The sequence below is a fragment of the Felis catus genome, chromosome C2 (assembly GCF_018350175.1).
Source record: "Felis catus isolate Fca126 chromosome C2, F.catus_Fca126_mat1.0, whole genome shotgun sequence".
NCBI lineage: Eukaryota > Metazoa > Chordata > Mammalia > Carnivora > Felidae > Felis > Felis catus.
Window position 1 is genome coordinate 136,992,807 of NC_058376.1, and position 72,089 is coordinate 137,064,895.

The following is a 72,089-nucleotide window of genomic DNA, read 5'->3' on the forward strand; positions in this document are numbered from 1 at the left end:
CCCACTTTTCCTGAAACTCCTGACTTCTCTCACTCCTTCTCCCAAGGTGAACTACCCAGTGAGTTTTGACATTGTTGTATGTCCTCTTGTTGATCAACCTAGTTGTGTTTTTTCCTCTTCCTAGTTTTTGTTGTGGTCTTGGGGAATTCCCTATGTGAAAAATTCAGGTATAAGTCAGTAGGTGGGGAATTTCTATTGGATATTAGGTAAGGGGAAGTTTTCGTAGGATTGCTGAGATTCTGTTTAGAGCAAGAACAAAAATGTTAGCAGCTTGAGAATAATAGGGGAATGCACAGATAACGGTATATTTTTGGTATGCAGAGGGTGGGGAGATCCTGCTTCTTTATTTAACAAAATGGAGCAAAGATCTTGTCTTTGAAATTGGCCAAAATGACTAGGTTACCCTGTAAATCGTAGAAAATTGACAATGATGCAAATATTACTTGTTCATAAAAATGCAAATGAGTGTGTCCAGACTAATACAATTGTTAGATTCACTAATTTTTGATTGCCTATGTAGGCTTATCCTTTGAGCTCTCCTGTGGACCAGTTATAACATCTTTTTGGTTTCTTTAGTGATTTAAACAAAATATTTGTCATGGGCTCATTCGTATTTATATGACCTTTCCTGATTATGAAAATTATCTTTTAACCATCTTCACATCCTACAACGTTTGTCATTATAATATGCATGTGTATTTGTGTCATCCACACATATACTTATATAATTAGAGTATGGTTTGTATCCATGCTTTTCTCATAGACAATACATACAAGCAAATTATTTGATAATTATCCGTATAATTCAAGCTCAAAGAAATTGGACTCTACTTGTCTGGGCATTTTGCATGTAATAGCCCTTCTGCCTAAAAAGATCTCATCACAATAATTCTCTACTTCCTTTTACATATATCTATCAATCTGTGCTACAACAAATACTAAATAGGCCAGGGCCAAGCTGATTGGAGGTTATGGTTCTGCCCATAATTAGACATGTGACCAATTCAAGCAAACCTGAAACTATGAAGAGAGCCCCAAATTCCAACTATATACACTATTGTCCTTTTTTTTCATTTTTCTCATTAAACAAATTTTTTTTAATGTTTATTTTTGAGACAGCATGAACAGGGGAGGGTCAGAGAAAGAGGGAGACACAGAATCTGAAACAGGCTCCAGGTTCTGAGCTGTCAGCACAGAGCCCGATGCGGGGCTAGAACTCACAGACCGGGAGATCATGACGTGAACTGAAGTCGGACGCTTAACCGACTGAGCCACCCAGGTGCCCCTCATTTTTTTACTTAAAACTTTTTTATTTTGGGGCACCTGGGTGGCTCAGTCGGTTGGGTGTCTGCCTTCAGGTCAGGTCACGATCTCATGGTTCATGGGTTGGAACTCCACGTTGGGCTCTGTGCTGACAGCTCAGAGCCTGGAGCCTGCTTCAGATTCTGTGTATCCCTCTCTGCCCCTTCCCTGCTCATGTTCTGTCTCTCTCTAAAAAATAAACATTAAAAAATTTTTGCTTTTAATTTTCTTACTTAGAGAATGCACGTGTGAGGGGGAGAGGGGCAGAGGAGGAGGGAGGGGGAAAATCCCAAGCAGGCTCCACGTATAGCACAGAGCTGAACACAGGGCTCGATCTCACGACCATGGAATCATGACCAGAGCCAAAATCAAGAGTCAGATGCTTAACTGACTGAACCACCTTTGTGCCCCTGGAATCTATGTTTTTAAAGTTCAATTTCGGTTTTCAGGGGAAGAATGCTGGTAAAATTAAAATCTATATGCCTGGTTTTGTATTTGGCAAGCTGGCTTGTAAATGTTTTAGGTATTTAGCTCCATTTGATTCAGTGACTATGTCCTGATTTCCTCTCATGTGGCAAGTATCGTACTAGGTATTTGGAAAAGCAAGATAAGTAGACTGCTCACCTGCTGAGCACAATGTCTAATAGAAGGAGCCAAGAACTGAAGTGAGTACAGGGTTCTCTGTAGTAACTGAAGTCTGTAAAAGGTACACAGCATGTAGGAGAGAATGATTAGCACTGAGCAGAGTAGAGCATGGAACTCTATAAACTATACCAAATGCTAAAGGCTGCAAATCATGAAGATTAATTCAAAGAGCATATACTGAGATCTTAAAATTGGAACGCTAGGTGAAGTGCTCTCAATCCATATACACACCAGCACAAATAACATACAGACCATGACTCAAGAATCTCATAGTCTGTTGGAGAAAACAGAAAAGGGGATGTGTGATAATCATTAAAGTGGTGCCTTGAAGACCTGAATCAAAACCTGTAGGAATTTGAGAGGCACTGGGGAGATAAGGATCTATCTAGGAAGGCTTCTGATGGATAAGCTGGAGTCAAGTCTGGAAGGAAATGTGAGAAGAGACCAGGAAAGCTAATAAGGGTGTGGGATGAATGTTCTAGGCAGAGAACAGTAAATGCAAAGGCCCAAAATCCTAAGAGATAGTCCAGCACATTAGGGAAGTGTAACCTGATGAGCTCAAGGAAGGAGAAGAGGTAAGATTCAGTGCTGTACAAATGGAAGGTCCTAGAGGAAGGGCATTGTCTGTCCTGTAAGTGGTAGGAGGAATTTTTGAAATGTTTAAAATGAGAAGAGCACCAGAGTAGCCTTCATAAAGTATCGCTCTAAAAACAGTGTAGAGAAGGATTAGAGCAAAATAAAAGACAAAGGGACCAAATAGTTTCTCTTAGGAATCTGGATGGGAAATGAACATGGCCTGAACTGAGGCACAGGCAGTGGATTCAGAGGGAAAGATAGTCGAGACATAATAAGAAAGAACAAGGCTTAGTAACCTGGGGAAGACCCAGAAGGAGATGTGCAGGATGGCACCCGTATTTCTGGCTTGTAGTTGATATTGCCATTCCAAGTGGAAACGATGGCAGAGGAGGAGAGGTAGGAAAGCTGTAACCTGCCCCAAACAAAACACAATTAAGATGTGTGTAGGATCCAAATAAATATGCCAAGGAGGGCAGTTGGAAAAGTTGAGTTCAAAATTCAAAAGAAACAAGAGTCTAACATTTGGGACCTTTCAGCGTATAGTTAGAGTTGAATAACTGGATGAAGTCACTCGGGAAAGAGTGAATAACATTGGAGCAGAGGTGGATGCCAACGAATCTGAGTACATAACGCATGAAATGGGGGCACTGAGGAAGAAGACCAGAAGCAATATCAATAAGTAACCAGTGGCTAGAGGAAACCAGAAGTACCACAGAAATCAAGCAGAGGTTCCAAGATGATGCAATGGCTACCATTACAGAGTGCTGTAGAGAGGCCATGGGAGGGCAAAAGGAAAAACCATATGCAAAGACCTTAGTACCTATTGGATTGAAACAAAAAGTATGTGAAATTAAAGCCAGAATATAGTAGGTTATGGAGTGAAAGAGAAACGAGGATGGTTGTGTGTGTGTGTGTGTGTGTGTGTGTGTGTGTGTGTGTGTGTGTCTAAGATGCTGTGAAGGAGAGATCCAAGAAGTGGAGGGGAGTGAAGTATGGCTTATTTGTAAAGATGCACAGGTGATGAGAGCAGACCACCTTGGCTTGGTTGGCTGCTGTAAACTTTTTGTTGTTGTTGTTTTTAGTTTATTTGTTTTGAAAGCTAGAGCAGGGCAGAGAGAATCCCAAGCAGGCGCTATGCTGTTAGTGCAGAGCCTGACGTGATGCAGGGCTCCATCCCACAGATGGTGAGATCATGACCTGAGCGGAAACCAAGAGTTGGAAGCTCAACCGACTGAGCCACCCAGGCACCCTGGCTGCTGTAAATTTTTTGAAGTGTGTGGCAAGTAACAGGCATTTGTTGAATTCATTTGTTGGTTGAGTGCATAAATGAGAGGAGGAGATACTTGAGGATGCCCATACATGAATGGAAAAAACAAACAAACCCCTTCGTGTAGATGGTGGCTTCCACCAAAGGCAAGAAAACTCCAAGGACTGGATGGGAGGAGAGGCTCTGAGACTGAACATGGAACATCGCCTTGGTGTGAAGGTTCTCCTTTACCAGACCTGTACCAATAAGATGCTCAATAATGTTAGAGAATTTCAAGGCAGTTTCCCCATGATAAGTAGAGACCTCTTCAAATTTCAAGGATGTTGTGGTTAAAAAACCAGCATGTCTTCACCCCAGGATACCCCTTTAAGAGTGACACAAATAATTCAGTTAATTATGCGTGTAAGTGAGGTGCAAGGACTGAATTATTTGAAAGAATAGCTTTGATTCTATACCCGACATTCTGAGTACTGGTGTTCGTTTACAAAGTGCCTCACTAGTCTCACTGTTAATCTCACTGATGGCTCCTTTTAATAACACTCTGGGGTAAGTTAACTCCTCCATTAACCCTAATAGTCCATGTCAGCAGGAAGGACACTAAATGACAAAACGAATCCCATTCACACTTGACAGCCCCCAACCCAAGTCCCTCTCCAAAAGCCTTAATCTTCATACCAGATGAAGAAATATCAAGATTGACTCAGCATAGAACTTGTCGCTAAGGTTTGAGCAGCTAGAGTATAGCTATCATGTGATATAGAACATGATATTTTCTAGAATGAACATACATGCTATTCAGGCAACTTTGATTTGTTTTTAATGACTTGTTTTAAAACACCTAGCAAGGTCAAGAAAGCTGCCCCTGCCTAGCCCCTATGCTAACTCTAAGTCTGTTTCTGAAATGTGAGAGACCAGTGATCACCGCATGTGAAATAGAATATTGTATGTGAATGTGGATATAGTCTAACTCTCCAGCCCTAACTTTGAGTATCTACAAGACAACCCCCAAGCAGGTTGTAGCTCTTGACTACACATAAACTATACTGGAGGGTGCTTGCAAGAGGCTGAAGTTCTGCACTACCTAGTTTGGGGAACAGGCTGCTGGAATTAGAATTTAATCATTCATGTGACCACATTTGCATTCCCAGTGGGACTGTAGAAGTCTGGCCACACTCCCACTTTGTATAAAACCTGGGATCTTTGCTGTAAAAGCTTGAGTACAACTCAAGGTACCTGGCTTCATAAAGTAAGATACAATGACAAGGTAATCAGAATTTCTCCCCTGTAAACCTTTTCCCCCAGTTTTATTGAGATAATTAACATATAACATTATATAAGCTTAAGGTGTCTAACATAATTATTCGATACATGTATATATTGAAAATTACAAGAAATTTAGTTCATCACCTCACATAGTTTTTCTTGTGATGAGAACCTTAAAGATCTGTGTCAGCAACATTCAAATATACAAAATAGTATTGTTAACTATAGGCCCATGCTTTACATTGTTTCCCCAGGACTTACTTATCTTATAACTGGAAGTTTATACCTTTTTGACCACCTTTGCCATTTTTCCTACCCCGTGCCCCCACCTATGGCAACTACCAATCTGTTTCTAGGAGTTCAGATTTTCAAACTTGATGTGAGTGAGATCGTACAGTGTCTATATTTCTGACTTATTTCATATAACATAATGATCTCAAGTTTCATCCGTGTTGTTGCAAATGGCAAGATTTCCTCTTCAATGGCTATATAATCCAGTCTGTGTATCACATTTTCTTTACCTGCTCATCCATTGATGGACGATTATGTTGCTTCCCTGGCTTTTGTTAAGTGTTGCAATGAACGTAGGGAAACCGTGATTTCACTTCCTTTACCTATATAGCTGGAAGTGGAGTTGCTGGATCAGATCATGGCTGTATTAATTTTGAGGAACTCCATACTATTCAGAGTGGCTGCACCAATTTACATTCACAACCACAGTGCACAGGATTCCTTTCTATTCCACATCCTCACCAACACTCGTTATCTTGTCTTTTTGATGATAACCATTGTAACAGGTGTAAGGTGATATCTCATTGTGGTTTTGATTTGCATTTCCCTGATGATTACTCATGATGAACAGCTTTTTATATCCCTGTTGGCCATTTGAATATCTTCTTTGGAAAAAATATTCAGGTCATTTGCCCACTTCTTAATTGGATTTTTTGGTTTTGTTTTTGCTCCTGAGTTAGAGGGTTCCTTATATATTTTACATATTAGCCCTTTGTCAGGTGTGTGCTTTGCAAAGATTTCCTCCTTCTGTAGGTTGCCATCTCACTTTGAGTGTATCTTTTGCTGTTCTTTTGTAAGCCTTTGGGGTGTTTTTCTTTACTAGTGAGTAATCAGACAAGTGAGGTGAGTCACACAAGTGCAAGTTTGGATTTGTTGTGGTTTACTTAAAATTCGATACTTTGTTCATTACGGAAGTTTTTACGTCGATTTTGGATTTTTAAAAATATAATCACATTAGTTATCTTGATAGTAACTTTTTGGGCCCTCCTTCTCTTAAATTTTGTGCTTATCAAAGTGCTTTACTCCCCTTACCCTGCCCTGCCAACAAGAATGTATTTAATAAAACCGTTTTCCCTTTTACCACAGTTTTCTTGGCTGGTACTATGAGCTTAGAACCACTACTCAGTCAGTCTGTTTTGAGACCAGAGCAAGGTGGCAAATTGTGTTCCAGGATGAATTTTACTTTTGGAAAGTGACAGATGCTACTTAACACAAAGTCTGGTGAAATCATGTTAGTGATTAAGCTGGATAACTTTGGTGAGGGTGAAACTTAATTGTAAAGATGGCTTTTGTCATGTGGTTGTGCAGAAGCTCTGAGGGTAATTCCAAAGAAATAGTTTTTGAGCACAGGAGTATCATTGAATAATAGAGCCTCTCTAAAGTTGGTACGCTGAGAAGATCCATGTTAGTGATTAACGTTGAAGTATGTCTGCTCAAAAGGCCTCATCTAATTTTGTGCAGTGTATTTTTGAAGTAAATTTGAACTTGAGCAATTCACATTATGATGAAAAACACATCTCTTAAATGAATCTCTCTTGTGTTGATCTTGAAGCCAGAAACAGACTTCTTGACGGATAATGTCTGGCACACGGATTTTTCCATTTGTTACCCTTGTTAAAAAAACAAAACCCCCAAAAACACACCCTACAAAGATTCTGTCTTCCCTCATTGCACTGTGGCCATACACCTTCATGTATGTTCTTGACTTGTCTCTACTTGCAGACATCTGTTAATTTTCAAGTTGGAACAGTTTATGACCGAATGCAGTTTAGAATTGCCGTGACTATTTTAAGATAGCTAAGTGTTGCAGACCTTCTTGGTTCTGTTGGCGTCTGCTACAAACTACCATTCTCCCTCAGTCACAACTATACGTGATAGTACTAATCTAAAGTATGTTCCCATTTCCTGTGGGAAGAGTTCCCAAGTATTGGGATTACTGTGCAACGATGGTGACTGTTCATAAGAGACTCTACCTAAATGTCTTTGAAAATGTGTGTACCATTTTTCATTCCCACCAGAAATAAGTGAGAGTTCTAGTAGTTCCAGATGCTTGCCTGCACTTGGCACTGTTTTTCTTTTCTGTTCTTTGTTTTTGGTCATTGTAGTAGGGTTGTAGGGCTATTGGTCATTTCACTGTGATTTTAATTATTTCCTTAGCCACAGAAGTGGAGATTTTTGTTCAGTCAAGAAAATGGACTAATGCAGTAGAATATTGAACTAGAGGATATTTAAAAAGTGTTTTAGGTTTATTTTTGAGAGAGAGCACGAGTGGGGGAGTGGCGGAGAGAGAGGGAGACACAGAATCTGAAGCAAGCCAGCAAGCTCTAGGCTCTGAGCTGTGAGCACAGAGCCTGATGCAGGGCTTGAAGCCACAAACCGTGAGATCATGACCTGAATTGAAGTCGGACGCTAAACCGACTGAGCCACCCAGGTGCCCCAGAGGATATTTTAAACTTGTCAACATGATTCTTCTAAGATCATCTAACACATTATTCTTCTAAGATCATCTAACACATTATACGTGAAGTGATGTAGATCAGTTCGTATCAAGAAAATAACACTAGTTTGTGCTTCATGGGTAGGTGTACTGCAAGTGGAGATACATGTTACTTAATTTCTTTGAAGTTCATTCTGTACTTTAAATTTTCAAATCATAATAGGTATTGGATGGTGGTTTTGTTTTCTTAAAAACAATAAGCTAAAAATCTAGTGCCTGCGTTTCATTATGATTAATTTATATACAATATTATGAACTCCAAATACTACCTTTGTATTACTGCACATAAAGAAGTTATTGGAGAATTAATTGACCATTATTTTTCATGTGGTAGTCAAATCTATTGCTTTGTGATTTTAAGTGTGCTTGGCTTGAAGTATATACTGACTGCCTAGGAATTGGCCTCTTCTTACACTTCAAAACCCTGAATAAATGGTAAGTGCTTTTGAAAATAGTCTTCTGTGCATGTTCTGATGGCTTGGGACTAGTAATAAGTTATGTGCCTGTGTCAAGTGCGGGTCTGGTGTGGCATTATTATCAACTATTTTGACAAATGATGCAATTTACTGTACTCTCCTGATTCTTTTTTTTCTACAGCGTTACACAGCCATGTAGAATACTTGAACTGTTTTCTTCTTCCTGATGGAGGAATTGACACTCCAGAGTAGATACACATCAAGTTGAAGAGGCTCTGGTACATAATGCTTGATAGATTGATAATTTTTGATAATTCTAATTCCCTGATATTCTTTTTGCCTCATTTATAGAGATAGATAAGATGAATATAATTTTTTTCCTTTGGCTTGAGTATACATGTTACCAGGATGTATCCATTTCATTTTACTTATGTGGACTGCAGCCCATGTACTCCAAGTAGATAATTTCAAAGAATTCTAAGAATGGTGACCATGCCTTATTTTAACCTTGTTGTATGATACAGAATATTCTATGAAAGTGCTACTCAGAATCTGGTTCATAGATAGATGCTGGTCCAAAAACTTACTGCTCTGCAATGAAATTTGTACATAAATTGAGAGGACACATTTGGAAACGTACAAAGCAGTCTGACCTTGTTATGATTTGTAGTATAGCAGTACAGAAATGAGTCCATGATGGCTTTGGTGGGTAGGTTAGGAGGGGCGATCAGATACTTCATCACAGATGTTTTGAGAAGTACAGATCTGTAACATGGTACCACTTGTCTGTGTTCTTTGACTTTGAAATACAGCTTTTGAATGATGACCATGCATCAGATACTAAGCTAAGTGTTTTACAGCATATCTTACTTACCTTCCTAACGTTCCTGCTATATGCCCTTGTTGGATCCATTTTACAGATAAGACCAAAGTACAAAAAAGTATCTTAAGGTTACGCAGCTCGTTATGCACCAAGAGAACTGTAAGAAAGAAGATGGCTATGGATAAAATGACAATTCTTTGACAGTAGTTAATTTCAGTTCTTGCATGTGCAGTTGTAGGAGAGTAAGTGATGTGTATGTATCCTAGGACTTTTTGAGTTACCCAGTGCCTCTGGCTTCTGGATGGATGAATGGACAACCAGTGCAAATAAATAACATCCTTTCTATTTCAGCAGTGAAAGAAGTCTTCTCCTGCCCCAGAGAAAAACAGTTCAGATATGTGTTAACACAGGAGAGCATAAATGTCACATGGTCTGAGGTGTAACCTTGTTTGTCAGCCCCACTCTTCTCTCCCTTCAGTTCTGCATAGAAAATCCAATAATCATTGTTGCAACTTCTCTGTCCTTTCCCATCTTGTGTCCCTTTGTTGGTTCTTTATGAAGCAAGAATGCTCCAGTGGTAGCCACAATGAGTAGAGGTTATTAGCAAATACATAGTGAGGTGCTAATAGTACACGTAAGAAGATGTGAGGACTTGAGGAACGGTGCAAAATAGCCACAGGCTGAGAAGACAGCAGATGAGCAAATAGAGCTCCCATTTTCTGGGGAAATTTCCACGTGTCCTCTCTGTTCATACTTAGTATTGGTTTTTACCTCTTTCCAAAAATGAAGCTATTCTTTGCCCTTCTTTGGGTTCACCAAAACAACCCATCCCTAATGGGTTCCCTAATGGAGCTGGGAAAGGGTTCATGTTACACATTTTCACTGTTTGTTTTATATATATATATATATATATATAATATATTAATATGTTGTTAATATATAATATATTATATTATATTGTTGTTAAGACGCTCTTTAAAGACTTGGGAATAGCAATCACAATAGTAAGTTCTTGTGTTCTGTAGCATTAGTTCCCAAGTGAAAGGACCCTTAACCATGATGTACATACTTTTACATGTTCTGGTTTTCCATTTAAACACGTTTCCTTCACTGAGAAGAGGTAGCTTAGGAACAAATGGTTAACTTGAGAGTGAAGCAGATCAAAGTCTGAGTCTTGGTTTAACCAATTACTTTGTCACCTTAAACTTCACATTTTGGAGACTCAGTTTTATCAGAGTCCATATCGCCTGTGTATTCCATAAGCATTAAAAGATGGTGCCTAAAACATTTGATCTGGTGCCTGGTATAATAGAATTTTGTAATAAATGGCCGTCCTTGGCTTTGTCCTACTGTCTTTGTAGTTTTAGATTATATGCTAGGTGCAGGGAGAGAATTTCGTTCTGTGATTCTCTGACCTGGCACAATTCCACAACACTTAATTATATGGCAGAATGAATAGGATACAGTAGAATTAAATGATATTTTAGTGTCATATTGCCCTAAGTTTAAATCTTAGTCCTAATGCTTTCTGGTTATATCATCTTAGGTTAATTAATTTTCCCATCAAATTTTGTCTCCTCTGTAAGAGTAAAAATCATCTATTGACGAGGTTGTGGTAGCACGATATGAAAGCTGTGGGCTCAGTGTCTGGAATATAGGGAAGAACATGGGAAAGGTTGACAGTCTCTTTTTCAGGTCTCTGGTTTCCTCAGTAGATAAACTAAGGGCAGAGGGAGGTTGTGAATTATTTCCTTGTCTGTCTGAAATTCAATGATTGTCAGATAACCGACATCATCAAGATTATGGAGTGATTCTATCAACCCTGAATAACTCATCATGCAGTGATGACCCGCCCCCCGCCCCGCCTCCCCCCCCCCCCCATGAATGTAAATTAGTTTGATGGCTTTTACTTCTACAAGTTCTGATGCAGCAAGAGCCCAAACCATTTGCTTTGGTAAAGACTGAGCTTTTTGTTGGACTGCAACTTTGGTAAAATTTCATTTTTGTTGAAGTACTGAGTTCAGTACTTCAAATATATCCAGATAGGAAAACATTGAGATTTCCATTGAGATCCGAAAGGCTTGTCGTATTTTGCGTTCTTGATGCGTAGTTAAGAAAGAAAAATACAGGGAAGTTCATTTAAGTTTTAAAACCCTTTCCAGTATGATTAGGACCATGTCTTCTTAAACTTTATTAAACGTTCAATTTCACTATTTGTGCAAACATAATCCCTTCACACTAGGTCTTTGTTTTTTTGTTTTTTGTTTTTTGTTTTTTTTGTTTTTTGTTCTTAGCAACGCTTTTTGCTATCCTTCCTTCATACTTGCTCATTCATCCTCTTCCCCACATACAGTGCATTTCTACCCATTTGTCCTCTTCTCCAACTTGTGTACTCATGTAAGCAGCTTTGTATTGTTTGCTTTTTTTCCCCCTTGCTGTGCAGGTCAGCACAAACCTATCTTCAGAAAATTAGGCTGTGTTTTATTAAAAACAAAAGTTTATCACACTTTTTTCTCAAAATAGTACACTGGAAATCTCCAATTCAATTGCTAGATCTTGGATTCCTTCTCCTAGTGATTGCCTGACATTCCATGATAAAGACATAAAATACTTGAACTTTCTATATCGTAGCCACTTTTTTTTCTATTTTGTGCAATGCTACAAATATTTTATGTTATCTTTACATACTTGAATGCCTTCATTTGTATAGGGTAGATAGATTTCACAGGAGCTATCTATCTCTGGGCAAAAAGAGACTATGTATTGACTCTTGTTGATGTTTTCAAACAGCTTGACAAAAGGCTGTGATGGTGTACATGTCCTCTTGGAATGAATGAAAGCATAACCATTCCCCATTTCTGCCAGGAGTAGTTATTATGGAGAGTTTTGGGAAAACACATCTGGCACCCTATTTCAAATCTTCTAGGCTTTATCCTGGATTTTGTCCATGCCTAGAATGAATATTACTTGTAGGCTTCAACCATAACTTCTGGTTGATAGCTTTTTATAAGTGCTTCCTGTGTCTTCATTTTCTGCCCTGGCCTCTTCAATGCCTTGGGTGATGGTGAATTTTATGGACTTAAACTTGTGTGTGTCAGCAACTTGGAAATGCAGGGACACCCTCTGTTGATTAGTGCCCTTTTAGTGCCCTTGCCTCCTCCCCCTCCCCCTCCCCCTCCCCCTCCCCCTCTCTCTTTTTCTGAGAACAATTCTGGGAGAATTCGTCTGCATTTCTCAGGAGGTCCTGGTGGAACTGAGTCTCTACTACCCATGAGAGTGGGTGGAGTCATTATGACAAAAATGACCCCTCTTACCAGTTTTCCCTCTTTGTCTCATTTTTCCCACACCCTCAACTCTCCCCTAAAATTACCTCCCAAATAAACCATGTGCAAACAGATCCTTATCTAGAATTTGCTTTAAAGAAAACCCATGGAAAGACAGGTCTTGTATTTCTGTCTGATGGCTGTAAAGTGATGCTTTGTTGCTTCTGTTTCATTTCCCTGATTGGTAGTGAGGGTGATCACCTTTTCTTAGGTCCAGTGTACATGCTGGTTTTCAATCTTGTGGATTGGCTGTTCAGTCCTTAGCCCATTTGTTTATTGGATTTTTGCATGAATTTTGGTAGTTTTGAGATCTTCAGAGTCTGTTTTCTTAAAATTTCTAATAGTCATATTTCCATCTATCTCAACTTTTCTCTGGTATCTTTTGCATTATAGAATGTCTAAAAATTGTAGATGTCTAAAAATGACATGTTGTCAGTATGTTTGTCTTTTATGGAGTCTGCTTTTCTCATTTGGTTTAAGAGTGTTCCTCCTCTTTATTATTTATATAAATCTGAAGTCTTAATTTCTTGGTGATTTTCTTTAACATTTTAAGTCTTTAATCCACCTGGAATTTGTGTTTGATACAGCATAGGCGCCTAACTTTTTTTTCCCCTATTGTGCCAGAATCATTTAAATAATGCCATCATTTTCCCTCCTAAAATACTTTCACTTGTATTATTTATTGCAGTTCCCCCCATTCTAGGATTCTTTATTTTGTTCCTCTGAATTGTTTTTGTCTGTGTTAATACCATGGTGATTAGATTATGATGGCTTCACGTATTTTCATCTTTTTTCATATTCGTTATTTTAAAAAGATAATACAATTTATAAAAACAATTGTAGAGGTATTCTAATGGAAGCACATTAAATTTATACAGTAACTTGCAATAAGATATTAAGGCTTTTCATGTGACAAAGTGGCATAGCTTTCTATTTACTGAGGTCTCCTATGTCCTCCAGTAAGATTTTAGAAGTCCTCTTCCTATAGGTCCTTTACTGTTAAATGTATTCTCAATTTCTTCATACCCAATCCTTACCAAAGAAATCTTTGTTGTTGTTCCTCATTTGCTAGGGCCTTAAGCCTATGCTTAGCTTCCCTTTTAGGTGACAAAATCTTCTTTGGATTACAACTTGTGAGAAACAAGGTTCTCGTGCTCTGCAGTTCCTTTGCAAAGCCTGTATCTTCCCTGTGAGGTTAATCACAAACATGGAGTCCTTGGTCCTTAGTGCACTAAGTGAAGACAATGCTTAAAACAGTGCAGAGGGCACACAGCTTCCAGTGATCATCAATCCACAGGTACACACTATTAAACTGTCAGCTAAACCAAGATGGATTCCCTTGCCTTTGTTTTGGCTCTGTGGTTGCTGACCTGTCCTTACACTTGGTCTGCAATCCTGTTGTACTTCCCTGGCTAGACTTCCCTGCAGATACTGACAAATGCCTTCTTCCTTGATCACTTCATCTTGTCGGCTGACCTTGTCTACTTGGCTCACCCGTTCTCCCGTTTACTTAAGGTGTTGTCTTCACTCATGGTTTCATGGTATCTGTTGGAATTTTAAGTATAATAAATTGATGTCAGGCAAAGCTGTCGGCCACAGTTCCTCCCTTCCTGGTCCGTGCACGTCCTCCTTCCCCTCCAAGGGGGTGGAGATGTTTTCCTTCCTTTTGAATCTAGGCTGGCCCAAGGACTTGCTCTGACCAAGAGGACATGACAGAAATGACTTAGCACAACTTCTCGGCCTGGTCTTCAGAAGTCCCCTAGGTTTTGCTTTTACCTTCTGGGAATTGAGCCACCCTACAACAAAGCTCAGGCTAGACTGCTTAAATACATTGGAATAACCTTGAGGAAGAGACCCAGCCGGATCTGCTGTTCCAGGCAGCCCAGCCTCGCATTCAGCCCAGTGCAATCGTATGAGCAACCTCAGCTGACCACAGGAGACCTAGGAACTTTTCGGCTGAGCGCCCATAGAATCGGGAAATGAAATGTTGGGTTAAGCCAGCTCACTGAGGTTTGTTTTATATCATCAGGTAGTGAGATAGCATCAAAGGGAAGTTGGTAAATATTGATAAGATGAAAACAATTCCATGATAAGGCTATTTCAACAAGAAGTCACCAAACTATCTTCTGGGGAAGGATAGGAAGTTGGGGGCGGGGGGGGGGGGGGGGGAGGAGAAAGAAAGAAGTAATCAAGCAGTGGTATACGTGATGTTAGGATGTAAATACGATATGGCTCTTCTTAAAGATCTGCAGTTCTCTCAGTATTTTTCTATATCCAATATATATACATCAGGATGGCAATAGCTTAAAAATTTTTATATAATAAAAAGAGGGACTATTAATTTAGTAGTAGTATATTACATGACTTCTCATATTTTTCATATTTTTGCCTATACCAGCTCCTTTTTGATTCTGATTGATTCTGAGGTTGAAAACCCAAAGACTAAATGTTTAGGTGTTGAATGAAAGACTAACGCTCTCCTATTTGATCAATGTATCAAATGGATACATAGAAGGTGGGATAGAAGTTTTGCTTCTTCAAAGACCCTTGTGTATTTGATTGCTGGATCTCAGTAGATTCTGGATAAGTAACACTGCCAGGTGAGGGTTCTTGCAGCTAGGCTATTAGAGTGCTTAGCACGCTGATGAGTAAACACAGTTACATTGTCACATGTATGTAAATTCTGTCTCCTACATAACAGATTCAATATGGACGGGGTATTTTCAGTATTAGTCAAATAAGATAAGTGCAAAAAGCCATGTGCCTATCTCTAGAGTAAACAGTAAACAGCAAGATGTTTGTTGCAGGATGAAAGGTAATATGATTAAGCCCTGTTGTCTAGGTTGGCTGGCTTCTCTATGCTTCACATAACTGCATCACTAACCTAGACCTGAACAGGTTCAGCTGCCGCTTTCTGTATTATAATGACGACTGTTAATTGCTCCTGGCAAATCGAGCCCTTGGGTATCAGTGGGTTAGGAAAGGATCACCTCACCTGAAATACTGGAGGTGATGAGAGTGCTTTCCAGAGTGGGGAGAAAAAGGTTAACCGATTACTCTGATTCTTTTTCTCCACCATAGTTGGTTTTTTTTTTTTTTTTTTTTTTTAATGCTCATTTATTTTGAGAGAGACAGTTTGAGTGGGGGTGGGGGCTTGGGAGAGAAATCCCAAGCAGGCTCTGTACTGTTGGTGCAGAGCCAGACATGAAGCTCGAACCCACAAATCATGAGATCCTGGCCTGAGCCAAAATTAAGAGTTGGAAGCTCAGCTGGCTGAGCCACCCAGGCATCCCTGTCCACTATAGTTTTAAAACTAGACTTGTGGCTGGTCAGCCATCTTGAGGTTATAGAAGCTTTTGGACCATATTTACTTGGAGAGAGGTGGACAGAGAAAGATCTCCTTTTGTATTTAATTTTACCAGGCATCTTTTGACATTCTGGGAAGCATCAATTGGGCAAAGGTGATTACGTAATCAATAGGGCAGAAGAAGAGCTCAAGGTTGCAATTAACATGTTATTGTACAAATCAAAGGAGCAGTAAAAAGCAATTTGTTCAACTTGTCACTGGGCCTGGACAATCAGTGTGTGAACAATAAGGAGGTGGAAAATGAGAGGAGAAGCAAGCGAGTCAAAAACACTCAGGCTTTTGTTTTCTTTCTTTCCAATTCAGTACTAGTCAATGTACCTTTCTGATAGCTTTAAAGTGGGTGACAGGGATCAATAATGCATTGTTTCTTACTGTGAGTGACTTTCCAGAAAAAATTTAAATAACCTAGTAAATCGTTGAAATATTAGTTTATAATGTTTGATATCTTACATTAATCTTTAACATGCTAGGACTTAAGACAGTTAAAATAATGGGTCTGTCTGGATAAAATTTTACTTTGGGCCTTCTAGCAAATCTCCAGGCACAAAACAAAGATTCATCTAGGCATTTATAAAACTCAAAGCAGGTTAGAGTTTGTGGCGACAAAGTTGCTGAACATGCCAAAACAAAATCAATAGCGACCCTACTGTATTGGTATAATTTAGTGCTGTCTGATTAAAAAAAAAAAAAGGTGACTCTTTGCTAAAATACCCATGTATGTCCTTGGCTAGGTATATAGAAAATATGATGGAATCTTCTTCTGTTCTTAAACTACTTAAAGGATGTTACCATTAGTACCTGTAAGTCTTAGCTTGAAATAGAAGCAACACTTCCCAAATGGCTTAATCCTCGACTGAGTAAATGTGTATGTGCAACGTACATTAAAAACATTGTAGTATACATATTGATACAGATTAGGAACATAAAAATTATTCGGTGTTCAGTGTTATCGAATGTTCAGTGTTACTCATATGACACTGCGCATGCACATGTTTAAACATGCAAATACACATATCCCCGTATATACAAGCATTAACATATACATCTATAGGGACATATATACATCTACATATATATAAAATATGAGTATACATGCATATGTAGAGAGAGAGATGGATTTTAAGAAATAAGATCATTGATTTATGGGGGCTGGTAAGTCTAAAATCTGCAGAGCAGGCCAACAGGCTGGAGACCCAGGGAAGAGTTGGTGTTCCAGTCTGGAGTCAAAACTCCCTACGTACCTGTCTGTCTAAATATCCTCTTCTTAGGAGCACATCAGTTGTATTGGATTAGGTGATCTGATGATCTCATTTTAACTCTTAAGATCTTATCTCGAAATATGGCCACACTCTGGTACTTGGGGTTAGCAACCTGGGAGTCAATCTGGGGATTTCTGGGGAGACACAATTCAGTCCATAAAACCATCCCAGGGGCACCTGGGTGGCTCAGTTGGTTGAGCGTCCGACTTCAGCTCAGGTCATGATCTCTCAGTCTGTGAGTTCGAGCCCCGTGTCCGGCTCTGTGCTGACAGCTCAGAGCCTGGAGCCTGTTTCAGATTCCGTGTCTCCCTCTCTCTCTGCCCCTCCCCCACTCATGCCCTGTCTCTGTCTGTCTGTCTGTCTCTCTCTCTCTCTCTGTCAAAAATAAATAAAAATTAAAAAAAAAATAAAAAAATCATCCCAACTCTGGAATTGCCAGATGTAGTGCCAGTGGTCGGCACACAATCCTGACGAGGTGGTGTAGTGTTGGTGGCTTAGAGGTTTTAGTGAAGCTGCCATTTAAAACAGAACTTAAGGAAAAGAATTAACCTGGAGCACAAGGAAAGAAAGCTGCATAAGCAGAGGATACAGGGCGGACATGACCACTGAGGTGCAAAAGTCCCCAGTGCCTTTGGGTTCTCCAAGTACTTGAGACAGAGTGGTTCAGAAGGGTGGGAGAAAGTGAACCTAAAGCTGAGGCCGCACTGGAAAGGATTTGTGAAGAAATACCTAGAGTTTAGAATTTGTCCTGTGAGTCACAGGGAGTTACCGGATACTACGTCAGGATCACAAACAACACACTACTAATTTTGCTTAGAAAAATTATTCTGGCAGTGCAGGGGTTAGGTTTGGCAGGGGAAGATACATGTGGCCGATCCAGTTGTGAGGAAATGAGTTGAGAACTTAAAATATAGTAGCAGTGGGGATGAGAGGGAAATGGATTTTGCAGGCAGGTAGAATTGGCAGGGTTTGGTCAAGGGAGCTGAGAGAGAGAGAAATAAAAGAAAGTTCTGAAATGTCTGCCTTGGTTGGCTGGGTAGATGGCACAAAATTGATAATTGTGTTTGTGAGGCCATTAAGCATTTTTTTGTGCATGGCATCGTACAGGGCTTTCGATATACAGTCTGGAGTTGAATTGCTGTAAACTTTAGCTCGTCACATAAACACCAGTAAGTATTTCACAAGTACTCACACAAATTCAAGGAGACATAAAAACACTAGAAAAGTTGCTTGAGGAAGGGAGAACTTAAATGAAGGGTGGTAAAAGGGAATATAAATAAAACAAGAAGAGCCTTATATGGACCAATACGGATGGTGTGTATGAGCTAATTAGTATAATTCAACCCTTGGTACCAGTGCTATGAACTAATTAATATGATTACCCAGATCTCTCCACCTGAGCCCCAAACAAGAGACTAATACATTTAGCATATTTAGTTTTGGACCAGGTGAACTCCACTGCCTGATGTCAAGTGGGGGTAATAAACAAAATACATGTTGATTAATTCCCAGAATGTATGCCCAGTTCAGGATCTACGAAGTCATTGATACCTTTTAATTGGCTGTTGGTGTTTAAAATCTTAAAAAGACGGCAAAATTGGTTTTAGTCTACTGTACTGAATCAGGGCTTAAATTTTTTAGACCTGTTCTAACAGCTTTATATGTATTAATCTCCACAGCAATGCAGTAAGATGGTTTCTATATCCCCATCTTATAAGTGAGAAACCCAAAGCATAGAATAATCCATTTGCCTGTGGTCAAAGAGCTAGTAAGGTTAGGAATAGCTTTTCAGAGCCTGTGCTGTTAAACACTACTCAATTGCTTCTCTGATCTTTTTCTATGGTGCCTTCTTGCTTTTGATAACAGGTATTCCAGCAAGAAAGCCGAGTGGTTTGAATTCCATAATGAAGTTTTGATTATAAACCACTAGCTAGGAGTCCAATCAAATTTCTCCATGCTTACTACAATATTCGGATTCCAAATAGTACTCAGTACATGTTACATGAATGCATTAACCCCCTCAATTTGCTCATCTGGGCTTTAGGTTTCTGATGGTAATGGCTGGCTAGTAATTAGAACTCAATGTGAAAACTGTCAAAAAATGGTAAATTAGAAAAACAATCTTGAAAGGCATGGAAGAACTCCTAAGATCATAGGAATTACAAGGCCAAAATTAAAGTGAATATGGGAACCTAGACAGGTAAAGAAAATGGGTACGGAAACTGCTTTTGCCTTAGAGTATATGTGGATTGGGGAAAAATAGAATTTTATTTTTGATGACCTTGTTGAATGAGAAACATAGAAATTAAAGCCCAAAGCTCACAGTGAGAGGCATCAAATAGTACATTGTAACTTGAATCTTGAGGGTAAGGGTAAGCTATTCTTGATGAGGTCCTGCAGCCTAGGTTCGTATAGTCTTTGTGGTCCTGGAAACCAATGAATTAACTGTGATTTAAGATGGTTTGCTACTGTAGTCATAAAATTTGTCATAGTTGACTTGCAAAGGAATTTTTATAACCTACTTCCAGTATAAGGAAAATTATTCATATTGAGGTCCTGAGATATGAGAAGAAATAAAAATCACAAAAGTGGTATGTGGATATATCTCTTAATATTTATTAAAAAAACACCTTTCGGGGCACCTGGGTGGCTCAGTTGGTTAGGTGTGTGACTTCGGCTCTGGTCACGATCTTGGGGTCTGTGAATTTGAGCCCTGTTTCAGGCTCTGTGTTGACAGCCCAGAGTCTGGAGCCTACTTCAGATCCTGTCTCTCCCTTGCTCTGCCCCTTGCCACCTCTGCTCATGTTCATGCTCTCACTCTCTCTATCAGAAATTAAAATATTTAAAAAATGTTTCAGTTTCATACATAATTACACGTATACACACATCACACAAAGCACAGCATATAACTTGGGAGAGTTAGTGCTCTACAGACTATATATGTTGTCTCAGAGGAAGATAAATTTACCTTAGGTTGTAATACATTATAGACGCATGCTTCAGTTTCTATGATAGCTACCTGAAGTTTAGAATTTTCGAACTATTGGGAAAAAATAGAACAATATCAATGGTACAAAAAGAAGATAAGAACAGAGAAATGGTGTATCAAGTAGAAAGTGAAGAAAGGTTTAAATTTAAAGCAAAGTACATCAATAATTACAGTAAAAATAACAATTTGGTTGAGAAATTAGTGTTTTGAATTTTAAAAATATGAAAATTCATGCTATTGAATGGTCATGTCTAAAATAGAATGATACAGAAAGTTCAAATTAAAAAAAATGTGCTAACTGTAAACAAAAACCACCTATAGCTCTATCAGTGTCAAACAAAATAGTCTTGAAGGAGAAATGTCTTTCCAGCAATAGTTTGCTAAAACCTCAATTAGGTTTGATCCCTATCTTAGAACAAATTTTTGCTTTATGTAGAATAACCTCAGTTAAACAGTTGGCTGATCCCTTGAGTTATAGTCCCCAGCTGTATTAATACATGGTTCTATATAAAACCACTTGTCTATAAAACTGTCTTTCCCTAAGTTTGTCCCCCAAAATCTTATTCTCTCTGATATTAATAGAAATTCTATGGGGAAAGCATTCCATGATGAATTAAACTTGGGAAACCATTGCATATTGTATCACTGTCTTTGAGATTTAAAAACCATTGGCATCTTAATATGTCTGAACTACTGCGCAGTAGAAAACATTTTTACCTTTATCTTTTTCCGACTGTATTTGATTCCAAACTCCCTCTTCTTAGGCTACTTGAAATGTTTCAAAAAATTTAGTGTTCCCTAGAAGACCCTTTAAAAATGATGCTATAAGTAATTTCAAGTTGGCAACTTAACATTTTTATGTGTATACAAATATACTTTGATAAATCCATGTAGGTTATTGTCTTTTAAAAAAAAATTTTTTTAATGTTTATTTTGGAGACAGAGGGAGACAGAGTGCAAGTGGGGAAGGAGCAGAGAGAGAGAGGGAGACACAGAATCTGAACAGGCTCCAGGCTCCGAGCTGTCAGCACAGAGCCCGATGCGGGGCTCGAACCCATGAACTGCGAGATCATGACCTGAGCCGAAGTCACACACTTAACCAACTGAGCCACCCAGGTGCCCCTATTAATGTCATTGTTCAAATGCCATTCTTCTTAGTCTCATAATTTTTTTAAACTTTTTTTTCTGGACATAAATACATTGTTCTGACTACAAGAACTGAAAACTTGGTCAAGTACTTTTTTCTCAATATTTCTTGAATACATCAAAGAATTGGACAATATTAGGCAAGCATTGAGTGGGTAAAGCATATTTTCAAGTATCAGAAATGGAAGAACTCCTGTAGAATGATCCAGTCTAGAATACGTTACTCTATTCAGATCAGAGGCAAAGTTGAACAGCTCAAAGTTAGCAGCAGGCAGTTGAACAATACATATTTCACCAAACATTCTTGTATGGTAGTAAAATTGCTTCATTCCTCAAATCACTACCTTATTGCAGAAAAATGAGGGGGAAAAAAAGTTCTGTAAGAGTTACCTGAGCGTGAAATAACAAAAATGAGATTGGGGAGGTTTAGACAAGAAACAGGCTTCAGTTTTTATTTTGCATCCTGTATAGAGCCTTCTACCTGAAGAGGGGTAGGAAGTGGATTTTCTCGGCTTTAGTCAGATTATGACCAGACTATTGTTTTAGACAAAGGATAGGATTCTATTTTCTGCCTAACTCAAAACAGGTATGATCATGGAGATTTCTTGAGCCACAACTATAAGGTCTGATGTGTGGTTTCCATAGATACATGTGTTGAAATGAAGACTTCATTAGCCATGGAACTCAACCCTAAACAGGGCCCCCTTGGTATGAGTAGCATGACCATGATGGACAGTTGGTTGTTGTTAGGCTTGGAGTTTTTCAAGTGGCTTGTTATTACAACATAGTAGCTTATTCTGACTGATAACAACCTAGTAGTTTTATTCCATTTCTGTCACTACTTGTTTGTACAGTCTTCATATTCCCCAGCATAAGGTCTTCTATCTTAAAGTGATAAAGCTGGGAGTACTTGGGTGACTCCATTGATAAGCATCTGACTTCAGCTCAGGTCATGATTTCACTGCTTGTGACTTTGAGCCTCACATCAGGTGAGCCCTGCTTTTTCTTCTCTCCCTCCCTCCCTCCCTCCCTCCCTCCCTCTCTCCCTCCCTCCCTCTCTCCCTCCCTCCCTCCCTCTCTCCCTCCCTCTCTCCCCCTCCCTCCCTCCCTCTCTCCCCCTCCCTCCCTCCCTCTCTCCCCCTCCCTCCCTCCCTCTCTCCCCCTCCCTCCCTCCCTCTCCCCCTCCCTCCCTCCCTCCCTCTCTCCCTCCCTCTCTCCCTCCCTCTCTCCCTCCCTCCCTCCCTCCCTCTCCCCCTCCCTCCCTCCCTCCCTCTCCCCCTCCCTCCCTCCCTCTCCCCCTCCCTCCCTCCCTCTCCCCCTCCCTCCCTCCCTCTCCCCCTCCCTCCCTCCCTCCCTCTCCCCCTCCCTCCCTCCCTCCCTCTCCCCCTCCCTCCCTCCCTCCCCCTCCCCCTCCCTCCCTCCCTCCCCCTCTCCCTCCCTCCCTCCCTCTCTCTCCCCCTCCCTCCCTCTCTCTCCCCCTCCCTCCCTCTCTCTCCCCCTCCCTCCCTCTCTCTCCCCCTCCCTCCCTCTCTCTCCCCCTCCCTCCTTCTCTCTCCCCCTCCCTCTCCCTCACTTGTACTCTCTCTCAAAAAAAAAAGATAAAGTTGAATCAGACTATCTCTGTCCATTCTAATTTATGAGTGTTAGGTTTTCCAATCCAAGTAGAACTGACTATTTTCCCCTCTGCAAAGTCAAATGAGACCACATAAGACACAGGGAATCAGAATACCTTTCCCGAGTCTCATAGTCAGGTAGTCTCTTAACATATTTCCTAGAACAGTGATTCATGAATATGTCTATTTTTTCATGACACTGAGATCACCAAGGGCAGGGAGTATACCACACTTATCCCTAACTGCTTAAAACATCATCATGAATTCACTTAAACATCTTAAATGGCTTAAATCTGGAGAGTGGTATGCAGAAGTCTAACACAATTATCTCTTTTAACTTTAGTATTAGACAGGGAACACTAATTGGGACCAATCTTCTGGGTTAAGTGTTGATTCATTGGCTTGGGACTTCCAGTACTCTAACTACTTAAGACTTAAAACATACACTGTGACTAAATGGATGTGCTTGAGAGCTCCTGTAAAGCCTGGTTAATTATTTTTGTGTTCAGAGAAAATGAAGAAATATAGGAACATTACAAAATGTCTATTTGAGGATCAGTAATCTAAGTGTCTTGTATATTCTGAGGTATATATTCCAATGCAATTCTACCTTGAGACATCTGTAACGAAGCTCAGTGGATCCTAAAGTGTTTCCATATTTGATCCTTTACATCTGCTCACGACTATAATGAGCATCTGAAGTATCCTTTTATGTTTTATTTTATTTTTTAAAAATCTTCAGAGTAACTCTGTAATCATTGGTATTATCTTGGTTTGCCACTTAATCACCTGTATAGTTGAGAAGTTCTGCACTCATGCTATAATTTAACTGTTTTGTCCTTTTGATCACAGATGGTCAACATCCTCTTTCAAATACCTTTTCACACATTTGGAGGCAATAAGTCAAGTTCAGAGTGTCTAAGATATCTCTTACTTATAAGTAGTAAAACTTGGCCTTCTCAGTGTCAGGTCTTTTAATTATGGGTTTTCTGTTGTATCAAGGATGCCAATACAGGTCAAAGAGTCAGTTGAGTGTCAGGATAAATTTTAGTATCTCAATACTATCTACATTATATACCAAAATGATGTATTTCATATACATATTTCCCTTTGGGGAATGGGGCCCACTTTTTTCCCCCCATAAAACTATTACCTATTATTTTTTTCCTCCCATAAAACTAATACCTATCTATTCCAAAAGAAAGGATAACTGAAGTTGTAAGAAGCCTCTCAGCAAAGATCCTTGTTCAGTAATTGAATATCTTATGGTAAGAATAGTAATTTTGCCCATGCTAAGAAAAATAAGTCAATCAGAGAAAGATAAATACTGTATGATTTTACTCCTATGCGGAATTTAAGAAACAGATGAATATATGGGAAGGGGGGGATGGGAGAAGGAAACCACAAGTGACTCTTTTAAAAAATTTTTTTAATAGTTATTTTTGAGAGAGAGACAGAGACAGAGGATCTGAAGTAGGCTCCAGGTTCTGAGCTGTTAGCACAGAGCCTGATACGGGGTTTGAACTCAGGAACCACAAGATCATGACATGGGCCAAAGTCAGATGCTTAACTGACTGAGCCACCCAGGTACCCCAAGAGACTCAAAATGATAGAGAACAAACTGAGGGCTGACGGAGGAAGGTCGGTGGGGGTGGGGGGGAGTGGGCTAAATGGATGATGGGTATTAAGGAGGGCACTTGGAATGAACACTTGGTATTGAATGTAAGTGATGAATCACTGAATTCTCCTGAAACCAGTATTACACTGTATGTTAACTAAAATTTCAATTAGAAAAGTCGTTATTCTACCTATTAGAGTTGGTCATTCTCTGGTTAGGAGAATGCTTTGGTCACCCACAAGGAGTGCACACACAGGCATTGTTATTAATGGAACTTGAAAGTAAGAGAGGAGTTTGGGTTAAGGTAGACCCTTCTCCTGTGCTAGGATATTCTCATGACTTTAAGAATTCACCCTTAGGATAGATAGAGCTGGCCACAGACAGTTTTAGAAACCTAGACCATGCTTTGAAGGTGCTAGACTCTTACTAGGGAAAGTTAAATGTGTTAGGTTAGGCGTTGGGGAATCTGGAGTCTCATTTTCTGCTCTTTGATTGTGATTCATGTTTTCCTTGGGCTTTATCCTCCCCTAGTCTTCATTTTAGGGTAGGTCAGTTCATCAACAGCCCAGTTATCTTGATAATATTCTATCAAGGGTGGAAATTTGCTTTTCACTGACTTAATCTAAGAATATGGTCAGAGCACTGGAGGACCCAATTGTTACTGCTTCATAAGAAAATTGAGAAATTTTCTCAAGTGGACTCATCTGGGCAAGAATCACTGATGAACTCAAAACTGTGTCTGATGTATTCAAAACAGCATATTCTTAAGAATATTTTTGATGTTTATTTTTGAGACAAAGAGTCGGGGGGGGAGTAGAAAGAGGGGAACAGAGGATCTGAAGCCGGCTCTGTGCTGAAAATAGCCCCATGTGGGGCTCCAGCTCACGAACCTTGAGATCATGACCTGAGCAAAAGTTGGACACTTAACTGAGCCACCCAGGCGCCCCTCAAAATAGCGTATTTTTAACATAAAGCATATTTAGACTGATTTTATGTTACCTTTTCCTATTGTTGAGGTGACATGCTATTTTTCACGATATGTCCCACATTCTACTCTACCCACTCTTCGATAAAATGAAGATTAAAAAGAAGGATGGTAGAATATTAACTTTGTGCTGACACTAGCCTGATGCATAACAGCCAGTCACAAGGGCTTTGTCAGTATTGGGCTAAATGTCAGTATTATTCCTGATGACAAACCTAGTGACAAGTCCCACAAATTGGTCCTATTAGGCAAGTTAGACAGATTGTGTAATGAGTTATTTCAGATGACCTGTGTGCCCTGGGCCTCTTAGAGAATCCATGTCCTGTACTCATCTGAATTTCCACTAAAACTGATCTCTTATCACTTATTGTCCTTTTAATCGATTTGCTACCTCTTAACACCATATACCTGTAACTTCACCGCTTCTCCCACTATCGTCTGCCCTGAATCCACTAGGATTTATATTCTCTTCCCCTTTATTCCCGTTTGTAGGTCACCATCAAAACCCCAGAGTTCCAATTCACTTTTTCTTACCAACATTTAATTATTAGATGGCTTTGCATATCCTTTTATTCTGCCCCCATCTTTCTTCTTTCTCTCCCTAACCTCTGAAACTCTTCCTGTTTCCTGAAATTCATGGTCCAGTGTAGATGGCTTTCCCGGTACACGCAATTTCTTATGTTGTGCTTTGGTTTTACCTTCTTGCTCAAATTTAACCTGGTTCCCTGCTGAGGACACAATTTCCCCTACAGATCTCTCAAGTGGTGGCTCTTCCTCTACCCCCTCTTTTTCTCTCACTGGGTCTGGAGTCACTAGGTGTCCTCTTTGCACCCTCTTTTCAACTTTTTTTTTAATGTTTATTTATTTTTGAGACAGCATGAACAGAGGAGGGTCAGAGAGGGAGGGAGACACAGAATCTGAAGCAGGCTCCAGGCTCTGAGCTGTCAGCATAGAGCCTGCCGCGGGGCTCATACCCACAAACTGTGAGATCATGACCTGGGCCAAAGTTGGACGCTTAACCGACTGAACCACCCAGGCGCCCCCCCCCCCCCCTTTAAAATCATTATGTCTCAATCCCTAAAAAAAAAATACCCAACTTTGAACATCATGTCTTTGGGCTATAAATCATCTGCTCCTCATTGTTCTGTTTAATTGCCTGTTTCTCTTCTTCTCTAGTATTCAGCTTCTGGCTAACTGTCAATACCCATAGTACTAGGGGTTTTTTTAATTCAGTTGATTCTAAATATATGCATAGGTGACCCTTCCCCAATCTTGAATTTTTCTTTCACCAAGCTCAGCTACTCCCATGATAGGCTTTGGACTTTGCATCACTAATAACTACAAGTTCTCCAAAATCTGTTTCATGTGGCTTACTTGCTGATAATCCCTTGTTTTTCTTTAGCTCTAATACATTGTGTACTGATTTTTTTTTTTTCCAGCTTTCCCCAGCTCCCAGGACAGTTCCTGGCACATAGTAGATACTCAGTTAATACTTAATATTGAATGAATTATTTATTGATGTGCCTGATCTTCCTTACACTGGAAGCTCTTTCCTTCTGCAAACAATTATATCTTTAAGGGTTTCCCATGCAGATATAAGGGAATACAAAGACAAATATGATGACCTTGTCTACAAGGAGCTACAATCTTGGAAACAGGCTATGGATTTTGTTACAATACCATGCCAAATGTGTGATATTGGTAGCTCTGAGAGTGTGACCCTGTCCAGGAGATGGAGACATTTTTCATATATATATAATATATACATGAATATATGTGTATATTATATATGTGTGTATATTATATAATTTATATATATATATATATATATATATATATATATATATATATATATATATATATATATATAATTTACATCCAAGTTAGTATATAGTACACTAATGATTTCAGGAGTAGAATCCAGTGATTCATCCCCTACATGTAACACCCAGTGCTCATCCCAACAAGTGTCTTCCTTAATGCCCCTTGTCCATTTTAGCCCATCCCCACCACCACAACCCCTACAGTAATCCTCAGTTTTTTTTTCTACTTAAGAGTCTCTTGGGGTACCTGAGTGGCTTAGTCAAGTGTCTGACTTTGGCTCAGGTCATGATCTCATGGTTTGTGGGTTCAAGCCCCGTGTTGGGCTCTGTGCTTACAGCTCAGAACCTGGAGCCTGCTTTGGATTCTATGTCTCCCTTTCTCTCTGCCTCTCCCAGCTTGTGCTCTCTCTCTCTCTGTGAAATAAACATTAAAAAAAAGTCTTATGTTTTGTCCCCCTCCCTGTTTTGATACTATTTTAGTTTCCCTTATGTTCTTCCATTTTATATCTTAAATTTCACATACAAGTGAAGTCCTATGATATTTGTCTTTCTCTAATTTTGCTTAGCATAATACTCTCTAGTTCCATCTGTTGCAAATGGCAAGATGTCATTTTTGACTGCCAAGTAATACTCCATTGTATGTGTGTGTGTCTGTGTGTGTGTGTGTGTGTGTGTGTGTGTGTGTGTGTGTGTGTATCTCCTATCTTTATCCATCTGTCTATGGACATTTGGGCTCTTGCATACTTTGGCTATTGTCTATAGTGCTGCTATAAACATTGGGGTACATGTGCCCCTTAGAAACAGCACACCTGTCTCTAGAAGATAATATGTTAAGTAAGATTTGAAGTATGAGAGCTTACCAAGCAGATAAAAAAGGATGAGGACATTTTATGAGTATGGAAAACATGTCCATCCAAACATGTTAATGTCATTAGAGCCAAACAAATAAGTTTTAAAAATCAGAAAGGAAGATACTCCTTCAAACTTTGAAAATACATACCACATGTGAGGATGGAATTACCATGAAGTTTGTGAACCATAAGCTTTAGGACTCCTCACTTGTATGGGCCCCTTGTAAGAAAGGATCCTGCCAGTATGTTCCCACAATCTTATTTCTTGTTAAAAAATTTAAAGTAGAGCAGACTTACATTTATTAATGAAAACTGTTGTAACTTTTTGCTTTGCTTGTCACATTTCATCTTGTTTCTAGTGTTAAAGTGGCTGTGGGCACTTCTGGAATTTGGCTAAGGGCTAATTAAAGAGCAAACACATATGGTTTGGGTTTTGTGGGATATTTTTGTGGTTCACTCACGTCCATGTAAGTTATTTCATGGATGTTCCTTATGTTCCCTGGGCCCACTTAACTGGCATTGCAAAAAAAAAAAGTGTATGAACTGGGGTTACACATGTACATGCATTTATCCTATGCTGCCCAGCCCAAGTTGCGGGTGGTAGAGGAAAAAATCAAATTAAGAAATGCACAAAGTCAGGGGTGCCTGGGTGGCTCAGTTGATTGAGCATCTGACTTCGTCTCAGGTCATGATATCACGATTCTTGAGTTCAAGCCCCGCATTGGGCTCTTTGCTGTCAGTGCAGTCTACTTCAGATCCTTTGTCTCTCTGTCTCTGTCTCTCTCTCTCAAAAATAAACTTTAAAAAAAAATGTACAAAGTCAGAAGCCAATGTAAGGGTAAAAAAAAAAAAAATCTACAGATTGTCAGAAATGCGAGATTTTAACGGGATTATTAATTTTCTTAGTCAAATGGAACTTCTCTCTTTCAGAAAGGATAATATAAAATTCATTATCACTACAGTGGGGACATTATGACAAACTGGTTAATAAGTATGAATTTAAAAATAAGGTTAGTATTGAAGACAATTTGAAATTGACTGAATTCTTCTATATTATATATATTATAATTCACACCACTGCTTTAGTTTCTTAGGGCTGCTGTAACAAATCACCACACATCTATTCTCACAGAAATCTATTCTCACATACCTGTGGAGGCCCTAAGTCTGAAATCAAGAGGCTGGCAGTGTTGATCCCTTCTGGAGGCTCTAAGGAAGAATCTAGTCCATGCCTGTCTCCCAGCTTCTGATGTTCTGTTAGTCGTTAGCATTCCTTGGCTTGTAGACACATTATTCCAATCTCTACCTCTATGCTAACATGGCTTCCCCGTGTCACTCTGTAATGGTACCAATCGTTGGGTTTAGAGCCCACCTCAATCCAAAAGGATTTTTTCTCAAAATCCTAGTTACATCTGCAAAACCCCTATGTCTAAAGTCACTTTCACAGGCAGTATGGGTAAATGCATGGACATGTCATTTTTCTGGGGAAGGGTGGGGACAATTCAACCCATTAAAAGGACACTACCAATAATGAGTTTCAATTTTTGAAAAATCAGATTTTTGTTAACATTACTAGAGAAATGAAAACATTTCTTTCTATCAAAATTATATTTTTAAATTCTTAGAGGAAGAGGTGTTTGAAGAGTATGTGGTCAAGAATTACAGAAAAAATAAGATCTATTAAGCAGTTAGATAAAATTCTTAGGATATTTTTCTGGATTGGTTATGTTAGTGGTAATTGCCAGCTTTTAAAATTTATAAATACAACTTTTTTTTCATTGTAAATATTTACTTCTATATCAATATATCTATAATTTTGCATTATGTTTTCCTCTGAAAGGATAACCCTAAATTCTATATGCTTCAGGCTCCACTATATAAAATTCATTCACAATATGGACATCCCAGATGATGTCTGTCCCACCATGTTCTTTGCTTTTTTAAATTATATTTTTATTCTGTCCAATCTCCATTGGTTGGTGAACATGAGCATTACAAATAACCCCCAGCCCAGACCTAGACGGTTTGACCATTCATTTAAATTATAAGGTTGTTAAGATTTAGGAAGATTCCTTTTAGTTACTTCTGAAAGAAGAAAAGATTCTTGTCTTGGGAAGCAACCTTTTCCTATTAAGCGGATAGTATTTTCATGGGTCATCTAATGTACAGTGAACTTAGTGTATTGTGGATTTTTCTGGGATCTTGGACACCGGCTTCCTCACAGCATTTAGAACGTTGAATCCAATGCCACTTTATTTGTATCAAGTCCATGTATCATCTGGGCATTGGTAGCAGGACTCTGGAAGGAGTAGATGGTGTAGAATCTTGTGAGACAGTTTTTCTTGTACAGAGAAGCATGTGAGATCACCTTGTCCAGGCTCTTGTGTTCTGGCCATTGCCAGTTCTCTAAGAACTAGTTTCAGGCATTTTAACTTGTCAGTGATCTTTAACAAATGGTGGATGCATGTATTTACAAGAAATTCCATTACCAAGAATAACACTGAAACTATCCTGTGTAGGATTTCCTTGCTATGTAAAAGTAGAGGCTTCTATGAAACTTTGCATAAGCCCAAATGAGGGGCTAAGGCAAAGAAGCAATAACACTTCATAAAAGCGAAAATCCTCTTCCAGTTTCTTTCCATTACCAAGAACAAGTACTAATGTAGCTCTTATGTCAAGGCAAAGTGGCATAAAGCAAACTTTCAAATAGCAAGGGAAACCTGTATCTTCTTCCCACAGAAAATCCACCTGTCTTTGTGGTAGGTAACACAGAAATAATTCATTCTGTCAATATTGTTAACAAATGTTCATTAAGTAATCTCATTGATTAAAAGTGAAAGGAGCAATCTTTTTTGAGGGTATACTGTGTTCTCCCACTCCTTTTGGGGAATGAGGTTTAACATTTTCATGGGAGACTTTAAAATTGCAAGGAAATATGATGGTGACCTCATTGTGCAGTATCTTTTTATTACTGCTGTATTTAATGATTAGAAGTCTTTTTTAAACATTTTGCTATCCTTAATTTTCATGGAAAATCTTTATACACAATCAATTATGGGAGAGGTTTTCTTTTCCAGACTTGAAACCTAAAGTCCATCCTTCGATATCAAAAACAGAAGGATTAAAGAATAAAGTATCTGTTCTTTAGTCACACTAAATGTCTACATATATATATATATATCCAATAGGATGGGGCACCTGGGTGGCTCAGTCGGTTAGATATCCGACTTTAGCTCAGGTCATGATCTCACAATTCATGAGTTCGAGCCCCGTGTTGGGCTCTGTGCTGATGGCTCTGAGCCTGGAGCCTTCTTCAGAGTCTGTGTCTCCCTCTTTATCTGCCCCTCCTCTGCTTGCACCCTGTGTCTGTCCATCTACTTCTGTTTCTCTCTCTCTCTCTCTCTCTCTCTGTCTGTCTCAAAATAAGTGTTAAAAATTTTTTAAAAAATGGAATGGGATCAAATTATAGATGTTAAGATGAAGTTTCCATTCATGTCCAGGGTCTGGGAATACTGGGTAATCCTTAATAATAAAACTTAACTGCCCATAAGCGGATGAATGAGGATATTTTCAAAGTGATAACTCATTGATGCATTATTTCCTAGATGGAGAAATTCCCTAAGAGTCAGAAACACGTTGAATTATCGTCTTCAGGGTGGGGTTGTGCTGATTGTGTAGCGAAAATCTAGTTAAAATATTCTTTATGCTTACTTTATGCAGGCTTTTCAGACTGATTCTTGCTGGCTGTTGGTCAGAAGTTTGTATTAGCCAAAGTATGAACTTAACGATGAATTAAGAACCGTGTTCTCATCTGCTGGGGATCTTACAATAGAATGTCACTGAAGGTGATCAGTGGTTTTGTCAATGGCTTCCATTTCAGATTCACAATTTAATCTCAAAATGCAAACCTTTGGTAAGGCTATTATTAAGATTATTAAAGAAATAAGATTTTAAGAAAATAATGAAAACTTCAAAATGTTCCTCTTATGAATTTAAAATTAACATTTCAAGGATATTATAAGATAAAGTATTAGTATTTTATGCAGTTTATGTGAAATTATCCTTGTCATTATGATCAAGGTGCTATAGTAGTAATAAAAAAGGCTTTCAAAAAGGTTTCACTTTTTCTTCATAGATTTAACTTTATTTAACATCAAGGAATACAGGGTTTTGGGGTTTTTTTTCCATCTGTGTGAGCCCTTGGGAATTTTCATGTCTCTGTTCATATCCTGCTAGATGTTACCAAGAAAAATATCTAATACTTATAATCTAATTCTTAATATGGTGCCTAAAATGACCCAATTATTTTTAGCAGCTTTAATTTGTATTCATGTATTGCTACTTTCCTGTTAATGTAGAAAATATCCCACTCAGTAGTTCTCCAAGCATGCAGGATAAGAACACATAATAGTCATTTTAAATTAAACTGCCTGCTTTATTGTTTATCAAGTTGTTGGTTTTCCCATTTTGAATTAGCCTGGGAAAGTATTTAATCTGTTTTTTTAATAGAAGACTGCTAGGCAGGTATATCTAGCTTGCTCAAAAGGTTTGTCATTACTCTATCATTTTGATAATCGATTGCCATATACCAGATTTTTATAAGCACTCAATGTGGTTATTAACAGAATTTTGTTACATGATGACTCTTCGAGATTCAGTGTAGGGATGTATGTTGCACATCTGACAACTAATACGTTGTTAAAGTAGTTACTGTGTCAGTCAACTATGGCCATGGTAATGCTGGGTAGTAAGCCACCCCAAATGCAGTGAGCTTAAAGCATTTATTTTTGCTTACAGATATATACGTTGGCTGTGGGTCAGCTGATCTAGATTGGGCTCAGCTGTGCTTGACTCCAAATCACAGGCTGAGTCCAAATGAGCTTGGAACAGTGGACTACCCAAGAATGTTCTTTTCACGGTCTTAGTTTGTTCATAATGCTATAACAAAACACTACAGGCTGAGTGGCTTATAATCAGCAAAAACTTACTGTTCACCATTCTGGAGGCTGGAAGACTGAGATGAGGATAACAGCATGGTAAAGTGAGGGCCTTCTTTCAGGTTGTGGACTTCTCCTTGTGTCTTCATGTGGCAGAAAGGGCTAGGAATCTCTCTGGAGCCTTTTTGATAGGGCACTAGTCATATTCGTAAGAGTTCTACCCTCATGACCAAAGCACCTCCCAAAGGCCTTACGTCCTAATGCCATCAACTTTGGTAGTTAGGATTTTAACATACAAATTTTGGGAGGACACAATCACTCACAACATAGGATGTGGCAATGTCGAAAGCATGATTAGGCAAGTCCTGCTGTGAAAGCATACTTGACACCTTTAAAAAAAAATTTTTTTTCTTAATGTTTCTATTTATTTTTGAGACAGAGACAGAGCATGAGCAGGGAAGGGGCAGAGAGAGAGAGGGAGACACAGAATTGGAAGCAGGCTCCAGGCTCTGAGCCATCAGCACAGAGCCCGGTGCGGGGCTTGAACTCAGACTGAGATCATGACCCGAGCCGAAGTCAGATGCTCAACTGACTGAGCCACGCAGGCGCCCCCCCCCCCCTTTTTTTGACACCTTTTTTTATAGTGTCTTCTTTTTTTATTTTTAAAAAAAAATTTTTTTTAACGTTTTTTATTTATTTTTGGGACAGAGAGAGACAGAGCATGAACGGGGGAGGGGCAGAGAGAGAGGGAGACACAGAATCAGAAACAGGCTCCAGGCTCCGAGCCATCAGCCCAGAGCCTGACGCGGGGCTCGAACTCATGGACCGCGAGATCGTGACCTGGCTGAAATCAGACGCTTAACCGACTGCGCCACCCAGGCGCCCCTATAGTGTCTTCTAATACCCCATTAACCAAAGCAAGTCACATGGCCAAGCCCAACATCAATGGGGTGGGGAAGTACACTCTGCCCACAATGGGAGGCAGGGCGGGGGGGGGGGGGTGCGAAGAGGGAAGTATTTGAGGAACAGTCATCTAATGAATCACAATTTGGAGTTAAATATTTTTTAAAGTTAGAGAGAGAGGGAGGGAGGGAGAGAGAATATCTCAAGCAGTCTCTGCACTGTCAGCACAGAGCCCAACAAGGGGCTCAATCTCAGGAACCATGAGATCATGACCTGAGCTGAAGCAATAATTGGACGCTTGACTGACTGAGCCACCCAGGTGCTCCTGGAGTTTCATTTTTATAATTGATGATCTAAAATTCACTAATAGGCAGAGCATGTCTTGAGGTCCATCCTTAGAGCATGTTAAGAAGAAGCTCGTATGTTGATATAAGTCAACCTCAAGTCATGTGTCCATAGGGAATATTTCAGTGAGCCTCCATGGTGGGTTTATTTCTAAGGTACAGATTTATTTCAATATAAAACAATAAACTTAGAGGAAACTTGCAACATCTACAGAGAAAAATGCTAGCAATCAAATGCTTAAATGAACAGCATATGCACAAATTGGTGATAGTTGACATTACCCCTCTGCATATTTGTAAGCTCTTTGGAACCAAGGTAATCCATACTCTTGACAGAATATTCACTTTGTTTTTTTTTAATGTTTGTTCATTTTTTGAGAGAGAGACAGATGGTGAGTGGGACAGAGCCAGAGAGAGAGGGGGACACAGAACCTGAAGCAGGCTTCAGGCTCCAAGCTATCAGCACAGAGCCTGACGTGGGGCCCAAACTCACAGATCATGAGATCATGACCTGAGCTGAAGTCAGAGGCTTAACTGACTGAGCCACCTACGCACCCCACAGAAAATCCACTTTCTTTTTTTTTAAATTTTTTTTTCAACATTTATTTATTTTTGGGACAGAGAGAGACAGAGCATGAACGGGGGAGGGGCAGAGAGAGAGGGAGACACAGAATCGGAAACAGGCTCCAGGCTCCGAGCCATCAGCCCAGAGCCCGACGCGGGGCTCGAACTCACGGACCGCGAGATCGTGACCTGGCTGAAGTCGGACGCTTAACCGACTGCACCACCCAGGCGCCCCCAGAAAATCCACTTTCTATCAAACTGTCCAATTTTACCTCAAATACTCCCTTTTAAACTTCCTTCATATGTGTCCGTGTCTCATAGTTCTGTGATTCATTTGGAAAAATTGTCTTGGAAAATAATATGCTATCGATTTCTTAGTTGGATGTATAGGAAAAAGAAAAAAAATGAAGGGAGCTGCTTTTGTGGGTGATGGAGATTGCCATTTTTCATGACCATAAGTAGTGAAGGTTGTCATTGAGGTCCCTACCGTAGCCCACAGGTGGAAGACATGGTGTAGATGACAGGGAGATGGATGTTGATTTGGGATGTCCTAGTGGAATATTTTGAAAATTGAAATGGGAAATCGGAATTGCTCACAGAACAGTCTTGGCAGATTTGATGTGTCAGTCCTAAAACCCTCCCATCAGTTGACGACTTTGCTGAAAAATCTATTGCTTGAGAAATGGGAGAATAAAAATGATGTTCTCTTTCCGGTAGTGGAATAGCCAAGTGAATTACTTCATATATTTCACACTCCCCTCTCCTTCTCATACACATACTATATTAAAATTTCATTACCTAAGTGAAAGAATGAGCCTGCCTTTAGCACAAATGAGAATTTTAGATTATAAATGTCAATGTTTATTGCAAGGCATAATGCATGTAAAGCTTTTGCAAGGTTGTTAAATGTATCATGAGATAAATTTTGTAAATCGTATTTTGCTTACTTCCTCATTGTAATCCAAAGTAAATGTTACATACAAAGAAAAGAATCATGTCTTAGGCTGGAGTATGTTCCTTGAAAGCATATTGATTGTGTTTTAACTATGTCAGTACATATGTATGCATGAAATGCATCACTTATGAGATGAATTTTTTAAAAGAAAGGTTAAGTCTCTAAGTCAGGGTGATGGGTTTACTAAAGGAAAGAAAATGCTTTCCCATGGATTTCCTAGGACCAAGATGGATTATAATTTTTAGCTTCGGAGTTCATTTGCTGCTCTGTTTCAGGGGCCAGATACTCTTGGTGAATCATTTAAAGGAACTAAATCTATATTTGAATGATTTGATACAGCACTTCAGCTTTTGTATATTATTGAAATAACCTTAGCCAACTCTAGCTCTTGTCTCTCAAGAATGTAAAAATACTCTTAGAATTTGTTTGAAATTTGCATAGCATTTTAATCACTTCCATATACAGTTTGCAAAATACAGGACCTGGCACCTGGGAGAAACTTTAATTATTTGAAGTGAAATCTAGCTTAACAAAGTCATTTGGATTTAGAGGTTAAAGTTCTAGATTTTACTCCCATCGTACAGGTAATAATATCATTACCCATGTGTTTATCTAGACCTTTCTGTGCTTCATTCACTTTTTTTTTTTTTTTTTTTTTTTTTTTTTTTTTTGAGAGAGAGAGAACACCTGAACAGGGGAGGGGCAGAGAGAGGATCTGAAGAAGGCTGTGTGCTGAGAGCCTGATGCAGGGCTCAAACCCACAAACTGTGAGATTGTGACCTGAGCTGAAGTTAGATGCTTAACTGACTGAGCCACCCAGGCGCCCCATTCATTCATATTCTTAATGTGTAAGTGTGGATGATAATTTGAAGGTTTGGAGTGACAATGAAATCAGCAACTATGAAATTATCTTTGAAAAAAAAAAACGCTGTATGCATATGTGGTGAAACGATATACTTACTGTGCTTTGAAGTTTTGGGTGTAATTTTATCATAAAGGTGACTTTTGACTACAACTGCCTGGGATCATAAAAATACAACAGAATTCCAGCAGAGTCTGACGTACGTTACTTACGTTTTGTTTTGAAATTTGCTTCTTGTTGGAGGGACAATTGCATGAAATCTATCCCAGCCATAACAGGAGAATTTATATATTTTTCTAAGATACTTATGTGTGGTTTAATTTTTGCAAATATAATACATGTTATAGAAAAGGAAGGAAATCCAGTTATACACAATGAAATGAAGCTAAAGGAAGAAAATTAAGACCACCCATAATCCCACAGCACATTGTGAGGTATAGCCTCCTAGTCTTACTTTGTGTGTATGTTTGTATATATATACAACACATAATGTTTTTTTTTTTTACCAAAAAAAAAGTTTTGTAATTTGCTTTAAAAAAAATTTACTGTCCACCCTACACACTTTTCCAAGCCATGAAATACTTTGCTTTTATGTATCTTTATGGCTGTTCATACGGTTATAGGACTGTACCATACTTTATTTTACCTATTCCCTATTGTCAAATATTTAGTTGGTTTCCATTTTTATTATGATAAACAGCGCTGCAGTGAACAGTTTTACAGCAAGTTATTTACTAGGAACTTGGTATATTTCTACATTTTTTCAATTCGTCTTATTCATTGCTCAGTGAAGCTGGGGAACTTGCACAGGACTTGGATACTACTTATTGTGCAGTTAAACTTATTCGTTCTAAAAGTGTTACTCCAGACCATCCAGGATTTTCCAGAAAATTAAGCATGTAAAAAGGAAATGATAACGGTGTCACTCTTTCATTCTTTTGTCTGTTACTGCATTAGGACAGTGTCGAATAGTAGTGGCAGCAGACATTGTCAACTGGGTTTGGCCTTTAATAATCATGCTTCTAGTAAAATGTCAAACGCAAGTTTGAGATGAATATTGATCATGATAGAGGTTTAACCATAAATTTTCTCAAGTCTAGAGTAGATGTTGGAATTTATCAGATGCCGTTTTTGGAATCTACTGGAATAATCCTATAGCTTTCGTCTTTTGGCTTAACAACAAGATTAGTTTTAATGAGCGTTCATGTAGTAGAAATTGTGGAATGAAGCCTATACTCCGACCAAAAAACAAAAAAAAAAAAAAAAGAAGAGAGGTCAGTGGGTCTTGGAGAATGAAGGTGAAATCCGCTGTGGTATGCCTGAGTCCTACTAAGGCTTATGTATTTTCCAACGTTTAAAATCATGTATATTACTGTTTCTGGGAAAAGAAACGAATTTCGTCATCACTGGTATGATAGGTACACATTTCATATGCCCCAAGTTTGCATGTGCAAGAAAAACGTAACATTGTTTTTCTTGAACATGTCTAATTTTCGGAAGGCCTAAATGCCGTCTTAGTATAGCAGGGGCCATCTGGCTTCTCTTGCTTTGTTTGACTGCTGAAACCATCCTCTCTGGGGAGATGGATTCCTCTGACTGAAGGTGCACTTGAGTGAGTGAGTGGGTAGGGAGTAGGGAGTGTAGGCACGAGAACAAGAAATTGTGAGCGAGAAGAAACCTTGGTTACTATCTAAAATTATTATCCCGTCATGCAAACAAGGCTAAATTGCTATCCATAGCACAGTAGCATAGAGATTGTGCACCAGACTGTTGAAAAGGACATGTTATTCTCTTTACTTTCTCTTTTCCTCAATCCCCACCCACTAACAGGTGAATAATTAGGCTCATTTCCATTTAATAATGTACCGCGTGGGAATAGATATGCATTTGGAGAGTGATGAACAGAGAAACTTGACACTTTGCTTCTAGAAAAATAATGGCTGAGACACACAGAAAACCGCAGATAGGTCAAATTCAGTCTGGGAGCTTAAAATTCTCCTCTAGAACAGTGCCTTGGCTTCTCCAGCCAATCTCTTTTGGCAGTATTAAGTGCCCTGCCCCCAAATGATCCCAGGCAGAATAGGTGGAAAATTTCAATTGCTTAGGGAACCAGGAAAATGATACATGTACCTGGACTCTGTCTATCCTAGACTACTTAAGGTATTTTCTATCGGGATGGAATATGATTGGAGGTAACTAGCAGAATTGTGGTGTTCAACATAGTCATTATTCTGGACGATCTGCAACTGCATATAAAAACATTAGCAGAATTAAGCCTAGTTAAACTGAAAATAGTTTCATAATGTTTTTGAATTGTATAAGATTTGAAAACGTTAAGGACTTTGGATATATAGAACTGTCCTCATGTTCTCAGCTATTGCTGTATAAAATTGCATTTTTTCCTTTACAAGTTGGTACTGTTATTATATGTCCTTGTAACTGTGGACTTTGAAATTTTCTTTGTAAAATCCCCTAATAACTAACTTTGTAAAAAGGCAGATAAAAAAGAGGGCAAAAATTTAAGTAAGGATATATTGACTTTCCTTGGGATGGCATTTTTATTGGGATTTATGAATGATTGTGGAGAAATCACTTTAGAGCTAGAAAGGAATTTACAGAGATCATCAAATACAAGTCCCTTATTTTATAAAAGCACGTTCACACTAAAGTATATATCAATTAAACTAAAAATTCAAAGCACAATGTATCTTATGTGACCATTACCTGTAGAGGAGAATGTTTGCTATTTTTAGAAACATTTGGTCTGCATTATAAAAGATATCTCAGAAAAAAAAATCAATATCCCCTGATCAGTGATGTTGAAGGTAAATCTCTTCAAGGCCATTGCTCTTGGGGACTGCAGAGTCTGCTCTTTACTGGACTGCTGGTGTTTGCATAGCTCCTTGCATCCTTGTCCCAGTGTTTTTCGGGTATCTATATTTGTAGTAGTAGATGTTGAAGATTAAATTTTAAGCTCTAAGGTAACTGGTTAGGTTATGAATAGCATATGATTTCCTTAGCAGTCCCATTAGGACTTCATCGTCAATTATGTTTACAGAATGAGTTTTGGTAAATCAGTACTCCAAACATTTAAAAATTCTAGCAGAAGGATTGGACTTCAATATAACTACTTTCAATCATGTGTCTGAAAGAAACATAACTTTGGCCTTTGACACATTTTGTTAACTTGGACTGGTCAAAGGAACGCTCTCCATAATGGAGACACTTTATGTACATTTTTTTTTTAATGTTTGAATGGCTCATTGCCTATTAACTTATTTATTGCCTTGGGAAGGTTTAACATGGATTTGTAGGTATTTTGTGACTAAGAGACTGTTATAGGTTATATCTAAGGATTCCTATTTTCTAGCTATAAGTCAGTTTATTTCACAAACCCCCACTCGGGAAGAAAATCTGTTTTCAACTCCCTTCTTTCCTTCCCCAGCATGACCCTCCAAATGTCACTTACTCATTCATTCAATTTGGTTGGTCAGTCACTTAAGGGTATTTTAAGCTCCTTTTATGCACTAAACACTGTCTACATTACTATTAGGACACAAAAGTGAATGAGACCTAATTCTTTAAAGAATTTGCAGTCTTTGAGCAAACATAAGATGTATGCAAGTAACAATGATGCAAGCTACTATATTGGGAAGTGTTAAATAAGGAGTATTTGGGGGTTGAAAGGAATGTATGAGTTATTAACCTCAGTGTATTTGTAGACACTGGTTATGTTTGTATGTATTACACCTACAGATAAAATGTGTGTAATGTATACAGAATGCATATATATACACATATATATACACAAACACACATACATATATAACATATATGTAATATATATACACACATATATATGTATATACTGTGTGCTTCAGAGATAATACTTTTGTGTTTTATTACTATGTAAAAATGACTTCGAGTTACTAGACCAATCCATATCCTTTATACAAAATTCCATTTCTTAGCCCCACATGTAAAATTGATTGCTTTCTATACAATGAGCACAAATAATCTCCAGGATGGCAAGTATTTCTTGTTGCCTATGAGCTATAAACTTTTTGTCTCCAGGACCTCAAACATAATGCATAATCAGAAAGATTGGTTGAATAAGTAAACCTAGACAGCCCAGGTAAGTAGCTCCCCTTCCAGTCAGAAGTCCCTGAGAACGTGGTAATACATACCCCCAATAATAATGATGCAAGCCAGATCGAAGTTGATGTTTATTTCATGCAACAAACTAGTGTAAGTAGTTTAGGTCTATTTTTGTCACTTCATGATACCAGGGACCGAAGGTTCTTTTCATTCTGTCCATAGGATATTGTGTTTATTTATATGGAACAATTTAATTTACTATATTATCTGAAATCCTGCCAGCAGGAAGAAGGAAAGGGAGAATGAGGGCTTGCCTGTTCACTTTAAGTCTGTATCTTGGAAGTGACACCAATCATGTCTACTCTTATCCCTTTGGTCACAACTTGTCATGTGGCTGCAGCCAACTCAAAGCATGGCTAGGAAATGTAGGCATCAGTTGGGCAGCCAGATGCCTTAGATAATCAGATCCAGTGATCAGTTTCTGCCATATCCTCTGACACATGGTGTAAGTGTAACGTTTACTTGTGACTGTACTGCAAGTTATGTTTTCACTACAGAATCTGTCACCTCCAGTTTTGGGATGTAGGAGATGAAGCTGGAGGAGGTGCTTTCTGACGTTCACTGGATTATCACAATTGTTTGTGCTTATTACAGGAACTAACATTTTAGAATTTCCATGTGTCTTCGCCAAGAAAACTGTTCCTTCCCATGATGGATTGACCTTCAACCTCCCTTCCAGGGCTAGTTTCCAAAGAGAATAGATCACTTATTGTCTTTACTAAGTGTTCCAGACTGTTTGTTGGTTCAGTGTCCAATAGGAACTGTGCCAGTTTGCTGAGGGCTCTTGAAGGCAAAATTACATATTTTTCGTTGAAAAGAGGCATCAGGAGTCTCTTCTGTTAACCATTCTCCTTCATTTTAGTAATCCTTCTAACACTCGACAGATTAAAAAAAAACACAAATTATTAGCTTCATTTTACATGGAAAGAAGTATCAAAAGATAGTACGGATTGCCAAACATCATAGAGTAGATTTCTGACAGAACTAGATGCTTTGGACACCTGAACTAAATTGCATTCCTTTTGCCATTTGTCACATTTATTTAAATGTCAAGGAATCATAGGAGATTTCAGACACATCTGGATTTTGTCGGGTTCATAACATGACTAGACTGATTTCTGGCTATTTTGTGGTCATTTCATGTAACAGGGAGCAGAACTGAATTTCCCTTCTTCGGTTGCTCTGAGCTGTAACCCTTCACTGAAACAAGTTTTCTTAGCAGGTGGTGATAATACAGGAGATGAGCTTTGACTGCATCACATACACGTTTTCTGTAGATGTCAAATTTGTTGTTGGAGGTAGAAAGTGGATGCTGATATCCAATGTGAGATGACAGGGTTATTATTATTTCCCTCATACCCCACATAATTTACTAAGTGTCACATCCTCTGATGACATATGCTATATCCCCTGATTTTCTGAAGGACAAACATGGGGTTGTAGATTCAACTTTGACAACTCAGATGTAAAGGAAAAATGGAATGTCTATAATCTATAATCTCATTTTTCACTTTCATTAAGTCTCTACTTGGCAATCAGTTGGGAAAAAAATTTTAGTCCTATTCAGTTTATCTTTCAGTCCAATCATATAATTGATGATGTACATCTTTCTTAGATAAAAATGCTCCTGTACCCATCCAGCCTTTCCTTCTTAAAGTGGCATCTAGCAGGAGGACTTTTGTATCTTCGGTGGGCACGAGCTGGCATCTGCTGTTGGCCTTCTGGGTTCACCTTGGTTTTCATTAGACTCAGAACTTGAAGTTCCCCTCCATGACTTTCCTTCATCCCTCTGGCCCTCATGCCTCAGTGTGTCATCGAGAGTCCTTCTACAGCAACTGTAGTCTGACTGTGGCCCACGGAAATGAGAAGGGCTAAAGAGAACTAAGCCTTAAGGCTTTCTTTGACTATTTTCATGTCTGTGGCTGCAGGAGAGCCAGGGATATTGACTTCTCTTTGCCGTGGGCATTAAAGGCTTCAGTGGTGGACAGAGATGTTTCATTTACACTATGCGACAATGCCATGACCTGAACTGTTGACATGATGAAGCAGGAAGCAAATTTTTGGGAAATTCCTCCCCTTAATTTTGAGTCATTAATTGTTCCTGTGACAAATTCTAATGGCTATATGTTGAGGACTCTAGAAAATGTAGTGGCATCAGAAAAACCAAATATATGCAAATAAAACTTTACACATAAATTAAAAGGTTTTTTTTTGACCCTCATACTGCATTATCTGCAGTGGGACTCTCGTGAGGTCCCAGTGCCTGATCCAGCCAGCAGCAAACATCCTAGTTTCATGTTCTGCTTTATCAATGAGTTATTACCCTGCCAACATCACAGCTATTGTAAGTTAAAAGAACATATTTGGCCCACCTTTTTCCAGCTATCTTCCTGCCCTTCTTCTCCTTCAAACACCTTGAGGAAGTGGCAAGGTGACTTTGTTTTCATCTGTCCGGTAGTATAGAGAGGAAGCTAAGATTTTTTTTCCCCATGTAGATTTGCAGGATAGTCCCTAAGATAGGCACATTGGACACCAATGGCAAGAGTCCGTTTCATTTCTTTGGGAAGAAGGATACACCTGTACTTAATCAGCTTTCACTAAGTGACTGCAGCACACTTGACCTGAGGAGCAGTTGACAGAAAACAGACCAGTTAGTCTGATTTGGGAAGATTCTGCCTCTTTCGTTCCCCTCTTGGCACCTGTACAGATTAGCATGTTACAGGGTCTTGGAGGTAAGAAACGTGATTTTGCTCAACACGCTGTCCCATGGTTCTTAGACCAGGGAAAGCGTGTACTTAAATTTTTTGTGGGACACGTCACAGCATCATACAAAAGAAGGTTGAACTATGGAACACGTCTCAAATACCTTAATGCTTGGCACATGACCGTTTTGTATCAGGAATGTTCTCTGAAGACTGAGTGCATAGTGTCAAGTGGGTGCGTATATAGATCTCACAAATGATGCCGTTGTTCCTACGGGAGAAAGGTTTCTTCAGATGCTTGCTGGTATATTTTGATGTTCTAGCATTCTGAGGAATTGTGCAGCCAACAGCTGTAGAGGTCATTTCCATTTCTTTTCTGGTAATAAGTGCCGCAGGCTCCTAGCCCTGCTAGTCACACCTGTTTGGCGACTCACACTTGAAGAAAATAACAGTATCTTCCGGCAAGCCTACGGTTTTAAAGTCTCATTTAAGTTTTAACAGATGAATTTAAAGGTCAGTTAAAGAGGATACCTTAGGTGTTTTTTTTTTCCCACAGCACAAACAACTTCTGCAGTCTTACTGTGTTTCTAAAGCTAAATGGAGAAGCTCCTTAGGAACTAGAAAGGACTCATCTCCTTGAAAAAGAAAAATCCAAATCATGTTGAAATTTGGACAAATTGTTATTTGTTGTTACTTTTTAGTAATCTCTACGTGAGGCTTGAACTCATGACTCCAAGATGAAGACTCCCATGCTCTTAGGACTGAGACAACCACGCACCCCATGGCCAAATTTTTAACGTTAGTGAGTAGCTTTGCAATCCACCCCCCCCCATCAAATGTTTCTCACAATGACTTTCTCTCTGAAGTGGATGCTTAGGTATTTTACCAATCCTTGCTTTGATTTCACGGCCAGCTGCTGGAATGATGAGCAAATTTTGAGTTGTGTTGAATTTAGCCTTTAGCAAAACTGTATTAGACCTTGCTCAGCATATATCACTTCGTCAAGGATAGCAGATAAGTCTGTAGAGCAGCTTAAATCCAAGTCATTTTCACTAAAAGCAAACAATTAGGGAACATTCCAGATTGGAAAGAATTCAACCACCACTTTGACACAGCAAGCCTTGAGTTTGCATCTCCAAGGGAAAACATTATCAAGTGATGCTTGTGTGGATTATCTCAAAAAGCTGTTTTAATCCACAAAATGTGTTCCATTTACCAAATTATAAGTGGGAGTGCTGGAGAAATGAATGCTCTCACCTTCAGATAAAAATCATGAATGAATTTGACAAATTTCCCGTATGTCAGATGGAGATGAACGAAGTTTGGGTGCAGTGGAAGTCGCTGGGTACGGCACCAGTGAAATTGCTCAGAAAGATGGAAACCTCTGGCTGTATACTAGGTCCTTCCCTAGTTAACTGTAACACCTAGGCCACAAAAGTTTGTCCCTTAGGTTTCTCATCTTTACATTGAAAGGGATGGTTTCCATCCCTTTAGGTCATGATCTCCTAGTTCATGGGTTCAGGCCCCACAATGGGCTCTGTGCTGATGGCCCAGAGCCTGCTTCAGATCCTCTGTCTCCCCTTCTCTCTGCCCCTCCCACACTGTACTCGTGCTGTCTCTGTCTCTCAAAAATAAACATTTTAAAGATTGGGATGGAAGAAAATCTTAAGCAAATGACTGTTGTAATATTTTTGGATTTCACCGTTTTAAAAACCTCACACGTCTCTGTAGAGTTCATATTTTCTTGTCCTGGTCCTCTGGGGGGTTGGCCCAGAGCAGTAAGGGAGGCCACCTGGATTTTACAGCTTCATGATTTATTATATATGCCAACTTAAAGGAAAATCCTTAGAAGAAACCACAAATAAGCATGGAACTCAAAAGCGCTTTTGAGCATGGTTTCAGGTTGATCTTTTTATATATAATTCAAAGTACTTCTCAGCACTTAGGGTACAACTTTATGACAACTTCTCCAAAGACCTTTTCCCAAAGGGAGAGTGTGGTTCTATTTCTAATTACTTCTTGGTGGTCACATGATGTTCTTTTATGATGTCAGTACTTAAGGTCAGCACCCAGAGACAGAACAGCTGGCAAGAGTCTATTAACAATTTCAGCCCTACCCCAGATCTTAGCTAGGTTAAACGCCCACTGCTCTTGGCTGGCTTTTCTCCTGCATCTTCCTTTCTGGTCTTTTTTGATCTCCCTCTAAAAGATTGCACCTCTTTGTGTAGCTGATCCTGAGGTAACTGACACAGCTCATGTTATTTCGAATAACTATGACATTCTCCTTCCTCTTAACAAAGGAGTTTTATGAATCCCCTCCCCCCCCCCTTTTTCCCCCAAAGCTCGCAACTTCATATTTTCCTTTAAAATAGTTTAATTTTTTAAATAGAGTTGGTCCTTGGAAACATACAGTGGATGAATGTAAGGTGAAAGATTGGTGTTTTGGAAAAGACTTTAGGATAATTATTTTTAAGGACTGTAAGTATAATGGTATGATAAAGCCAGGATTATCTTGGGAAAGACTCCAAAAAACACGGGGCTTCTAGAAATTCGGGAAACACAAGTGCATATATGTCATTAAGAACACCTTCGCTCCATGGTAAAAATTATTAATGCTCTCAGATTTAATGGACACCCTGTATTTTAAAGTGTTGGCCAACATGTTAACAGACTATCTTCTTGAATTGATCATCTAGGTTTAACTGCCTGTGGGAGAAAAAACTAGTATCTTAAACCAGAGAGGTTTTTATCTTTTACATGAGGTAAACCTGGAGATGGGCATTATTACAGGGATGGGAGGTTGTCTCCATAGCATTTGGGGGGCGAATTCCATCTTTTTGCACCATTCTCATGCATGGATTTAATCTTCAAATCACTTCATGATTAAAAAAAAATGGCTGCTGAAGGAAGGGAGTAAGGCAGAAAAGCAAAAAGAAAGCCACTCAACCACTGACTGCGTGCCCAGGAGTGCAGTTTAGTACTTGTGTCTGCATCTGAGTCTGTAGATTTGGGATCAGGCAAGAGAAACTGGGAAAGATAGTATGTTAATACTGTTGACAATGTATCCAACTAAACATGGGTTATTTTGCTAAGGAGGAAGAGAAGAATGGATCATTGGAGTCAGCCAGGACTCTGTGTACAGGTGAAATCACACATTGTGTAATTGAGGAAAGGGAGTCGTGGTGGTATTAAGTGATTTACTCAGGACCACTTGACAGTGACAGAAATTAAAATACACCATATGATAGGTGTCAATATCTGGGGGAGGTTTACTGGCCCCTCAGGTCCCTCCTAAAAAGTGGCATTCATCTTGATGAACAGTTCTTAACTTGGAACGCCTGGACCGACATCACCTGAGAACTTGTTAGAAATACAAACTGGCTGGGGTGCGTGGATGGCTCAGTTGGTTAGGCAGTTAAACATCTCACTCTTGATTTCAGCTCAGGTCTTGAGCTCAAAGTTCCTGGGATAGAGCCCCATATCAGCCTGTGTGCTAACAGTGTGGAGCCTGCTTGGGATTCCCTCCCTCCCTCCCTCCCTCCCTCCCTCCCTCCCTCCCTCCCTCCCTCTCTCTCTCTCTCTCTCTCTCTCTCTCTCTCTCTCTGCCTCTCCCCAACTTGTCCTCTCTCTCTCAAAAATAAACTTAAAAAAAAAAAAAGATACACCAACTCTCACGCCCCTCCTAGACGTGCTGAATTAGCTGGGTCCCACCTTCAGAGTTTCTGTTTCAACCAGCCCTTCAGGCAATTCTCATACCCACTAAAGTTTGAGAATCACAGTCCTTGGTGATTTTATTGTGGCCCATGGTTTTGACTTTAGTCTCACAAGCTCATAAAGTCTATCTCATTGGCAGAGTTAATGCAGAGATGCTGACTCATGCTAACAAATCTCAAAGTACTGACCAAAAAAGGTCATTTCATTGACTTACAATCTATACTAGAAATGTTCAGGCAGTCCAAAAACTCATGTCATTGTAACCAGCACATTCTTTCCCTGTGGGCAATTTCAAGGGAATGATCAGAATGAAACTTGGAGAGCATTTCTTAGTTTCCTGCTTCTGGACTGTATGTCCAAATATGTTATACTGTTGAGACTACTGAAGTCTCAGGAAATTTGCAATCACATAAAGCCAAGGAATCTGATGGCACAATACCCATATCATCCAGACCAGCATTGTCCAATAGAAATAATGGTATGGGGAGTCATGCCAACATTGTTTACTGAGACAGAGTAAATAGAATAATACTTAAAATTCAACAGAGTAAACTTGGAAGTTCTAGTTGATGTTACTGGAACAATTCATGAATCTGGCAGCATCCCATCAAGCCAGTAGAGGGAGCTCTGAGTAGTTGTACAACGTGAAAGGTTTTTATAGGAAGGTGAGTGGGGCAAGAAAGTTATTAGCAAAAGAAAAAGGATTCTTTCTGGCAATATCATGTTTCATTATGGGGAAGAGCAGGGGTCTTAGGCAGATTCCCTCATCTTCCTTTGGGAAATTCAGAATTCCCACTGGCAGATTACCTCACTGGTGCTTATCAGAAAATTCCTGACCTGTTAAAACCCTTTCTACAGGGGGCTGAAACTTCAACTAGCTTAGGTGTTAAACCCTGGTTTGCTGTCTTGGCCTGGTTCAAGTGATGCCATTTGGGGCCTCTGGTTTTCTTCCTAATGGTAGAACGAAGAATACAAAGATGGATTTGTTCAAGAGTGCACGTGTGTTGTATATCATGATGTGAAATGTTTATTTGTAAATTACATTTAAAAACCTGAAAGCCTTCTCTCTGTATTAATCTAATTGATGTGATGAGTTATTCCACACACATGCTATGTTCTGCTTACCTATTTCCCCCACTGACAGGTATTTAATTATTTAATTTGTCCTTCCCCCCTTTTTTTTCCATTTACACAATACACTGCAAAAAAATATGTCTCCTTGTATACTTGTCCTGAAGATTTTTAGGGTAAATACGTAAAAGTGTAATAGCTGTATTAAATGTCAGAATAAGTGGTTTTCAGTTTTGATTCATTATCACCACAATGGTCTCCAATGTGTCTGTATTTACACCTATGATGGCAGTTTGTGAGGATGTTTTCCTGTATCTTTACCAGCACTTGGGTAATTTCGAAGTTCTTAATTTAACAAACCTTGCTGAATATGACTGTTGGAATGGTATCTTGTTCTAATTGGCATTTATTTCATTTCTAATGGGGGAAAAAGTGCCAACTTTTTCACTCTTTCTGTAAGCATTTTCATTAAACTGTATGGGATAATGGTTACAAGAAGTGTTAACACATCCTCATGTGTAATCGTAAGGAAATCTGCCACTTTCCTTCCCTTGTTTTCCCTTCCAACTCTTCTGTTTTAGAATTTACCTATATTATATGCCCAAATAACATGTTGGGATTAATCGTTTTTTGTTTTTGTTTTTTTTAACTTTGAGAGAGAGCTGACACAAGTTGGGGAGGTGCAAAGACAGAGGGAGAGAGTGAACCCCCAAGCAGGCTCCGCAGTGGTAGTGCCCCTTGATGCTCCCAATGTGGGCTTGGAACTCACAAACTGAGATCATGACTGACTGAGCCATCCAGGCACCCCTGAATTAATCTCTTAAAATAATGAGGCTCTTGACCTCCCCCCCCCCCCGCCACCTTCACTGCCATGTCACACCATCCTTCGTACTGTTGCATCCTCCAAAATCATGATTTTTGAACAGATCAAAATTCCTCACTTGTATTTTTTATTACCATATAAAGCTGAGTCATGTAGTAGTATGAATATTTGGTTTTCCCTGTACATTTGCCTCTGTTGCACAGGTAAAATACAGGCTTGTTCACTGATTTTTGTTTTCCCACACTTGTCATTAATTCAGCCCCAAATCCAAATGTTGTCTAGATAGCCAGACTTCTGGATGCATCAGGGATTTTATCAAATTCATTTCCAGAGAAGTCTTTCCTAAAGTCTCTTGACCTGTTGTCTTCTCAAATCGCTCTCCCCTAAGGCTAAAAATCAACTCTCTTGCTGGGGGATTTCTTTTGTTTTGCTGCTTTGGAAATTTCTTTTTTCTCTTTCTTGCTTCATTCTGTACTTTTCATTGAGCACAGGAGTTTCCCAAGAAATGGCAAATGGAAGGAAACATTGTAGAGTACTCAGGGACTGAAAATATCTTGACATGGACATAGGGTAATTTTGTTCACTATGGAATTCCTGGTGGGGAAGTATTTTCTTTCTGTAATTGGAAGACATTACCTCATAGGCTTCAAGCTTTATGGTTTCTGTTGAGAATTCCAAGGCCATTTTGATCCCTGATGGTTTGATTGTAATTTGTTTTATTTTTAATTTCTGCCCATTTGGTTTTCAATGTTCTCAATTTCTAGAGCTCTTACTGATTGGATATTTGCCAGGTTGCTTGTTGCTCATCTCTCTGCCTTTTGCTTTACTTTCTTGACTGTTGCTCATTTTATTTTTGAAGATTGCTGTTGAGCTGCCATTTCTTTGATCCCATTTCAACATCCAACGGATCTTTGTCCTCTAGATTTTTATTTTTATTTTTTGGCATCTTGTGCCTGTGTCACGGTTAAAATACCTCTCTGATACACATCCGTGCACACACAGTTAGGTTTTTCTTAAGCTTGAATAGTCTCTGACTACTTATTGTTTGGATCTTTCATGCTAAGGTTTTGTCAGAAGTCTTGTGTTCCTTGGTTCCCTACATATTTTTGAGAACGTGTCGATGAAAAAGGCTGTTGTACACCCTGAGTTCAAGGAGGATCAGGGGCTTGCCAACTCAGCTTTTTCCAACAGTTTGTAGCACACCCCTCAAAAGCAGCATCATTTGGTATTCCCCCCTGGGCTTCTCAGATTCTATAGAAAGAGTTGCTGTGTTTTGCAGAGTGCTGTAAGGCCTGGTTTCCAGCCTTCTGGTAACTGATCAAGGGGAGGCTCTAGGTGTCTTCTAGCCCAGACACCCCTATTTTTAGCATCTTCAGAAATTAAACTTGCTGTCCGAGTATGAGGCCAGCTGTAGCTTGGCTGCTGGAGCACAGGAGATGTGGGGGACAAATGATCTCCCTAAGAGCTTGCAACCAGCCTTTATTTTAACAGCCAGCCCTTCCCCTCCACTGCCAGAGGTACATGTTACTTACCACTGGTTCCTGAACATTTGGAGGATTCTGCAAAGTAGGTTGGTCTATTTTCAGTTTTCTCAGTGGGCTTTTAGAGCTGGGTTGCATATGTCATTCAGTCTACTCTTTTTCATTCAAGAATATATTTCCAAGATGCATTCATGTTTCTGTGTTCATCTACATGGCATCACATAATGCTTCAGTGTCTGTCTGCTATAATTTTCCCCAGTAGTTGTTAACCTATTATACAAATCATCATTTGCCTGGCAATTGTGTTTTTTATCATTTAAGAATTTCAGAATTTATGTAGTGAAATTAGTCTTTCCTTCTTTTTTACATTTTATTAAAAAAAAGCATTGTTTAAGAAAATCCTGGCAACGTAAAATAACAATGTATGCACCTCTATTTTTTTTTTAATGGATCGCCAGATGATTTCTGATCCATCTGGAATTTATAGTATGAGGTACAGATTTGAATAGTCCTCACATGCATGACAATATTCCAATCCCATCTACGGAATAGGCTGTTTTTTCCCCCCATTGATTTCGAATGCTACTTATTATATACCAAGTTCCCATAGGTGCATCAGTTTTCTTTTTATATAAATGTTTTATCTTGACTAGTGATCTCTTTGCTTATCTTTGCTTATTTATCAAAACCATACTATCTTATTTAGAGCTTTCACAGAATCTATTAGGACGATCATGTACTTGATCTACTTTAGTAGATTAAAAATGACATTTATATTCTAAACAATAGTTGAGAATATATACATATATTTTACTAATGTTAATCTTTGCTTAAGTCATTTGCTTTTAATTTACTTTGGGTTTTTGCATTTATGTTCAGAGATGACATTAGCTTATTAATTTCCTTTATTGTGTTAGTTTTGTCCAGCTAGTGTGTGTGTCCTGCTTGAAAATAACAGCAGCCCTTCCAATTTTATGGAAGAGTTTATCTACTTTAACGTGTTCTTACTGAAATTTGTTATATATTACCCATAAAGTCATTGACCATGATAGCTTTATTCGGTTATGGGTATTTGAATATCTTTACAATATATTTTCCAGTTATTTGTCTAGTCAACTTTACTACCATAATTTGAGCCAATTTTGGTAATTGTTTTCAGTCAATTTCTCAGTTATATAGGTCATCAAAATTATATAGAGCTGTGTATAGTATTTATCTTAATTAAAAAAAAATCTCGATACCTGTTCATGCATTTTCTGTGCTTTCTTATTCAAATCTGAAGAAGATTATACTTTTTAATAAGTTTAATAAACAAGTTTAATTTATTCTGCAACTTTTTAGAACTTTCTAAAATTTCGTATAACTTAATGTGTTTCTTCTAAATTTTTAATTTGAAAACTTAGTTTATTTTGGTTAAAAACAAACATTTAAGACTGTGCATTTTCTTCTGAGAATGATATTGCTATATCCTATAGCATTTTGCATTTTATTTTTCTAATGTTCATTGTTTCTAAATAATGTGAGATAGTGTTTTTTTTTTTCTTTGACCTATGTTACTTGGGAATGAGATATATCATTTAAAGACATTAAGATTTTAGTGGGGTAGGTAGAAGGCTTTTCTTTATTGTAGAAGAGTTATAGATTTCCAGAAAAGTTGCACTGATAATACAGAGGATTCCGATATACCCCACATCCAGTTTCTCTGATTATTAACATCTTTCCTTAGTGTGCTACATTGTCAAAACTGAAAAAGAAATAATGACACAGAAGTACAGAGTCTACTTCACTGGAGTTTCTTTAGCCAGGGGCACTTCCAGACTTGGCCCAATCATGTTTCTAACCTCAGATTCAGATGCACCTGCCTGGAGCCATCTCCTGGCTTACTGTTGAGCTGACCAAGGTGGGGAGCCACAGTAGGGGTTGAGCACCTGGCTTCTCCAGCTGAGATACCCAAATTAATGCCTCCCACTTGCTCCTGGGCCACCTCTAGGCCCTAAACCATCTGGATGCTCCGTTTATCTTTTGTAGCCTATGTCTTTTGAAAGGTAGTTTCCTCTAATAGGATTTTTTTCTTTGTTTGGTTTGTTTCTGTTTTTTCTTTCAGAGCTTCTTCTCTGTAGTTGGCTGTGGACTCTCCTTGTTTTTTGGTGCAGTTATAGGTGTAATAATTTACCTTTAAGTATTTTCTGCCACTTCTAGATATTTGAATTGGGAATGATGCTACTGAGGTATATTTGAATTCTTTCTTCAGCCTTCCACATATTTTAAATATTTTAATGTGTGTTTGTCTATAGTATGCTGGTATTTAAGGATTCCTTTTTAAGTTTTTCTACAGAAATGAGAAATGATGTGCAAAATTGGGTTTCAATATCTAAGAGGTTTCTGCCTCTTAGGAAACCCACAATATAACCAAACACAAGCCATAAATACATTTTATGTAAATCATTATAAGTCTATTTTTATTAGAAAAGTGCATTCTATAGGATATGGCAATACTTAATTTAAATAGAGCTGATTTAAAAAACATTTTAGAGAACATGTGCGTGAGTGGAGGGAAAGGGGCAGAGGGAGAGGAGAGAATCTTAAACAGGCCCCACGCTCAGTGCAGAATGGGATGCAGGGCTCCATCTCGTGACTGAGATCATGACCTGAGCTGAAATCAAGAGTTGGACATGTAACCGACTAAGCCACCCAGGTGCCCTAATACTTAACCATTTTTGTTTCATTCTCTTCACTTCTGTTATTTTCCCACATGGCTATGCGTCATGGCTGCCTCATTTTCCAAAACTGCAACTTTTGAAAGGATTGAATGTCCAAGATTTTTCCATGTCAGAAATGAGTAAAAATTCCAAAATGAATCTGAGGAATCATGAGCAATTACATAAATGGTCTGGCATCACAATTATTTCATCAGGCAAAGGCAATGAAGCACCAAATATACAAAGGATACCATATTGGAATATAGAACACTTGTCACAGAGTCCCTGATGGCTACATCACAGACTGGCACTCATTCAGGGCAGTTGGGAACTCTTGGTTTAGTATACGTGGCAAAGACCTCTGTCAGAGGTAAGTTACAGCTATAGGTGGTTCTCATTTGGAAATCTTCCACACCCTTCCCCATGTTCTTTCCCACTGGCCCTAACCTGGCCTTCCTGGAAGGCAAAAATTCTGCCCTACTCTGTTCCCCTCCCCTTCCCTACCCCTGAAATTAGCCTTTGCTCGAAATATAACTAAATCCCCTTCAGATTTGTGCCTGGGTGGGGAGTCTCTGAACTTCAGCTGAGGTGAAAGTTCTGGTATCCTGGGCTTCTATTCTCATCAGGGACAGGATGGTCATTGTGGTTCTTGAAGGAGGGCTTTTGCATCTTCGATCTCTTCACTTTTCTTGTCTCCTCCAAGGGAGGAGAGAAATGCGTTTTCTTCGGGTAGGATGACCAGCCCTCTCAGTATGCCTGGGACTGAAAGCCCCAGGGACCATTAGTCACCCTACCCAGTGTGCCACTCTAACCTGTGTGTCTGCTCCTTGGCAAGTTCCAGATAGAGATGACACCAGCTGGAGTTGTCACACAAAAGAAACTATTTACAGCCAATAATTTCCAAAGTTGTGATTCCCTGAGTGGAGGTGAGTGGGTTTCTTATACTGAGTCAGGATGAATATTCAGGAAGTGAGCTTGCTCCTCACGTGTAAAGGTGGGCAAAAGGTTGTGCAGGTGTACTCAGAAAAGTTGCCTGTGCCTGTGTCCCATGTTATGTTAATGAAGCTTATGCTCCTCCCGGTGTGGGGACTTCAACATTATAATGAGATGCAGGTAACGGTCAGGCAAGAGGAAGGGGCTGTGGCTGTGCTCTGAGAGCAGGTATAAACTGGATGGGGATTAGGACTTTAGATCTTAGGTAAGGCATCCAGGGCCTTGCTTCCTTTTGAAACAACCCTGGGAGTTTCACCCTTGATCTATGGTCTCTGACATGGTTAGGCTATTTCCTGGCCTGGTACAAAGGCTGAGTTTTTACATTCCCTGTGTTCCTTTAGAATCCTTAACTACTGAGATTTTTGCATTTCTTTGATTCTGACAAGCTCTGCAAACAGTGTGCTTGGGCAAATAGGGCAAAGGTCACAGAAAATAGCTGGGGGCCTGAAATGACTTCTCAGGTGTCTTGTGTGCTGGCTCATCTCTTTTTCTGGGGACCCCTGCCTCGTTCTGTAGACACACCAGGTTCTGTAGAGAAGGTACAGCCTGCCTAACCACTGCCTTCACCTATTCGCTTATCTGAGCCTTCAGTTTTGTACTACTTCAGTATTAATCTCTGTGCACAGGGTAGGGAAAGGCAACTAGAAACAGTGGCAAAAGTACTTAGGTACTAAATACTTTCATAATTTTTATTAGCTTTTCATTGCTGGAATGCTTAGGAATTACTGAAAGTCTAAGGTGCTTCTGAAAGAGCCATATGAGGTGAAGACATGAGTTATATGTCCTGAGCTTGAATACAGTCGGCTATGCGGTGAAATCTGGAAGGTCAGGTTTGCTGTATTTTGTGGGCCTTAGATACTGACAAGCCTCTCTCCCCTTCCGCCCCCTCTTTCTTTCTAGAACTTCCATTCTTTTTTTTTTTTTCCATTTTTTTTTTTCAACGTTTATTTATTTTTGGGACAGAGAGAGACAGAGCATGAACGGGCGAGGGGCAGAGAGAGAGGGAGACACAGAATCGGAAACAGGCTCCAGGCTCTGAGCCATCAGCCCAGAGCCCAATGCGGGGCTCGAACTCACGGACCGCGAGATCGTGACCTGGCTGAAGTCAGACGCTTAACCGACTGCGCCACCCAGGCGCCCCTCTAGAACTTCCATTCTTTCATGTCTTTCCCTCTCCTTTCTTTTCTCTTCAATGTCTTCCCTTCCTCTTGGTGTCTCTCTTTCTCTCTCTCTCTCTCTCTCATTCTGAGGGTCTACAGAAAAATGGCCTGAAAAGCTGTCATTCATGTCAGCTGTTACTAACATCCCTGAAGAATACTCAAGGATCTCTTTCATGGAAAGAGCCCCTATAGACCATATCTTTTGAGCTGAGGAAATCAAAAAGTACTTCATGCTATTTTTATGCATTTCTGACTGTATGAAGGAAGGCTTTGGGGATTCTTTCCTCAAGGCCCTGTCCAGAGCTGAGTGCCAACCCATTTCACCACAGATGCATGGTTTGTGGGGCCTGCTACATCATTAACCATCCTGCCACCCATCCCAACATCCCCTATTTTAATTCTTCAATGTAGCTGGCTTATTTTTTTCTAGATGAGTTTGCAGGTATGGGTATGAAAGAGGTGGGGCTATTGTCAAAACTTTCTGAATATAGTATTCACAAGAAACCAGTAACTGAGCATTCTATAGAATTCCCAAAATCTGCTCTGAGGAGTAGGCTTTTGGGCCTTTGATCATGGATGAAAACAAAAGTACAAAGTAGAACTGAAAGAAACGGTCTCCAAAAGTTAAAACGAAAAAAGGGGGGGGGGTCATCTTGGAAGAAGGCAAAAGAGCTATATCAGGTTTACATCATCAGTTTTTTTCTTTCGGATTTGAGCCAGAATCCTAACGCAATGAAAAGCATTTCTGAGACTGTCCCCCCCCCCCCCCCCCGCCCTGCCCAATTTTGGGCTAAGTGATTTTGAGGATGCTTTATTTTCTGAGTTTGACTCTCTGTAAGCTTGCTGTTTTTGTCTGCATTGCTTTTGGCATTTCAGACTTCTTCCTGATCTTCTAACTATTGACACTCTTAGAGGGAATAAAGAGAGGCTGTATACCTGTGTGCCCGGCGAAAAGCAGATGGCACATTCAAAACTGCTGATTAACGAAGAGACTATTTACTGAGTGGACTGTTGACAAGTTGTGGGCAAGGTTAAGGGAAACCAGCTAGGTAAGAATGGAATAATCCAGGGCAAATGATAGCGGGAGGCTGTTACCACCCCAGTGCATGGGGGCTGACTCCGAGATGAGATGGTCTTACTAGGACTAATGAAAGCGATAGCTGCACGGCAGGTTTTCTATCAGGAGCTATGGCCTTGGACAGACCACGGCCACTGCCACATTGCAAGCTGGCAGAAGGCTCCAGCGGAATAAAAAATGACCTTAACTTCTTTCTGTTCTGACTTCCTGTAAGTGCCTCCAATTGGCTGAGTATCGAGTGGAGTTTAGAAGACACGGAAGCTTCACTGATCACTTCAACAGAAGCCCACCTCCTAGGGCACAGAGCAAGGCAGAGGAGGTTGGAGAGTGGTTCATACTGTTCAGTAAACAAACCCAGAAAAGTTGACAGAAACCTCTTGTTTCTCATCAGCTTTTTGTTAGACTATATCTCGATGCTCACTTACAAAGGAAACCATTTTGCTTAGGCTTAGAATTATATGGGATACATGGAACACTTCCTACTTCTAGGGGCAAAGGAAAAGGTTCTTTTTTATGTATGTTAACATAATGTGAAAGAGTTTACAGTATTAACCAATATAAGAGGGAGTGAATGTTGGATTAGGGAAATGAAGCAGCAACTTCAAGGTCATGTCAAGATGATACATTAGAATTGGCTGCTTTACTCTCCTCGATAATGAGCCCAGGGAGAAGCACTGAAGGAGAGCTCCATGGGCACATGGAACCAGTAATAACAGGAATAAGACTGGAGGCTGCCTTGAACTTGTGCGAGGGAGAATGTGTGTGTTGGGGAGTTGTGAGTAGGTGAAGTCTGGAATACCGGGGGGCCAGAGCTGCTGGGAGAAGGCAGAGTGGAAGAAAGCTTTATATTTTCTGTTCTTGACATTTTCCTTGCATTGCCTTGAACAACTTTGCCTGTTCCTTTACTGATAACTGGCCACAACAGACCAGGTCGGAAGTAACCTTGATCCACAATATCCTGCAGTGGTGAGGACACGAAGAAAACAGATGTGAATCGACAAGCCACCCTCAAGCATTGACTTCTCCATTATTATTTTTTCCTTTTTAGCTTCCAAGTAGATTCTACCTTGTCTCAGTGTGGCTACTTAAGCACTTGAAAGGTAAAACTTGTAAGATTGCTGGAAAGGGGCACAGAAAACATAAGGAATCAACAAGGTTTCTCTGGTGTCTGCACTCCCTTGCCCATCCCTGTCTCTGTCCTTAAACACACAAGGACTGATGTGCACTGGAGCCTTCCTCCATATCCCCAAACAATAAGTACCTGTGAGTACCTATAGTTCCCTGTGAGTACCAGCTCATAGGCTGAACTAATTACACCTCTCGGGAGAACAATAACTCTACCAAGAAAGACAACATATGGAATGACATATTTAATCAGGAACACCATTGTTTGAACAGACTGGCAGAGGATTTAAAGTAGAGGTAAAGAAAGAGAAGAATGAAAAAAATAGATACTTGAGGTATTAAAACATAAGAGGAGAAATGCTATAATAAAGAATAGAATGGGTACAGCCAAAGAATGAGTTGACAGATTACAAGGTAACATTGAGAAATATCCCAGAAAACAGCAAAAAAATAAGTCCTAGAAAACACGCAGAAATGCCAAAAACATGGAGGAATTACATACATATTAGTTCTAGAAGGAATCTTAAAGTGGGAATTTTTTTCTAAAACATAAAGAGAAATGAAGACCATTGAAGGAATTCTAGAATACCCAGTATGGATATGATAAAAATACCTACTTAGGTTCATACTGAAACTCAGGAATACTAAAGACAAAGAGGAAATTCTAAAACTTTCCCAGGAAAGAACATTGTTGACAAAAAGCAAGAATTCTGTGGCTATTAAACATTTCAACAACAGCCTTGGATGGAAGAAGATAATTATGTTAAAGGATTGAGGGAGAGAACGTTGATGGAGCTTTTATATCAAGTCAAATTTTCACTTAATTCTGAGGGTATAATAAAAATGTTTTTAAATGTATTAAGCCTCAGGAAGTTTGCTGCTTGAAATCTTACCTTGAAAGCACTCTAGGAAGAAAAAGTTGCATAAGAAAGGAAAAAAGTCCAAGAGATTCTGCAGGAGATATGACCAGCAAAGATTAAATCACGTAGATAACGATGCATGTCATGTTATGGCAAGGAGAAAAAGTCAGAAAGACACATAATTAAACCTAGACATGATCAACATGTATGCAGTGAGCAAATGTCTATGAGATATTAACATCTGTGTTTTATTTGGGAAAAATATCTCTATTGATAGGTTTATGTACCCTCATAGAATTTCTAAAGTTAAATGGGAGTGTTTTAAGTGCAACCACCATAAGAACAAACAATGTGTAACTTTGTAGTAAGTAAAATAATAAATCTCTCCAATGTAAGCAGGACATACAAGATATGAGGGCAGGTACAGTAAATGGGAAATGTGAAGTAAGATAGCAAAATTATTTTTATGTCCTAATATAGCAGCAATTCCAACGAATGGATTAATGTCATGAACTCCATAATAGGAATGCTTTTTATTGGATTAAAAAATCCCACGACCCCTGGGGCACCTGGGTGGCTCAGGCGGTTGAGTGTCCCACTTCAGCTCAGGTCATGATCTCACAGTTTGTGGGTTCAAGCCCTGCATCAGGCTCTGTGCTGACGGCTTGCTCAGAACCTGGAGCCTGCTTCAGATTCTGTCTCTCCTTCTCTCTCTGCCCCTCCCCCGCTCATGCTTTGTCTCACTCTGTTTCTCAAAAATAAATAAAGAAAAAATCCCCATGACCCCAAAATAAGTTGTCAATATGCAGTAAACTTAATTAAAAAAAAAACAAAAACAGAAAAATTGAAAATAAAAGTAGAGAAGGTCACCAGAAATGAAGAATGAAAAGAAAGCTTAATTATCAATCATTAGTTGAGGTTGGGGAAATGAATCCTTCTGCCGATGAACTGTTTGATAGTCTAGGAGAGAGCCATCCATGCTGTCTATTGGAAGACTTCGTTTCTCAACACCATCTTCATGACACTCAGTTCCTCAAAGGCTTAGATCTCCTATTGAAATGCATTTGGGTTAACCTTCTACCAGCATATTCCACCTTGATTTGTAGACCTCTCCTTACGTTGTGGACCAACTAAATTTGACAATTTGTGTTCTTTATAAAATACCTCCTAAAAACAACATTCCATAAAGCAGAGCAACTTAAGGACATTTTGGGGATTTTTGTATTAACCATTACATTTCTTTTTGATTCTTCTAATTGGCATTGACTTTCACACATGGGCACTAACATGGTGCGATCCTGACTCCTAATAACCTGGCTACTCTGCAAGTAGACAGTTCTATTGACTGATGCAACAATTTGAACAATATCTGCTGAGTATCTAAAATGTGTCGGGAAAGATTTTAAGCACAGGGGTCACAGTTGTGAGCTTAACACTCTTCCTGTGCTCACAGCACTTACAGTTTGAAGATGAAAAAAAATCACAAAAATCCATCTAGAATTGCCCAGTGTGAAAAAGCCAGAAGGAAAATGTGTGTGGTGCACGTCACAGCACAGGGCATTGGGTAATGTGTGCGTGTTGTGGGGGAGGAGGTGGTCCTAAAAAGTATTCTTGAGCAACTGAACTGGTACTTGAGTTCAGAAGGCTGGGCAGGGTCTGTCCAGGTGAAGAAATGGAGAGAAGAACATTTCTCACACATGGGCCAGCATGGGCAAAGGTGGGAAAATTATTTCAAGAAGCAAAGTGTTTATATCTGGAGCAGAGGTGCCGAAACCTAGAAAGTAAGGGTGGTGTTGACTTGTGGTAGGAAAGCTTTGTCAGAAACCGTTCAGAGGCTCGTAAAAGATGGTAAACACTTCCAATCCTATACTAAACAAAATAGAAAATGGTGGTATGGTTTTAAAGCGGGATGGAGGAAGAATCAGTTGTGTATTTTAAGGAGAAAACTCTGGCTACGGGAGGTGAATGAAAGCAAGAATCTAGTTAAGAAGGTATTAAAGGTGCCCGGGTGAGAGGTTTGGTGGGTTGGATTAGGAGGGAGCAGGTGTCAGATGAAGACCAGCTGACGGGTTGGGATTTATTTTAGAAGTAGGTGTACAAATGCTGGTAGTGGATTGGATGTGGGTGAGGAGGATTGGGAAGTGTTGGGAATAATTTCTGGGATCCTACTAGGAGTAACAAATGGATGAGGTCAGAATCCCTGCATGAAGTGCCGTTTGGGGAAAGAGAAGACCAAAAATGGCATTCAGTTTGGGTTCAGTTTGAAATCAGATTGCCAAGCGGAAATTTCAGTTAGCTGGAATGTAGGAGACTGGAGCTCTGGAAATTAGGCTTTGCTGGAAACATCACTTTGAAAGCCACTGGAATATACACCATTCACAGAAACATAAACCTAGATGAGATTCTTTAGAAGAAGGGGTTAGAGTAACAGAAGGAGTTTACCCGCAGGGAACTCAAACACCTACAGAGACTGGTCGAAGAAGGAAGAGGCAGCAAAGGAACCTGAAGGGAGGGCTAGAAAAAGAGAACTTGGAGAATTTAGTCGTCTTAAAGTCTAGAAAAGGAAATCTTCCCAAAAGAAGGGAAGGGGTTAGGCCTCTGCAATGTTTCTGAGAAGTCAAGTAAAGATGGGGACTGAAAAGACGTCCTTGAAATTTAGAGACAGGGAGGTCACTGGTGTTTATTCCAGTTCTTAATGGAATGTTATTAAGCCCCTGGATTCTTTGGGCTGGGAATTCAGACCGGGTTGCTCACCATGCCTGGGGCTCCCCTGGAAAGACTTGAAGGCTACGAGTGACTCTGTGGCAGGAGTCTAAAATCTCTGTGGGTTTGTATGCCAATATCTGTTGCTTGAGCAGAAGAACTGGGAGAGCAGGACCGCTAACCCCAGGGACTACACATGGCTTTTCCATGTAGTTCGGCTTTGGTTTCCTCACAGTGTGGGGTCTTCAAGTTTAATACTTACTCGACACGGTGGCTCTGTGCTCCAAGCCGTGTTTTCAGAGGGCAAGGCAGAAGCTGCATCTTTCCTGACACGGCGTTGGAAGTCATCACATTCTCTTGGTTACAAGTGAGTCACAAGCCTGCTCAGGTTTGAAGGGAGAGGACACGGACCTCCCCTCAATACCTGAGGACTGTCAGTATTTGTGGGCATACTTGAAGACCATCATTGGAACTTGAGTAACAGTCTCCAGGGAGAAGAGGACACAGACTAGAGGGGCTTGCCAAGTGAACAGAAAGTGAGACCTGGCACTTGAACACCGATCGGTTTTATAATCGACACCTTAAAACTTAGTTTGAATTTGCTATAAAGAGGATGTGGCGAATGGTAAGGCATGTTAATATTCCTCCAAATCGCGACTGCAGATGTGAGTCAGCTTTTGGGTCAAGCATCTTAAAACAGCTTCCGAGTAGTTACCTTAAAAGTTAAACTATAAACCCTTGCTATAGCAGGTGGAAGCAACTCTCCTACCTATTTCACAGAAAGGGTAAATAATAGTTCTTTGGCTTCTTAGTAAGGCTCTGGCAGGTGTCAAAAATGAAAGCAATACATGAGATTAGCTTGTGTGGTCCTTCTATGTGAATAGACATGTGCAGGGAAAGCAATAAAATCATGCACTCATAAGAGTGTTGGTCTAAATGGCGCCACTTTGAGTTCCTTTTCTAAGTTTGAATTTTGTTTTTATAGTAACCCTCAAAATTCACATACACAAAACACATTACACGTGTATTTACACCATGGAATCTGTGTTGGCATAGCTGTAAATACTCGGCTAATAGCCCATCTTGAAAGGATATGCACCATAACAACTCTATCAATGTGTTTAAAACCTAGCAATTATTTTTCCATCCATTGTTTCAAGTTGCCAAACTCAGTTAATGTATAAAGTTTTTTCTGTTTTCTGTGATATTGATAAAAAAAACAGATTGGACACTACTGGTAACTGGTGACTTCAGCTAAAATTTGGGGCTGGCCATTCACTGATTTTTTTTTTTCCTCATTCACTTGTTGATTCACTTAGCATGTTTATTTCTTTTGTGTTAACTTTTTCTCTCTACTCTTCAAAAGGAAATTTAAATTTAGAAGAGTTTTAAAAATTTAGTTTTAGGCTTACAGAAAAGTTACAAATGCAATCCGTATCTCCACCTAGTTCTCTCGTTAACATCTTAACATTAGTAAGCGAGTAATGAACAATATCCATTATTATTAACTAAAGTCCACATTTTGTTGGAATGTTAAGTTTCTACCGAAGGTCCTTCTTTTTTTTGTTCCAAAGTATCATGTTATGTCGTTATGTCCCCTGAAGCATCTCTAAACTGTGACAGTGTTTTAGATTTCCCATATAGCTGATGACCTTGACACTTCGAGAAGTCCTGGTCAGAAATGTCTCTCATTTAGGGTTTCTCAAATAGGGTTTATCTCCTATTTTTTACATGACTGGGCTGGGATAATGGACTCCTGGGGGGAATCAGGTCACAGAAGCAAAATGCTGTCCTTTACCAAGCGTGCATACTGTCAGCATGACTTAGCACTTCATGAAATTAAATGGGATCACATGGCTGGGGTATTGTTATTTTGGGGGGGTTTCTACTCTATAATCAAGTTATTCTAGTGTCCACCTTCCCATACTGATCTCTTGGGAAGGAGGTTTACTGTGCATATGTGGCCTATGCTTTGCGGGGAGTGACAGGCCACTCCCCCTAGGGGGCAATATCTACCTCAGTCTTTGCCATGCCTGATGTGCCAGGGAGCCAGTTGTTGACCCCCCAAAATAGGGTAGTTTATATAAAGCACTTAGTACTGTGGCTGCACATAGTAGGTGCTCAACACTATTTTGACCTTCCCCCAAGAGGCTTGCAAAATGATTCACTTAGAAAAATTTGTACAGTGTAAAAGCACAGACTTAGTTTTCACTTTTGATTGTGAATGATTTCAAAATACAAATAATTCAAAAACTTACATGGTGCCCAGACCAAGCAGGTTTTTTTTTTTTTTTTTTTTTTTTTTTTAATTGAGAGAATGCAAGCATGAGCAGGGGCGGGGTGAATGGAGAGGGAGAATCCCAAGCAGGCTCCATTGCTGTCAGTGTGGAGCCCTGTGCTGGGCTCAATTCACCAACCTCGGAATCAAGGTTGAGCTGAAATCAAGAGTCGGACACTTAACTGACGGAGCCACCCAGGCACCTGAGATGAGGCAGTTTCAGTAGAGCTTCACATTTTGCTGTAGAGTCTCAACATTTTTTTTTTTTTTTTTAAGAAATGTTAACCTCCAGAAAGTCCTTCCTAACTCCTGGATATCACTGCCCTTTGTGTAAATAATCACTAAAACAAAGTGGATGTTTTAAATTTCCATATATGCTGTTAGACTATTTCTACGTGCCATTGTGGATTAAGAAAAGTTTACTCCTGGGGCGCCTGGATGGCTCAGTCGGTTAAGCGGCCGACTTCGGCTCAGGTCATGATCTCGCGGTCCATGGGTTTGAGCCCTGCGTCAGGCTCTGTGCTGACAGCTCAGAGCCTGGAGCCTGTTTCAGATTCTGTGTCTCTCTCTCTGACCCTCCCCTGTTCATGCTCTCTGTCTCAAAAATAAATGTTAAAAAAAAAAAAAGTTTACTTCTTCCTTTCCCACTCATAGGACTTGTACTTTTCATTTTTATTTTTTAAAGAAGATAAATTTAGATTCCATGATTCCCTTGATGGGAAAGAGGAGAAAGTAGTGAAGCGTCTATATTAAAATCCGGGTTCTAAATCTATAAAGCCAGAAGTCAGGTTTTGAGCTAGGAAAAAAGAGCACAGATGTGACTTAAAGTTTGTAAGTATTCAGGCTAGGATACAAAAGCTAATGGAAATAGGATGGCTACAGAAAGGAGGAGGCAGGGCAGCTGGACTTTGATGGATGTTTGATTAGTTGCTGGTTCCCTAAAGGCCATGCTGCAGGGATGGGGGAATAAACAGGTCAGCTGTCATCCAGGTAAGGCGCTGCCACACTGAGAAGAATTTAGACTCACAGTTGAGGTGAGTGGGTCTCAAATTGGGCTGTACAGGAGAGGCCTGGAGAGAGGCACCTAGGGATGTGGGAAACTTGAGAATCCCGAGTCTCTCCCCTCAGAATCTGACCGCATGGTGCCCTGCCCCAAATCCAGTATTCATCGGATTCTACTTCGTGGGTTCTGGGGACCACACAAATCCAGATGCTACTGCCTGAGAGGAAAGTTTGTCTCCATCCTGTGTAACTAGTTCTTGAACTAAACTTAATATAAGCAAGTCCCCGTTCTTATTTGAAGGAGAAGTCAGTCTGTGTCCTGCTGTTTTCGGACCAGGGCTCTGTTTTCAGTGTTCCTCATTCTCTTAGAAAGCCTGTGTCTCTGCAAGGTGATAGGAATTAGGAGCTATGTAAGGGCAGTGGAACTAGAAAGAAAGACTAAACAAAAGGGCAGATGTATGGAGGCAAAATCCTTGGGCCATCAAGAGAATGAGACAAGCCACATATTGAGAGAAAAATATTTGCAAAAGACCTCTGATAAAGGACTGTTTTCCAAAATAGACAAGGCACACTTAAAACTCAAGAAAGCAAACCACCCAGTTAAAACACAGGCCAAAGCCCCAAGAGACACCTCCCTAAAAGAGATACACAGGTGGCAAATAAGGGAAAGATGCTTCCCATTATGTGTCATCGGGGAAATGCAAACCAAAACCGTGAAACACCATTACATGCCTGTCCAGAATCAAGAATATGTATGACACCAGATAGGGAGCAACAGAGACTCTCACTGTGGAGATGCAAGATGGTATGGCTACCTTGGAGGACAGTGGCAGTTTCTTACAAAATGCAACATACTCTTACCATACGATCCAGTGAGCATGCTCCTTGATATTTTCCCAAAGGAGTTGTAAACCTCTATCCAAACAAAAACCCACGCATAGGTGTTTACAGCAGAGTTATTAATAGTTGCCAGAACTTGAAAGTAACCAAGATATCCTTCAGCAGGTGAGGCGATAAATGAACTGTGGTATGCCAGGCAAAGGAATATTATTTAGCGCTAAAAAGAGTTGAACTGTCACAGCGTGAAAAGACATGAAACTTGAATGCATATTAATGAAAGAGGCTGATCTGAAAAGGCTACACGCTGGATGCGTAACTTCCAACTAATGGCAGCGTGGATAAAGGAAAACTACGGAGACGGAGAAAGATCGGTGCTTGCCAAAGGTGGTTGCCAGAGCGAGGCGAGGAATAGGCAGAGCACAGAGTAAGGTTAGGGCAGGGGAACTACTCTGTGTGGTACCATAAGGTTGGTAACATGTCATAGTACGTCTTTAAAAAAAAAAAAAAAAGGTCGTGACACCTTGACAGTTGACTGCTTGTGGGAACTGAAAGGTAGACCTCAAAGATGTGACTGCATTTGCTGGCCTCGCACCTGGAGGGTGCTAACCCACCAAAAGTAAAACAAAGCAAAACAAACACAACTCGACATTTTGTAAACCGGAAAATTCTATGGAGTGGGAAGGTATCATTTAGCTGTAAAACACATAAGCACAAAACCCACTGCTATAGCTGTGAGATGAAATTTCCCATAAGAGCAATTTCTTGTCCCACAGCTTGTTTTAAAGAGCTTTCTGAGTCTTAGGGTGAAAATAATATTTGATAGCAGTGAAATAGAGGAGATGAACTGAATTATAACTTAATATATAGAATTTTAAATTTACATCTTGAAGCATGACCCATATCCTTTTATTAACCAAGTGACAAGAGCAGACTTAGCATTTTCTTACACTGCTGTGTACACTTATTTTTCAAATGGTGGAAGATTTAGAACTAGAGGAAGAGAGAGCATGTGTTTGTATTGGGGTCGCAGTGTTATTCGGGAAGGAATGACAAATTTCTTTCCGATTAGCTCTTAGCAGATAAGCATTTTAAGGTTCTCCCTAAAGAAGGTAACTTAAACCAGGAGCTAGCTGTCTTCAAGAAGTTTAAGAAGGACCAGAAGGAAATCGACTTTCCCTGCTAATATAGCGAAATGCACTCTGGTGTCCATTGTTAGTATTCACTCCTTGTGTTTCCCCCCCGCCCCTGGATTTCTTGATTAAGAAAAAGCTATTTAGAATGTTGACGAACCTTATAAACTCAATTTTACCAGTAACGCAAGATCGTGGTTAAGGTAACGTGCAGCACCGACAAGAATAGCTAATTACGTCAAATTATAGCTTTTAAAATGCCAAATGGGATCTCATTTCAGTTTAAGTCCTGTTCAGGCCTCAGCTGGATTTCTAGTAGAAAACCTACTCTTTATATCAGGCTTGAACTTTTAACTAGGAAGGGAAAAAAATAGACTGTCATAGAAGGACATGCATTAATGTTAGTTGTGTGGCATAGTCTGTTTTTTAGGCATCCTCGTCCCATGTCCTGTTGGAGACGTTGGTGGATGCCAAGCGATAACCGTGGAGTTAGTAAGAAGGGTGGTTTTGTTCCTGTACCTCCAGGGGTCTAGTTTTCCTCAGAAATCTACCTAAGCCTGGGTTTAGTGTTTTATAGACAGTTACTGTTTCCGGTAGAGTTGCTGTGAAGCAAAATAGTCCGAAACGTACTGCCTTGAGATACCACCTCTTTCTCCAAGTTGGTGGCACAAGGGGGCAGTACTGCTGGTCTAGTCTGACCTTGACTGGTACAGACAGACCTCTGTCCTGTGCCTGCGGTTACTTGGCTGGGGGCTGGCTTGTCGGTGATACAACACCCTGTGATAGGGCGTTGGCTGGGGTGACTCGGTTTTGTTCGTGCCATCCTGCAGCAGCTTACGCTTTTTCTGATGCCCGCAGAAGGATTCCAAGAGAGATGGTGAAAATGCATAAGGTCTTCTGAGGCCTGGATTGGCGTACGGTCATCTCTCCTGCTTCTAGTGGACGAAGCCAGTCAGAGCCAGCTCAGTTCAAGGGGTGGGGAAAAAGACTCCACATCTTTCTCCACCCAGTCGCCTTTTGAGGGAGGTGTAGACAGGGAGGGGTAGAGAATTGGGTTACCTTTTCCTCCCCCAACTTCCCAAAAACCCTCTCCTTCAAAAATCGAACTGCCCAGTGTCATGAAAGATCTTTGCCTGTGTCTGTTCTTCTCTTATGGGCTGTTGGTCTATAGGGCCAGCAAGAAGCACACCAGTTCTCTTGGCGAGTTCTTCCACAAATTGTAGTTCTCACACGTAACTTCAAATACCCACATTATTTCTCAGAAACATTTTTTTTCTTACTATGATTATCAACATAAGCCCTCCACTTGCCATTGCCATCATTTTCGTATTGCACAAATGCTCTCTAGAATGTGATGAATATTCGTTTGACATTCCTAAGCGAGCTTACATTAATTTTAGTTCCCCATTGAATTTCAAACAGGAGCCTCCACACTGACATTAAAAAATATTAACATTTGCAGTGGCAGTGCAGTCTGCTGAGGCGTGGATTGTTGCTCTGACTTGCCACATCTTTCCCCTTGTTCTTTTTTTAGAAAGAGCAAAGCAGAGGGATTTGGCAGGGCAATTCAAGCTGCCACTCAGAGCAGCTCCAGAGACGGAAGGCTAGCCCAGACCATATTGCGTTCTAACTGGCAGCAAATCCTTCATTCAAGGTCTTTCTGCAAAAGGCAGTGTTAGCCAGGCCCCTCGCCCTTAGTGACGTCTGTCCTGTGTGATGGAGATAACTTCCCGGCCATGTAATGACAGCTACCTTTAATTTTCCTGAATGTCTAAAAAAGCTTCTCTTGAATCAGTTCTTTTGAGCCAAATAACATTTCCCTCCTTTGTTGTTTTCATTAATGCAGTTAGTGAAAAGAAGCCAAGCTTCCGATGGAGGTGTGGTGGGATAAGTTTGTTCATAACATGTTTTTTTTTTGTTTTTTCTTCTTCCTCCTCCTCTTCTTCTTCTTCTTCTTTTTTTTTTTTTTTATTTTATCGAAGCTTCTGTGCCCTTTATGGACAAGGCAATGTGCAATAGGGAGAATTTCCTTCTGCAGCTATTCTCCACCCCTTCAGCCTTGCTTATTTTTATCATGTCCCATCACCATTATTACCCATTATATTTATATCTGCATTTAGCAGGCAGACTTGCTTCATGTCTATAAAGGTGTAATGAGCAATTTGGGTTAATGATTTTCTGCAGCTGCTCAAACAGTTGGTACTAACGTCATCGTTTACGCCTTCCAGAGACATCTGAATGAGGCATCAGATGTAGACCAAATTGGTTTTGCCTGTTGGAGGAAGTAGAAGCATGGATGGGGGTGGTGTGTGCGTAGAATAACGGTTCATGCATCTTTCATTCCCCAATTGGATGGATACTAACAGTGGAGTCTCTCATAAAAGAATCTTTGGCATTGGGAGAGAAAAATGATTCACAACAAACACACACACTTGTGTTGCCATCTTGATTAAAGGATATTGCTTTAACGGAAATCAGAATTTTTACACAGTTGGATGATTTATAGATGAACTTTTAAAATACATAAAATCAATGCCTGTTTATCCCTCTGGAGGGAGTAAAGAAGCTGGTGCAGAGAAAAGAACATTGGATTGGAAATAGAATAACTGGATTCAGTGTTTCTACTTGGCAAAATTTCAGCTGCGACCTTGAGCGATTTAACTTGGGAACTCTGTTCCCTTCTCTGTGAAACTGGGAATACTGAATTCCTCCTGAGATGATTTCAGGAAAAAGGGACAGAAGCACACGAGTGCAGTATGTAGTGGCACACAAACCTTAGATGTTACTGGTGTAAGCTTCTGGAGATCTTTTTGTTCAATTGTGTGCCCAAATGTATCTGAAAGTTTCGCCACATATGTAAAAAGGGTGTTTGACCGCCTTTGGCTTTCTCAGCACGTTATCTATCTGAAGGTCTGTCCTGCCAATGGTAATTTACATTGTAGTCTTCCCTTTGCTCAATTCCTGGCTCTTCTCAGTATTATGGAAATGGTGTAACATAGTGACTATTTTACATTGTGTTACTTATTTTCATGCTTTAGGAATCCAGAGCTTGACAGGAAAGTAATTTAAATTTGGCAGCCTGTGGACTCACATAGGGACAGTTCAAGACAAAATTTTGAAAGAGAAATTTGTTCTGAATTTCCTCCCAGCCCTGTCTACCTCTCGGAAATATACCCGTGATGAGTGTGGATTCCTTAAAACTTTCTGTACCAGCTCCCTTCCTTTTTAGGAGATCCTGTGTTCTGAGCCCTCCTCGATTTCCTTGTACCATAACTTGATCTGTGTTCTCCCCAATGGTCGAAACCATGCCCCATCTCTAATTGACATCTGCAGCCCAGAGCCAGGCATATATTGGGCTTGTTAAATGAATAGACATGACTATGAGGAGATAGCCAATCTGCTCAGATAATTGGAGCTAAAGGGTTAATTAGTGTAAATGATTTCATGGATTGTGTCTCCCAGACTTCAAATTTGCCTTCTGGCTGGCACCTCGCAGAGTCATAATCTGTGGAAGTGGCAGATGGTGAGAAAGTTTTATAATCCTGGGGCAGGCCTTGGAGGGGGGGGAGGTAGGCAGATTTTTCTGGACATGTAACCTTGATAGGATCTCACAGTTTTGTTAAGGCTGGAGGCATACTCTAGTACTTTTTTGGTTGAAACAGAAAATTTTGCCCCCTCCTCCCACCATCACCTCAAAAGTTGCTTGGTACATGTTGTTGCCGTTTTACGAGTGCTCTGACAACTAATGACTAATACTTACTAAGCCCCAATTTTGGCAGACACTGGTGAAGAGGTTTGGCATATACTAATAACTTTGTAAAAATCTTAATAAAAAATTCTATATGTAGGACGGATATATATATATATATATATATATATATATATATACACACACACACACACATTTATTTATATATTTTAGAGAGAGAGCGTATGTGAGCAGGGGAGAGGGAGAGAGAGAGAATCTTAATTAGGCTCCATGCTGCCGTGCTCAGCATGGAGCCTAGTGCAGGGCTCGAGCTCACGATACTGGGATCGTGACCTGAACTGAAATCAAGACTCAGATTCTCAACTGACTGAACTACCCAGGTGCCTCTCTAGGTGCTATTTTTAATTTCTCCTTTATCGGAGGGGAAACCAATATACAAAGAGATTAATGAATTATTTATTTTTAAGTAGGCTCCACTCCTAGTGTGGGGTGGATTTGAAGTCCTGACCCTCAGGTTGAGTCACATGTTCTACCGACTGAGCCAGCCAGGCACCCCAAGAGAAAAATAAAATTGCAGAAAATGAAAGTCAGTAAAGGGAAAAGCCAGGAATCAAACTCGGATATTTTCGCTCCACATTCTGGGTTGCTAACACATGATAATGGATAAGAGCACAGAAAAAAACTGTTTTCACATGATGCTGAGGTAGACATTTCCTGGAGACTCGGAGGGGACAGCAGCTTGATGATCAACAAATTGTTGTAGGTCTTTCTGGCATTCTGAGAAATACATTTAGACTGTAAGAATTGGGAGAAGGGAGCTCAAGATTCCTAGCAGCGGTTCCCTAGAGACAGTGCCTCTGTGTTGTGTAGGACAGGAATGTCAGGATGTGCATAAAGCCCTCTTTGGAGTGCAGTAAAGGCGTTTCAGAGACGCGATTGTGAGAGGAATTTTCACCATCGGGCAACACGGTGACACACCCTCGTGAAAAGGAACGGAGTAAGGATGTACGCTTGCATTAAACACCCACTCTGGACCCCCCGGAGATGGGCTGAAGGAGTGCTCTCAGTAAAAATCAAGATTCCTTGCAAGAAGTGATTCGTGGTCTGACCTGGCTCATACATGAATGGCCAACAGGGCTGCCCGATTCCTTGCCATTGGCTGTGACTGTAATCACTTGACCTGAAAGACTGTTCTAGTTGCTGTGGCTGCCATCAATCATCCCCAGGCTCATTGGCTTAACACAACTAATCATTAATTATCTCTCACATTTTCTTTGGGTCAGGAATTCAGGAGCAGCTCAGACAAACACTGTAGTGTGGGGTTTTTAATGATGTTTGCACTCTGACCGTGGCCAGGATGGAGGTCATTTCCCTTCTTCACTCAGGTCTCACGTTGGGGTTTGGAAGCCAAACAGCAGGAAGTGAGGCAGGGGCCTGTCAGGGGCTATTGTCACACATGCAGGACTTTTATGAGCCAACTTTTAAACTTTGGGTCACTTGAAATAGATCATAGTGGGAGCATTGGTACCATGGAAAACAGCAAATGTTATAAATCAGGGCTTTTTCAGAATACTATTTTACCTGGTCGCCCCTGTGACTGGGGGCTCCTTGGCATCTCTTTGTATCTTTATGCGGTTTCTCCTGTAATGTCTCTAGTGTGATGGCTTCAGGGCAGCCGGACCTCTTAACTCATCAACCAGGACTCCCTAGGTGCAAGTCTTGAGGGGGAGGGAGGGAGGGAGGAAAGGTTGCAGCTTGTTAGGACTTAGCCTTGGAAGTCCCATGGCACTGCTTCTGCTGTAGTTCCAGGACCTCCCAGATTTAGGAAGGGGCAACATAGACCCCATCTCTTGATGTGGGGGGGGTGTCAGCACAGTGGAAGCGTGGCATGTAGGTGGTAGACCTTGTGCCGTTGTCGTTGGAGAAGACAGCTGTCACAAAGAC